General features: G+C 31.8%; 2 protein-coding genes across 2 annotated transcripts; both read left to right on the top strand.

The window, feature by feature from the left end:
- Positions 1–34,226: 34,226 nt before the first annotated feature.
- Positions 34,227–35,771, top strand: LOTGIDRAFT_156934 (hypothetical protein; the record flags this gene model as incomplete). Its single annotated transcript, XM_009048200.1, has 2 exons — positions 34,227–34,719; positions 35,758–35,771. The coding sequence occupies 2 exons, from the start codon at positions 34,227–34,229 to the stop codon at positions 35,769–35,771; spliced, it is 507 nt and encodes a 168-aa protein (XP_009046448.1).
- A 13,919-nt stretch (positions 35,772–49,690) lies between these two features.
- On the top strand, positions 49,691–49,909 carry LOTGIDRAFT_89720 (hypothetical protein; the record flags this gene model as incomplete). Its single annotated transcript, XM_009048199.1, has 1 exon — positions 49,691–49,909. A coding segment is annotated over one exon (219 nt), but the record flags the coding sequence as incomplete, so codon positions are not given.
- Positions 49,910–72,089: the final 22,180 nt, after the last annotated feature.

Here is a 72,089-nt window from a genome sequence, read left to right as displayed (position 1 = left end):
GCTTTTTTTAATTTACTATTTTACTAACGATCCGACAAACCAAACGAAACCCGAAACCCTAACAGCATATTGGTATGTGTTTTCATGCTCAGTTTTTATACATTTTCGTAATTTCTACCATTAATTTTGCACATCGGACTCTTACCTATTTGATGCTCGGAGATAATTCTTAGCAACTTCCCGTGCTTTAACTTCAGTTTCTTATTGTGATTGTATTGGTGGGATCTCAGACAAATTACTTTTGAGTTAATGCCCTTGAATTACGTCATTAGGAACTTGATAGAGGTTACAATACCAACGAAACTAACCTTATCGTATTAAAGAAAAATGCTTGCATCGCTTTTCACGACTTTTTGATGACCGGTTTGAGTTTTTGACATTAATTTAACCAAAAACTGTAAGCATAGCTTGCCATAGTGACTATATAATATGAGATTAGAGCTTGGTTAAACTAGGTTTGCTATAATCTTGCATGTTTTGGATTTTTCGATCAACATACAGATTTTATCAGATTTTCATGCAACTTGGTAAACTTATATCAAGTTACGAGATCTCGAATAAGTTTTTTGAGGTATTGCTCCACTCCAAATATTGGAATTGGATTGTAACTGTGATAAAGATAACAGTTTTGATCAAAAATGGGTTGATTTATGCATTTTTCTTTCTAAAGTTGCTGCCTATTTTTGGTGTTTTTTTTAGAACTTTGTTAAGAATTGGCATATTAATTCTTTTTGGTTACTTTGAATAATGATTTCTCTTTTTAAAAATTACAGATGCTATAAATTTGTAGATGTGTGAACGTATGTTTTTTATTTAACGCCATTCGTTTTGATTATTTTTGAATTATTTCACATGAAGCAACCACAAAACATCAAAACTAACTTAACAACATTACAGAGATTTCAATTTTGATTGATTCTTTTTACCAGTCAACGTGGTATATGATGGTATCACCGTTGAGTTGCGATCCCAATCCACAGCTGAAAATCCCTTCCCAAAAGAAACGAAAATCGATGCACAGACAGGACAATAATTGTCTATGTGTTTACGTTAACTTATTTTCATTCAAGATTTCGATTCCTAGATTTGATTGGCAATTCTCACCTTGAATGAGACGGTATTGTAGTCAACAGATTTATATCGATAAAATCAGAAAGTTAATTAATATATCTAATTCCAGTAAATTACATTTTTAACAGACATTAGAGAAAAAGTTTTCATTTCCACTATTTAACTGGTAATCGTAAATGAAATCAAGTTAAACAATAGAATATTCTCTGGTGAAAATTGACAATCTAAATAGATTGGTGTTAATTGTTTAAGCAGATTGTTTTTCATCATCAATTCTCATTCTTCATCACAAATAACTAATCTGTCTTGTTTCTAGATTCAATTTGTAATCCTCAACTACAAATCTCTTAGCTTCAAATTTCACTGGCACGCTTATACCAGCTACCACTCTCGAGACCATGTTTGGTGGACGGTATCTTTTTTTCAGAGGATATTGTTTCCGCTAACGATTTTTAAATCTAGATCTCGATACAAACAATAAAACACAAGAAAATAATTCATTTGTTTGGTTTATCACGTCAATCTACGGATACATTTTAAGGGTTATGGGCATATTTGATACTTGTGTGCATAAAAAACGTGAAAATATGGCATTGTAGTGGAACGAAACCCATCTTGATTGATATCTTTAAACGAAAAGCGCTTTTCGATTATTGTTGGCCATTTCTATAATTTAGTTTATTGACCAACAAATTGTCAACATATTTATTAAATTCTACCGTAGATCAAATTTAAAAAAAATATGGACGAGTCACTGAAATATTCTGCAAATACGTTACTGGCATAATCAAATGTCAAATGCTTTCTTTTCTTTTAATGCATCCAATAATTAAACATAATTTAGCAAGATTAATTATCTTTGGTATTCTCCAATTCAAAATAGTGTTTCGAAAAGTTCTTATATTTGTATGCGAGATTAATTTAAATTTTCGATAAAAAAATACGTTCATTTGTTAAATTAATCTTGCATTTTTTAAAAGAGAAATATAAATAAATGTTTTCGTCAATAATATATTTTTGATTTTGATGTGTTTTAGATCTATTCATGTCCATCGATGTCAAATATCGGACAAAAATAAGATAACGATTTCCATGGATAAAATGTATAATAATTTAACAATACATTAACCACATTATTTACCTAATATTTTTAAAAAATTAAGGGAAAGGCACACTGTGTATTAATTTATCAACAGCCTCAACATGTTGATGAGAGGTGGGTATTATTGTTCAGAATAGAGAACTTCCTGATAAATCAGCCATAATATCAAAGAGCTTGGTAATATTAAACTTCAAGTTAGTAATAAATAGAAATCAAGATTTTACTTTGTCAAATTGTTGTGGAAACATTAAGATTCATCTTGTTAATAGATACAATAGTTCCATCCCCTTTATGGCTTGTTTATATCTTCCATGTGAAGGTAAATCTATTTAGTTTTACCTGCAATTGAAAAGATTAAAGGCAGGATCTAATTTCCAAAATATATCTTCTAACCAGGTGATCCTCAAATTAAAATTTACAACTGACGTCATGATATATTCTTTTTCGCACACGTTAAAATTTTTGGGGACTGTGACAAAGACTTTAGATCAAGCTTCTAAGCTTTGTCGATAAATTCAGATATTTCGATCTCATTCCTAAGAGGATAGTACTTATAAAGCGGTCGTCACTCCTTAACGAAGAACAGTTGCGTATGGTTGCGAATAATAATAGCGGTCATAAGTTTCGAACGCAAATATCACGCTACTGAATATCGAATTGTTTTCGAAACTCATGACCACTTTCAATATGTGAAACCTTATATACGAAATGGTAATCGCTAAGGTGAACCTTAACAACAAAAAATTACCTACATCTGGACCAGCGTGTTCCAAACTGTTCGAAATTGAAATTTGTTTTTTCCATCAAACTGCATTTGAAAATAATGAAGAATAAACAGTTCGCAATTGCGTCCGGGTAAATCCTGCTTAATAACCCTATTAAGTCCAATTTAATTTGTTTAAATAGTGATGCTTACTAAGACTGGAATAATAACTTAAAAGTAGACTACACTTATATATCGGATAACAGTCCAATCAAACTCTGAAATAACATTTCGAATCTAAGATTTAAAATCCCACGTTTAGTCGAAACCTGTTACTCACCAAGATAAGCACTCGTTCCAAAGCATACTATCCAGTAGGGAACATACGGTGATCCACTATCCATCTAACTGATGTAAACATACAACATTTTCACGATTTTCTCATACCCCGGTATATTTAAAATAAATGAAAACAGCTACATGTTGTTCCATTAATCTTACTCAATCAGATGGAAATAATTAGAAACCTGCCCACAAATTGAACACAGGTGCAATATGGCCATCTTAAGACAACCGTTCGAAATAAAATACTGAAACATTTTGTAAGAGAAATGCGGCAGAAATCATCTGATACAAACTTTCACCAATCATAACATTAATTTTCATTTTATTCTCTTAGAAAAAGACAATGGCTACCGTGTTTAATTGCAACCCTGTGTTATCATATAAGCCGAGAAGAGGTTTTTATGTGACTTTTATTATAAAACTGGATATAAACGGACAACAAAAGTTCTTTAATACCGGGAAGATGGCCAACCTGTGTGAGGTCTCAAATCTTATGTCCATTTCTAAAGTTATCCTTGTTTTTCGTAATTTTATTTCTGCAGAGTGACGCATTTGAAACATGTTTGATTTTCCTCAAATATTTGTGGTTTGTTACCAGGGTAACTATAGGTACTTGTGTAAAATGTCTAATAGCTTGCTTCATTTCTCCACAATTTTCGTTTGATGTGTTTATACAGCTACTCAGATGTTTTGTTCGCTACAAAAACGTAACACATCCGTAATAAGCTCTATATACACCTCGTATATTCATATCTGAACTACAACCATCTTAACATTAACAATAGTTGCTAGCTCGTTTCTCAGTACCTTATGAAAATACAACTAAGACACTTATAACATCGAAAGAAAATTTGTTCAAACAAACTGAAAACGAACGGAGGTAGTAAAATTTTTACGACCAGTCCATGAGCCTTGAGATTCGGTTCGACAAAGAGATAAGTCGAAGCCGCCATTTCGCTAATGGTCTGCTTTAAAACGTCAAGAAAACCATAAAGTTTGACCTCATGTGAAACCAACCTATGGCTGTGTGTATTTTCATGGGCAGTTTTAAATTCAACGATTGCAATATCATTTATCGCTTGTGGGAACCCCATCGGCGACTTCCTACCCGGGAATTAAACCTTAAGTCTCTCTTAGTTCGGGTCATTGCCTTGGAGTCTGGGTGGTCGCATCGACTCCGAAAAGTGTTTTTAATATATCTATGACATCGCATAAAGAATGGGTTCTTTTTGGTGTTGGATCATATAACTAGTGAGTCCATAAAACCTATCTCTTACATGGTTTATGGTCATCACTTCTTCGGTTGGCTGCTTTCTTTGCGTTTTCTTTTTTTCATTTTAAACCCCGTCTTTAACTGTCAGACCATCGTCTTTAACAATAATGAGAAGGTTACGTATTTATGACACTCTTAGTTACGCATTCTTTAAATTTTATGAACTTCTGTCATTGACTTTAATTTCTCTTTTAAAACAATTTATTTTGAATTTTAAGGACCGTAACACAGGCGTAACGGTCTTGGGGCGTGGTGTATATACATGTTATGTCACGATTGTGTGCTTTAAGAAAATATATAGTTTATTGGTGCTATTACCGGTAATCCCTGGTTACATTTTGATCATTGAAAGGGGTCTGTATGGTCCGATACCTTTCATCAACATATTCCGATAGTAACTGTGTGTTGTCAATGGCATAATTAAATCTTATGATACTGTGATAAACACAATTAAAAGTAGTATTCTGAATTTTGAAATCATCATATCTTGTCGAGAAATTTCATTAATCCAAAATTGAAATGCTAACAGTCAAGCTTACTGAGAGTACAGTAACTGAAGTCGGGACGAATTTTTGAAGCGGAGTAAAGGTGTCTGGTACGAGTAGATGTAAAAAAATAAGGATACAAATCATGTTCCCCCTTTCAGCAACAGTTGATGTCTTTCTATGTCAACTTGGTAAACTTACGGCGGAATAAATAATGTTTATTTGGTAAAATTATGACACACCAATAGGTCGGTGACTCTGCTCTAAGACAAGACAGGCCTCAAGGCTTTTTCAACTATATTAATCATTTTAGCTCATCTGATCATTTCATGATTATGGTTGAGGGTGTTGCCAGCGAGGTAGAGCATTATCACCTTTCCGGAATACTTAATGCCACCCATGGACTAAGTTGTCAACTCGACACCCGTTAGGAGATTCCACTTAGCGTGTAATGATTAATTTGGTATATTTATTGTATTAAGTTACTTTAAATAAACCATATCATAAACAACGATCTGACCATTGCTAAATGCCTGATTATTTCCCTGTGATGGTTATATATTATTGCTGGGATTCAAACGAAATACAACATACGGTAAGGTACAAACAATCTTGTCTTTACTGTCCGCTCTCGGTTATGTGCACCTTTCCGTACATTGATGTTACCCGAAGAAAATCCGTTGGCTCCATAAGCGTTTACTATCTCATAACCTGACAATATTTTATGTTTCATTATGAGACAGAGTCATGAACCAAGAACTTTTATTTTCATGTTTTGTTACCCCAATACAGATGTACTTGAAGTAATTATGTCAAATTCCATATGATGGAAAAATATATCATATTAGTTCCGATGTATATGGACATTTCTGTTCCGAATCACTTTGAACTTAGTCGTAACTTGCAAATCTCGAACGTTTACATTTCCACTAAATTCCAACATCAAAGAACATTAATTTCAATTCAAGACTAAATCTAATTTGTTTGTATGGTTGTGAGCCAGATGAAAAACGGAGACAAACAGTAATTGCCTTCGATTACACACCATTAGTCCAATACTTGTAAGTCGTAGATTTGTTAAGTAAACTTGAGGTTGTCTCTTTCAAACATCAGAAATAATCAAATTGTATTCAATGAGATAATGGTTTTGGACATTTCTTCCTCGCTTAACTTTTATGATCATTGTAATCGCGTGTATGTTACAAAATCATCAAGAAAAATTCGCCAACAATTTGCTATGGGATGTGTTGTGTCAACTTTTAGTGCTTTACTCGCAGTACTTCATCTTGATTTCACTCCATCAATCAACAAGAATTTCCCATCTCTTACAACTTGTCCACAACTAATACTGTCTTCTCACCCTCAGCAACTATCTTCTCATTCTGAAACTCTCGACATCTTCCAATCGATTAAGGTCTTGTGACACTAACACTTTCCAGAACATCACACGAATTCAAGGTGTCGCCCGTTGATCTAGAATGACAAAACGAAATCAACTAGTGTAACAAGTTTCTCCTGCTATTCCATTTTACTACATTTAAGCACGCAAGTGTCGGAAAGTAAGTGATTTAAATGACAGAAGACCTGATTTTTTCGAAAATATCAGATAGCTATGGATAGGAAGAGTTTTTTTTAGAATAGAATTTCTATTTCATATTAGTCTGTTCAGAAGACTTCAAACGTAAGAAGTCAATGGAAAATGTACCTAATGTTATTGTTACCCCTTTCCAAAATATACCTTATAGGCTTACCCTGTGCTTATAGGCTTATCAACTGAAATCTGGTTTTCCTATTTCTTTATATCTAGAGTAATCCTGGAAAGCTGTATATTCATTTCATTTTAGTCTAATTTTCTAAAAGTTCATAGTTTTGGTCTGTTGGAACCAACTATTAATACTGAATAACTGAACACAAGTTTTTGGTATACTACTCCTTAGTTTAATAAAACTAAGGAGTAGTATACCATAAAATTGTATTCCGTTATTTAATGTGATCTCCACCCCTAAATATCGCTAAAGGATTAACTATTAATACGATTGTATGCACTGTGCTTACAAGATTTCATGACTGTCGTTATATAACGTTAACTACTACCAGTACTCTTTGGCAAGCATAATTTCATGATATCCATGTACATGTATAAGGTTAACGTTTTTAGCACTTGACGGAACATTTGGAAAACGTTATTCTGCCGAATGTCAGTTTATTCACAATTTATCTTGATTAAAACAACGATCTCCATGATCACTTGTCTGTTGATTTTTCTGAAATATCTTGGGACAAGTTGAAGTATTTTGGGAGGACATATTGTGGCACGATATAATAAATGGTTTAGTAATAACCCACTTTTAATTCATTGTACGTTCCATCAATAAGAAAAACACGATTCTTAATTGATGGATATATTCAATGTGTGCCTCGTCTGCACGTGCCATTCTCTTTACAGAAGATAGATTGTCTAGTAAGAAACATTCCGACAATTTGCACGTGAGCAGGAAGTACGACTTAATTTTTGGAACAAGAAGAGAGAAAAATTATGTTCGTCGGGACTAGAAATTAAAAGAAACTTAAAATAATATCTGCCCGTTTTAAAGTCATAAAACTTCTCAAGATTTGTAAAGGTATCTGTTTACGTTTAGAATATAGGATATAGGTCTATTGTAAAGAATTTGTCAAACTCTGTTTCCCTGGACAATGTATTGTATTGAATTATGAAGTAAGCAGTAATCACATTACGATATTATGGTATACTACTCCTGGGTTTTTATTGTACGCTACGTTTCAACAATTTACATTGCGACGATTGTCGCTTAAGGAATAGTAAACAATAAGGTTAGTACAGATAAATGGTTTAAACCCTCTGAAAATTGACTATGGTTTCTTTTTTACAGTTTGTTCATGAACCTATATGACCACTGAAAAATTCAATTGAAACTAATGGTAAATAATTGGTAAACGTTCGTTGACAGAATATAATTGTCACCGTCTAGAAAACCTTTAAACGATTGATGAAGCAATTGTCGCCCATGTTTACTGTATGACCTAAAGTATTAATAATCTCCTTTCTTCTAAACTTATTGTATATAAACCTATTTCACTTTCTGAACAATTGTCCAATTCTCTGTTCATTTTATTAATCCAATTGTTTCAAAAGTTTTTAAATAAAGTAAACGAAGCGTGTTTAATTGAGATACGGTGAGCACACAAGGGGCGTTGAGACAAAATTGTCGCTTACAACTCATACAAAGCTAACCACCTTGACTTGAAGAATAAAAGTGAAACATAAGTATTGAAATTCATTTAAGTAGAAGAAATGTGTTCTTTGATGTTCATTGAAGGCGTGGTCAATATCGCACCTGATAGATATGGATATCCAGGTGACATATAATGATATCGTCTCTCGTGAAACAAATCGGTGCTGGATAATCGAACATATTTAATCGAAAATGACATATTTAAATATATTTCAAATGATTGTTGTTTACCAGAAAAATCAATTATTTATGAATATATTCTGTTATTGATTCAGAGTTTTTGAGTGCTTACAATTCTTTAAATACACATTTCAAACACAGAAAATATGTTACATGTATCCATAATTAAAACAGTTTCTTTTCAAATCATACCGATAATTTGTTACATGTACAAATGAAAATTTTGATTTACTTCAAAACATGGTCATCTATTTAGGGAAAAGCTATTTTGAATTTGTATTCATATGCAACATTGACGGAAATTGACCCTTTAGCACCTATTCAGGTTATGCTGCTGATGTTAGCGAAAAGTGAATTGCAGTATTAGTGTTCTAACTGAAAAGGGAATGAAAAGTTAAGTAACGAATGGTAATTCATGTTGAATATTATTTCAATCTCCAGTTGTTTCTATATCAATGGTTTATTATTAACATTTATATTTATAATAATACTCATAAACTCTAAATATATATTTCTATGTCCCAAATCTCTCCATCACTTGACTAAATCCTAAAATTGGACCATAAAAACGTCAAAATATAATTGATACTAGTTTTAATTCAATTTTAACCAACACGTGTCCGCAGTCAACATTTACTTTTCCTTCATGTCTCAACGTCTTCCTCTAATATAGCTCTATTACCATTATATGAATATAATTATGCAAAGTAATGGTCATAAAGAAGACATCTGGAAGAGTTTTCTGACAATTTTTCGTATTTTCCATGAAGGGTCCTGACCTGTCCAACGTTTGAAAATAACAAAATAAATGGAAAAGATGTCGCCCCTCATTTCAACTATTTTGATGAACGTTTTTAATTATAACATCATGCCTTCTAATAGCCGTGACTCAGATTATGATATGGACATCATAACACATTATTTAGAATAAAAATCATTTATCCTGTTTTATTTTCCATGTTTATGGACTTTACGCACGCTGACATGCTGCTAGTAAGATTCAACGGAAAGAGACAACCAGCGCGTTTTCTTGAACAATTGCCACAGATGTGTCATCTGCACCTATTTTCACAAGGTGTTGCATGTAACTTGAAAACAACAAATGGTGTGATATCAAAAGATTGAATATCGATATATAGTTTTTGTTGTTCAATTCATTTCTAATAGTGATTTACCAACTGGTGAAAGATGAGAGTCGTCCAGAAAAAAAAACCTATCTTCAAAGTTGCTTTGGAAGCCATCCGTGATATTGTGAAATTTTGTTTTAATCCCGTTTCAGAATAGATGCTTATTGATTAAGTGACCATATGATTTCAGATTGTCAACAAAATAACCTATTTTTAACAATTTGAAGAGACATATCATCCAAACCTTATGTCAATTTGGAACCGTTGATAATAGCTTTGTTCCATCAGGAATCGATTCTCAACAGCATACATACCTAACTAAAACAACTAGTTCATTTTGAATGGTCATCATTTTTTACACCTTATCGCTTTGAAATTTTGTTCAATATTAGGAACAGAAAAAGTAAATAGATTTTTGTGCATCTGTTACATTTTCATTTTTTCCCTTTGGATGGCAAATATGAAGCTTGCATCCAGCATTGTAATAAAATGGCCGATTCCTTAAAAACAGCTACTGCATGCATACACTTTTCACATCTACATTTCGTCTCTCGCCACAGGAATGATTTACATGTTCCACGTGCCTCAAATGTCTACCTTCTCAATAAATGACATGATTAGAAATTATATCTACATTTAATATATCATTTATTGTCTTCCCAATTTACCACTAAAACATAAAATAGTAGTATCCTGTCTATTAACTTGAACCTTAAATTAGCATATAACAAGTTTTGTGACCACCTTATGGTCGAGTTAAACATACTGGGCTACTAAAACAACCATAACCGTTTCCCTTACGGTCAGAATTTGTTGGTCATTATTTGAAATTTTGTTGTTATTTTACTTGCGTTTTGTGGATGTTTTAGTATATAAGATGAATGTAAAAAACAAATAAAAAACTACTTCATTGTGACATGGTTGAAGATATTATTATTTGTTTATGTTGATTATATTTTCTATGTTATTTATCTTTTATTGACCATTATGATTTATAGGGGATTATCGTATACAGTAAATGATGAATTGTAAATCACGAGGTGATGTTTGGGACAAATTTAACCAAATAAGACAGCAGTTTCCCCAGTATCAATCTTTGAAATCCTTTTTCCAAATATACATTGTGAACTAATCATTTCCAGATGTGGTTGAGCGCCAGTGCTATTGACCATTGCTTAAATTGTCATTTGGGGTTCAGATCCACCTTCAACCTCTCCGATTATGTTCTAGAGTTCTACCAAATAATTATAGTGTCGTCCTTGATAAGTCTCATCCGTACGTACTCAAGCCAAATTTGAAATTTCAGATTTGTTCACAATTTTGTTCCGGTATCACTATTGTCGTATATTAATGTCTGTGAGGTAGCTTTGGTCAATCAGTAGAAGGTCAAAGATGATATACTATAGAATTAATACAATAATCTACTAGAGTATTGATGGTATCCGTATTATTAATGATAGTATATTGAATTAGCACGTGATGAGAATAGTATTATCTCTCTACATATCTAATATTTATTACTTATCCCAAACGTCCTGACTGGTTGTATCAGAAGCTAGCTATAATATGTTTCCCATACAAAATTTCACCTTTCTGATTGTCCTAGTTTCGTTTCGAAATTGATTGAAAAACTAAAGTAAAGCAGCATCACAGAGTTCCAGAATTTTCCAAAAGTGTAGTAACTGACGACCAGAAACATCTCTTTTATAACAATATGAGTTTCGGCTGCATTCTTAATATCAAAGCAAGATATTAAGCTATTGCCAACCAATTGTTAGCTGTTGCAAGCTCAATTTATCCAGAATAGGGGTTAATTTTATCAGTATGGTGTATAGAATTTTTACTCCTTCAAGAAGTCCTATAGTTTGCGGGTTGTTGTACCATTAACAACTTTATTTTACTTTCGCCTTAAAACTATCAGCTTCTGAAATAATCCAACAAGGGGGACCACGCAAATATTTACTCAACACGCATCTTTTTCTTATGGGTTGAATCCTTTTGAATGTAGATATTATAGTATATATGGTATATTCTATGAATATTGAGATTATCTCTGAAATCCATAATACTATATCGCTGCTTAATTGGTAGGATAATTCGATGTGCTTTGCAATTTTCAACACAGTTAATATAATAATAATAAGAGGTACAGAATCCATTGCCGCATTAATCATTCAGTCAAACATATGAAACTTCATATTGCAGACATTGCATCATCGTACAGTTTTGCAATATAGACATCAATATACAGTATGTTCTGTGGGAGCTTATTTTAAATCTAGATTTCTGGTCTGATTTGTCTTGAGATTATGATTAAAGATATAGTTTACAGAGTATATAAATCAATAGTAAAATGGTAAGTATATTGTAAACAAGAAAATATTAATACTTTCAGAAATAAACATTCTGTTACAATATTAACTTTACTGTTAAAATATCACATCTATTAGCTTCCATCTCGTGCCAAACCAAACTAATAACCAACTTGTGTGGTAAAACCATTCACCGAAACTGTTTGATGTGGATAATTCAGGCGGAACCGTATACCAATAACTCGTCATGTAAAGCTATTTAGCCGAGTTCCAAACTCATTTTCACACCATTCCTCTCCGTTACCAGAGACATTAACGTTCCTCGCTTCTTAGGTTAAAGGACAATTTCTGTGAGTCATACATTTACGGAGCTTTAATCAGTACTTGCAGTCTTTAAAAATTCGTACATGTAAAGAAGAGTTCATTATTTTTCTGGATTCCAGTGCATAATAACGACGCCTGTACAGAATATCCACTACTTGTACCGAGCAAAGACGATGAAGTAAGCAATATAGCAATGCTTACCATTCTTAAAGAAAAGCGAAAGCAGCATATTTTGCTATAAGACGTCTATTTCTGACTTTCATTAAGATTACTTACTGCATATATAAGCTAGTAAATTCTTATCAAAAGTTCCACTTGACAAACCATAGACTTCAGTTTAAAATCAGATGCAATAAGATGCTTTTTTATTTGTTAGGAATAAAACGATTTAACAGATGAGAATTCGTCTGAAGGCAAATTAATGTGAAAGTTTTCTTTTGATATTACATACTGGAATGTTGAAGAAAAGAGACGAAGTTTGTGTAATATATATGTTAATGATGCAGAAATCATACACCTCTTTGTAATTTGATCCTCACATTTCTAATTAATATTCTCACTCTTTCAAAATTATGGCCGTTGAAAATCTTCAAACACTGTGTGAGGCTATAATGTATATGTTATAGAGCACTGTTTTGTTCTGAATCGTTATTCTGCTAATACGAATTATTTCTATTTTTTGGAGACCTGGGATACAAATCTGAATTCGCAGACTCTGCCACACCGACACAACAATCAAACTAGATCGTTGATCGCTATATTAAAAGATCCCGAAATAAAACAATCAATTCAGAATAAAGCATTATACATGTTAACAGATCCATTACATAAAGATGACCAAGCATTTTTTAATTTAACGTACCACAACATTTGATGTGATATTTATTAAGGAGGGTTATAAGTCTGATGTGATATTTATTAAGGATGGCTGTAAGTCTGATGTGATATTTATTAAGGAGAGTTGTAAGTCTGATGTGATATTTATTAAGGAGGGCTGTAAGTCTGATGTGATATTTATTAAGGAGTGTTATAAGTCTAATTTGATATGTATTAAGGAGGGTTGTAAGTCTGATGTGATATTTATTAAGGAGGGTTGTAAGTCTGATGTGATATTTATTAAGGAGCGATGTAAATCTGATGTGATATTTATTAAGGAGGGTTGGAAGTCTGAAGTGATGGAAGTCTGGTGTCATATATATCAAGGAGGATTGGAAGTCTGATATCATATTTATTAAGCAGGATGTGATATTTACAAAGGAGGGTTGGATGTGATATTTACCCTATTTATTTGGTAGGGTTCCAAGTCTGATATGATATTTATTATGTAAGATTGGAAGTCTGATGTGATATTTATTATGTAAGATTGGAAGTCTGATATGATATTTATTATGTAAGATTGGAAGTCTGATATGATATTTATTAGGTAAGATTGGAAGTCTGATATGATATTTATTATGTAAGATTGGAAGTCTGATATGATATTTATTAGGTAAGATTGGAAGTCTGGAGTGATAGTTTTGAAGGTAGTCTAGGAATCTGAAGAGATATTTATTAATGTAGATTGGAAGTCTGGAGTGATATTTATGAAGGTAGTCTAGGAATCTGAAAATATATTTATTAATGTAGATTGGAAGACTGGAGTAATATTTATGCAGGTAGTCTAGGAATCTTAAGAGATATTTATTAATGTAGATTGGAAGGCTGGAGTAATATTTATGGAAGTAGTCTCGGAATCTAGAGAGATATTTATTAATGTAGATATGAAATCTGAAGTGATATTTATGAAGGTAGTCTAGGAATCTGAAAAGATATTTATTAGGTAAGATTGGAAGTCTGGAGTGATAGTTTTGACGGTAGTCTAGGAATCTGAAGAGATATTTGTCAATGTAGATTGGAAGGCTGGAGTAATATTTATGAAGGTACTGTAGTCTAGGAATCCGAGGAGATATTTATCAATGTAGATTGGAAGTCTGGAGTGGGATTTTTGAAGGTAGTCTAGGAATCTGAAGAGATATTTATTAATGTAGATTGGAAGTCTGGAGTAATATTTATGGAAGTAGTCTCGGAATCTGAAGAGATATTTATTAATGTAGATTGGAAGGCTGGAGTAATATTTATGGAAGTAGTCTCGGAATCTGAAGAGATATTTATTAATGTAGATTGGAAGTCTGGAGTGATATTTATGAAGGTAGTCTAGGAATCTGAAGAGATATTTATTAATGTATATTGGAAGGCTGGAGTAATATTTATGGAAGTAGTCTCGGAATCTGAAGAGATATTTATTAATGTAGATTGGAAGGCTGGAGTAATATTTATGGAAGTAGTCTCGGAATCTGAAGAGATATTTATTAATGTAGATTGGAAGTCTGGAGTGATATTTATGAAGGTAGTCTAGGAATCTGAAGAGATATTTATTAATGTATATTGGAAGGCTGGAGTAATATTTATGGAAGTAGTCTCGGAATCTGAAGAGATATTTATTAATGTAGATTGGAAGGCTGGAGTAATATTTATGGAAGTAGTCTCGGAATCTGAAGAGATATTTATTAATGTAGATTGGAAGTCTGGAGTGATATTTATGAAGGTAGTCTAGGAATCTGAAGAGATATTTATTAATGTATATTGGAAGGCTGGAGTAATATTTATGGAAGTAGTCTCGGAATCTGAAGAGATATTTATTAATGTAGATTGGAAGGCTGGAGTAATATTTATGGAAGTAGTCTCGGAATCTGAAGAGATATTTATTAATGTAGATATGAAATCTGGAGTTATATTTATGAAGGTAGTCTAGGAATCTGAAGAGATATTTTTTAGGTAAGATTGGAAGTCTGGAGTGATAGTTTTGAAGGTAGTCTAGGAATCTGAAGAGATATTTATCAATGTAGATTGGAAGGCTGGAGTAATATTTATGAAGGTACTGTAGTCTAGGAATCCGAGGAGATATTTATCAATGTAGATTGGAAGTCTGAAGTGATGTTTATGAAGGTAGTCTAGGAATCTGAAGAGATATTTATTAATGTAGATTGGAAGTCTGGAGTGATATTTAGGAAGGTAGTCTAGGAATCTGAAGAGATATTTATTAATGTAGATCGGAAGTCTGGAGTGATGTTTATGAAGGTAGTCTAGGAAACTGAAGAGATATTTATTAATGTAGAGTGGAAGGCTGGAGTGATAGTTTTGAAGGTAGCCTAGGAATCTGAAGAGATATTTATCAATGTAGATTGTAAGTCTGGAGTGGGATTTTTGAAGGTCGTCTAGGAATCTGAAGAGATATTTATTAATGTAGATTGGAAGTCTGGAGTGATATTTATGAAGGTAGTCTAGGAATCTGAAGAGATATTTATTAATGTAGATTGGAAGTCTGGGGTTATATTTACGAAGGTAGTCTAGGAATCTGAAGAGATATTTATTAATGTAGATTGGAAGTCTGGAGTAATATTTATGAAGGTAGTCTAGGAATCTGAAGAGATATTTATTAATGTAGATAATGAAGTGATTTAAGTAATTGAAAGTCTGAAAATATAGAGTTGAAAACTGAAGTGATATTCATAAAGGTGTATTGGAAACGGATAGTCTGAAGTAATATTTATAAAAGAACGATTGGAAAGATAAGTGATATTTACAGAGGTAAAATAAACTGTATAAGCTAAAATAAAAGGAAAAGATACAGCGCACGTAACAAACTGATGTTAACTCTGAAGATATCTTTCCAATAGTCCAGTCCATTCATCTATTTGAATCTTCATCCGTTATAGATCAATGCTGTTCAGGTAAATTGATATCTTATGTAATAGCAAAACCTAAAATTAGGAAGGTATAAATATATAAAGAGAAATTTATGGATGCAAAAATCTTATTTAAGAAATAAATTAAAAGATAAAAAGCTGAAGAGCGACAAAAGTTTTGAACACGACAGCACGTTAATTGTCAGAAATATGATAAACTAAGATGGTACCTTTTGAAGAAAACTGTGCTCTTCTCTATGCAATGTCAAAGTCTAAAACTTCTGATTAAATTCGGTTCCAAAACGTTTCTACTATTCACAAAATATTTATCAAATGTTTTGGTCATCATCGAGAAACTTTGAATCGATGAAAACATGCTATAAACCTATCGATCATTCCATAAACAAGACTTCCACAAGTTGATTGACATGCTAGCTCATCCTATAGAAACATCGGTCACTCAACAACTTCCTGTCTCATACAAGGCACAAGGCGTGAATATTAAAATGGATGGTGACGTTCGTACGATTAGACCATCATTGAAAGCCTGGTGAAAACTCTCCATCGTTTTTAATTTCACGCAACTGACTTCGACACAAATATCTTCAAATAACCCGCGGACATAAAACTTACCCAATCTTGCCGAAATGGGGATTGCTAAATTAGATATCATTCAAACTATGGCGAAATGCTATTATGTTAAGGGAGAGTGTGTTTAGTCTATCCAATGATAATCTTAACTATGCAAGATTCCAAATCAGGTTTTCCTAAGAAAGAGTTGTATAAACAGACGTCTGATGTTAAGACGAACAATTCAAGTGTAAGATTCAGACTAATATTTTGGAAGTGATATTAAGTAAATTTTCCTTTGCAAAAACCGACTTTAAAGACATTTTATGAGAATCTCGTGACCTAAAGGTTTAAAGAGGAAATTCGCTTTCACCCTCAATATCTTAATGTTCCTATCAAGGACCAATTCAGAAATAAAATGGTCGTCTCACAGTTAGTGTGATATCCGGGATAGGTGGCGGCATTCTCTTTGATCAGGTCTGACTTGCGTCAAGATAGGTATAAGAAGAATCGATTTACATAAATACAATAAATGTATAGTACCTGGTTATTAGTGTTCAGAAAGTAGCAATAACCAAAACAATTGACTATTGATATAGGTAGTTTCCTTAATGTCTTTATACTGGTATAAAATACAAAGGTAAACAATACTGTTTTAAACTTTTATTCCTTCCTCCTTTAGACCATTAAATACCATATCAAAGCACCATCTTTAAGATATATTCACATGTGAAAATTTGCACTTCCATCTGTTTTAATAATAATATGTAAATGTCGAGGAAATATAAATTGGACATTAAAATGTCTGTGTAGTGGTCAATCCGTTCAGTTGTCTGTAAAGACATGAAGAATTAAGAATTTTATAGGTGAAATGCGTTGATTGATAGGAAGTATTTATTTGATGTTTGGTGTTTGAAGGTGGTGATAATGTTCCTTGAATTCATATTAAAATTAGGTTAGATATTAACCGCTATTTTACATGATAGATATAGAGAATTAATTAATTGCTGTAACGATTAGGACATTTATTCTGAAAATTTCTTTCATCCTTCTAAACTAGTATTAGTAAGTTCAAATGCAACCTTCATATGCTGGATCCTGCAAGTCAATATGTACAAGGGTTAATTTTACCAACTGTCTACTTTAGATATCTAAAACTGTACACTTCTACAAATTTAGATTAATTTTAGATATATTAAGGATAATTTTAGTATTTATCACTTTCATTTAAGAAATTGCAATGGATTTGACAACAGGCATGTGTGGAAGTATGTCAACAGTTTTACAATAATTTATCTCTATTTTCTAAGATACTAATATTACCATCAAATCAGACGGACCCATTTATCATTGTTTCCTAGTATTGGAATGTATGCTTAACTTTCATTTTAGTTTATAAGAAAATAAATAGGTTGCAAGAAGCTTTCTTTTTACTGAAAAGGAATATGTCACCTTTGATATTTACAGCTATTCTACTTTAATATATATATGTATTAATAATATCTTCATAATTTGTTCCCTTTGGTTTTTGTTTCCAATCGGAGGATAGCTACTGGTTTCTTGATTCGCACGTTTTTTTGGGTGAGCATAGTTTTTTCCTCTATGCTTGTGGTGGTCATATGTACACTATATATAACCAAAATATAAATTTCGATATAACAGAGATCTTCAATGATTGATTTCTCTGTTACTGTCTCTTGGGTTTGTTTTCAGTTCATCAATGTGGATACTTCGATAATGAGGTAATAACATTGGCCGATACACGTGGGGATTTTCAAAAAAGTGTCGAATTAAACATTGCTCAGGAATAATTTCTTCTGCAAAACAATCTATTGGACAGTTAACAAACAAAAAATTGTGCATGTTTGAAACTGCGTTTCGAGCGATACCTCCAATCATTATTAGTTTTTTTAATTCATTAATCCTCAGTCTTGTAAAACTATACAAGAACCGGATATTGAAAAGATTAATTGTAACTGGTGATATTTAGTACAATAATTAGTGACTACATCATTAGACAAGATTACAGAAATATTATTGTTAGTAACTACCTCCAAGCAACAATTTACTACTATTGGTACCTCCATTGACGAGCAGTAGTTCTATACACGCGATCACTTAATAACATCCATAAGTCTTCATCCCTCTTTCTGGTGACAGGCCTAATTTTCTTCTCGAAAAATGATCAACTTTACCTCGTATATCTTTCTTTCCTCCTATCAGGGGAATAACAATCTCTCGCTTTTTTAACACTTAAAGAAGCTAGGGTCATAAATTCGTAGTTTCCCCCGTCTAACCCTTGTGTGGTTTTCTTATTTATGTGGGCAAGGAGACGTCACAATTTTATATTCTTTTATATTTTCCTTCGCTCCTTTGATCTAAGTAAAATGGCGACATTTTCTAACTTTGATTTTTACGAAAGAATTTTAATCAGTTCTAAGTAATTTTAACGGGTAATAAAATTCAAGGTGAGAAACTTTTAGCATTTAAAAAGCTGAATTTTTTCCCGTCAGATTCACGCTTATTAAACAGATTGGAATAATTATTCTTTTAGTTAAGTTTATATGTATTTATTTTTTTTGTACGTGTCTAGAACTAGATTATCAGACTGTAAAAGAGGTAAAGGATAATATGCACCATTCTGGTCTTCCGAGATACAAGACCAGCAACAAAATATCAGGAATTAATCAGTTATTTCTCAGATTAGTATCCAAAGAAATTTTCAATGAATGGCTCAAAATCAAATTTGAGAATATTTTGTCAATATTTCTCTTGAATGATACGAGATTCTATGTTAGCAAATACATCTAATGCCCTACCTCTGGGTACTTTGTCGCTAAAAGGGCATTTAGTTACGCTTCGAAGATTTTTAATATTTTATCTAAACGGGTGGTCGATTGGTAGCTGGTTTGGACTTATCTTTGTTTACAAATATCCTATTCGTATTACAGATTTTTAGAGAAACATCTGAAAATCGGTAGTCTTATTAGTGATCAAAATATGTGTATGATAAACTTACGGGAAATATAACAATAACACCTATCCCAGACAAGACATGGGCAAGAAATGCCATGCTTTCATCTGTCCTAGACTGACTTATGCAAATTCTGGTGATCCTAGTTGTCATACCTATCATAATCGTGTCACTCATTACTTAGTTAATCTACATAATATTAAGTCTCCTCGTATAGTTACTGTTTGTTGTTTGCTCATAAATCACCACTGACTATTTTAGTCATACGCCTCAATGGCCACCTCAATCATAGTGAAAAATCTCCCTCGATTTCAAGGCGAGCTTCAGTGAATTCATCGTCAGTTCGTCGCAGCAGCCTTCTCGGGGTTTACCTTCTTCGAGGCTATCGTCTGCTAGTGTTCTTCGAGATTGGAAGTGTATGGAAGCCATTTTGAAGTATTCTATGTTCGGTTAAGAGGAGGCGGGTCTGACAGTAAACAGTCCAACCCCCCATGACCCTAGCTTTGCCTCGATTTCGTTAAAGAGAGTTAGAGACGAAATCTGCTCTCACTAAAAGCAATAAAGTGGAAACGGTCAGTATCTGCATAAAACGTCTTAAAATCGGACATATTAAAAAGCCGCGAAAATAGCACTCGGAGGTAAGTAATAATTTTTTATTGTTATTATTTATTAGTCAATAAAACCAGGTAGACGAATTTTGTAGCATCTCCATACTATAGTATTCTATTGCACGTGTTGTCATATTAAATTGTCATAACCTAGTTGAATTCCATTTATGGAGATTTTAATGTTTTGTTTATGTGACCATTTGGGCATTTAATATTAGGATTGATATCACCGACAAAACTATATCTTGAAAACTAATACAAATCCACATAAAATAAACACTAAACTCTTTAATATCATTAGTTAATTCATTTCTTGCCAGAATGTATAACATAAAATGATAATGATGGACGGCTAGTCAACTTGTTTCATATATTGTTTTAATGTTATATATTAATGTTAATGTATTATAGTATTAAGTAACTATTCTTCATATATAATACTTCAAATTTTAACATATCACCAAGGTTATTCCCATTTTATTAGACTTTTACTTCTTCTTTCATAGCCTGTAGTTTTTGCCCGACGTGGATTAATAGTTATTTTACACGTATCTTACGATATCCTCGATATTTATTGAAATGTTATGAGTAAGATATGTTAGGTGGCCTTACATTTTATTTCTTTTGACCAAACCTTGAGAATGTCTTGAATTTTCATACTTTTCATGCAATTTTCATAAACACATAACAGGCAAATTTTAATCTCAAATAAAAAAAAAATTTGATTTCAAAGGGGGGTATTTGAGTGTGATACTGGTAATTAAGAGATTTGTACATTTTGTATTATTATGAAGATGACCTGTACTAGTTTGAAATTCTCAGAAATATTGTCAAATATAAGTAAAGTGCTAGAATATTGGCTATGTATTTTTTTGACTTTCTTTGTCCATATGTTTGTTAAAGTATACAAAAACTTTACCAATAAACACGAAACATACACAATTCAGCTATCAGGTAACTAGATATATATATTTTTTAAAACATTTTTTTTTTTCAAATATGAATACGCGTAACCTCCGGCGATTTATAACAAATATACTAAGGCTTAAGGCCCATTAATATTTCTTTTATGTTTGCTCAAAAAATGAAAATATGTTGATAAAATCTTCGTCGACTCTATTTAGTCTTGCCTGCTGAAGGCTTGAGACACACTCGGGTTTTTATTAAATTGACAAGAGGATTCGATATGATCGTATATAGAGGTCTAAATTCACATCAATGTCTATTTTACTAAAATTGGAAAACTCTGCAGATTAATATAAATAAATGATGAAAATGTGGAAAATTATTTCTCTGTTCTTCCATTGATTAAGAATGGTGACGCAACTATTGTAACACTACTAGCCAACAGCATGCAATTTATTGACAGAAGTTGATTTTTCTTGCTAAATGAGGTTTAATTTAACTAGGGACTACTAAAACCACAAGTCAAGCTCAAACCGAATCTTTTTTAACTCGCTTAATTCCACCTTTATTTCTCTCTTATTTCATAGCTGTGTTGATGTCATGTCGTGATCTCACAATAAAATTGACTAAATGCGAAAGGAAAGAAGGCTTTAAATGATTTGGAGTTAATTCTATGATATTTGGCCACGAGTTGAAACTATAACAGTAAATTAGACACCATTCGACTATTTACTATTGTCATGTCTCATCATATTTCCACCAGTTTTGTTTTGTTGTATTTCTAAGAGAATTAATTGAAAAGAGAAAATCAGTTCATTTATGAAAATCAGTTAATCTATTTTCACAGATATAAATTGAACAATTTTGGGAAAAAATTGTAAAAAATTATTCATTTGAAATCGTTAAGATATACTGGTATTATTTTTCAAAAAATAAGTAAAAAAACTGTATGTAATGTGATACAAAATCGAAAGAAATGATATATTTTGGATTAAATTTTAACTGAAATCTAAAAGTAGAAAATTATTTATTGCAATATGTAATAACATACACAAACAATTCTTAATAAAAAACTTTAAAAAAAAAAAAACATTTTTTGTGTCTATGATTTAAAAAAAAAATCATTTTAAGAAGATTTATTTCTATCTGATAAGAAATGACTATAATACCGATATATAAAACATATAAAGTCAGAAATATTGATTGTTGTGCAGTATTAACTCAATAAAAATACACAATAATTGTCGATCATATTCTGGCCTCGGGCACTAAAAAATCTAAGTGAATTATTGACACATAACACATAAAATACCTTTAGTTAGAAGTATTGATTTATTATTGTCAGAGTGCATAGAATAAAATTAATTAATTGAATATAATACTATTAATTCAATTTACGTTTTTTACAATTTCGTATATATCAAACCATTTAAGAAAATCGAAAATTTCATATAGGAAGGAATTGAAATATGCGAATATTTAAAGTTCGCGATCTAAAATCTCCATTGAAACTGTTGAATATCAAAACTAAAACAGTTTATAGCACAGATTCGACAAATTACAAATTATCATAATGCTAAACTAAATTTTAACCTTATTTTAATATATTCTATGAATTTGAAGGCCTATATTGAAACAGTGATCTTATTAAAAAAGAAACAAGTCATAAATGACGAGATGCCATATGTCTGATTTCAACCACAAAAGCAATCTTAACGTTAAAATGATGGACTACACGTTTTAACATTCGTCAATTTCTTTTATTAAGAGGAAATCTCGATGGAAACAATGTAAGGAAATTAGTCATTATTCCATTTAACATGAAAATGAAGATTTTTACTAATTTCCGTTGATTAAAAGACGTAATGAAACGTATAAAATTTCACTTGAAGAAATAAATAAAATATCTCAAGCGTACCTCATTCGTCTCATCTACCATCGTGTGTGATATTTATTAAAAAAGTAGAATTTTATCATTATTCTCCCTTGATGAATGGAATCGTGTCTTTAATGAAATAACCTTACCTTGGCATTTCAATTGTTTTGAAATATATACACGATTTTAGCTCTAAGAAATGATTGGATACATGCAAAATAACTATTAGGCTTTCATTAGTGAATTTTAGTAGTTTTTATATGATTCCGATTGTTTCACACAATGAAGAGCGTTTTCACATGAGCAGTGATCTGTAACATGAGAGAAAATAAAACTCAAGATTAGATACAGATGGAAATTTTCAAATATTTCAACTTTACTTTCTGTCTCCAACATGAATATTTTTCTCTTGTTACAATTGTTACCTATAAGGTGTGAAATTTATAGTGAATTTCGCTTCGCATTATCTGCTGTAATGATAAATCTCGTAGAAAAATATCAGTGTCTCGTTTCGGCATAAAAATAAGTTTCTTTTACAAATTCTACAGACTTAAAGGGGCATAGTGCATGAAAAAGTAGTGATATCGGTTTGGTCTGGACAGTAAAAACATCCGTCGGATAAACATTTTTGGCTCATCGCAGATTATCTTTGGACTAGTATTTTGAAGAATTGTCGCAGAAATTAAGACCTGTCGGTTAAAAATCAAATAGTTTGCCTATCAGTATCCCTTTACATTGGAAGGACTTGAAAATTTACAACAGCCAACATGAAAAACCTTTTCGAACGATTTTCCCTTACAGTTTACATCAAAGAAACACAGAATTAGAACTTGTGTTCTTCAGATTCTCTTTTAGTTTTCAGATTTGCATAATTCAACAATAATTCCTGCAATTGATTGCAAAATGGCGTTGACATGCACAAAATTAGAAATTCAGATTGGGAACTTCAAAGAGATGTTTTCTTGTTAGCTTAATTATTAAGTACCATTTTGACAAGACTATGAGACGTAGTTAAGGTTTACTTGTACCACCAATTTATGACTTGAGAAACCCTTCATTAAGAACTAACAAACAATTTATGATGTCTTATTACAGTGTTTGTGTTATACTTGCCAATTGCCTTGTAGTTATCTTAAAATAACCGTGGAGGTAGGAAAAGTAACCCTAGGGACTAGTTAGTGTCTTAAATTAGTTTACGACATTCTAACTTTAGTTATGTCATTATATTGAACATAATTAAGATGCTGGTTGAAAGGGGGAAGACCTTTAATCCCATTAGATCTGATACAGTCTCGTGCCTTCTCGTAATAGTCTCGCGCTTTTTGCATTGTCTACATACTTATTGCCTTAACGGTTTTACCGTCAGTTTCCATGTCATGTTTTAGATAGTTTTATAACGCTAACCCTTTACTTCAAAGGAAACTAAGGACCTTTCATTGATTGCCATGCAGCGAGTGTACCTAATTCATTAGCCGTCACGTGATATTCGAATCAGTGGCCAGAATCAAAATTGCAATGAGAGCAAGTAAAGGGAGGTAACTTTGATTAAAAGCAACGAGTGCAGTGAATTCATATTCATTGATCATATCATTCCTCAAAATAGCATTAGATAAAAATCAATTCTGTCTTCTGTAAGGTTTCTAACTGAACAATTCCTGAATTATATACAGTATAATCTATTGAATGTTATTAATAGATGACGGAATAGAAACAAAACTGAATCGAACCGAATATCGAACTCTTTGAAACAGGTCTAAAGGCGCTTTGGAGTATGAAATGATTAAAGATTTCTATATATATATAACGTATCATTCTTCATACGAATTCCATTCTTTCTCTAGACAGATTGCTTTTAACTTATAGTAGATGACTGACAGTTTTAAAAGTATGAAATGTGGCCAAGTCTTATAAAGATAGAAGAATAGACAGCTGTCAGTCCGTCCAGAAATAATCATACAAGGTAACAAATTGCCGACCGTTCTTGTAAATAAAAATTAGATGTCGGCAAAAAGACAAGCAATAACGTACGATTTACCAACCTTCAGAATGCCCGATTGAAAGTGGTCGAAGCTGCCTTCATTTTTTCAAGTGCAAAAGGGTTGTTTCTCAAAAACTGGCATTTATGGTAGGGCATTGTCTTAGAAACCTGCCTTTTGTTTTGATTTATTTGAAATCACATAAAATATTGAGGTCGTGAGAGCACCATGTTGGGTGACCGTGTCATTTCTAAATTTGAGCCAGCTTGCACGTCCATGGCATTTTAATGATCAGTTAAAAGCACATGAAAATGTTCAGTCTTTTGTGGGTGTAGGTCAGTGAGTGCAGGATCATAACTGACCCCCTCTATAATAGTGGTCAATAAGTGAAGTATTCGGTGATCTTTTAATGTTTTTGTTAGTATAAGTAATAAGTAGTGTACTGTATAGTGTACATTGTTTACCCCAACCCATATTACCTTTATAACATACTCTGAAATAAGGTGATAAAACTAGAAGCTATTTGTAAACTACCATTACGTAGAAAGTAAGTGTAATATACCGTAATGATAGAGTACCATTTGAAGGCATAATGTCCCCATATTCAATAACTATTTATGATCAGCGGTCTCTTTGATGTTGGGTAAATGTCCAGTGAAATGATTTTATGGTCTGCCTAACTGCATTATGTTATCATTCGAGATGAGTCGTTGGTCATCGACCAATTGGGTCGCATTTGCCACGACATAGCTGGTGGCCATCGCTGGTGGTCATCGATTGGTCAAGCATGATCAGTCTCTGATCTTTATGGACTTGTCAGTGTAAAGAGGGGGCAGGCCCTTTCTGTCATTAAGGGTAAATATTATAGCCATTGTCCACCAACGTTGACAATAGTATCTAAACAAGGTTGAATTTAGGGTGTTTGCAAGTGACAGGTATAATAAGTTAGGTGAAAGAAAGTTAAATCCATCTAAGATTAACATTTATCTGAAATTAGTTTCAGCTCTTTAATTAGTACACAGTTGTAAAGTGATGATTACTTCAATTACCTTCCGTTCTTTCTTGGTTGAAGAACGTCCTCGGGCTATGGTTTATATTATGCCATATTGCATGCCGTCAGTTTTTTATGCCTACTATTACAGACGTGCAATAACACCTTACTAAACTCATCGCTTTTAAAGTTGTGAAAACGAGCAGTATACAAGCTTTTTTGTAAATATACACATGGTAATTTCTGGCAATAATTGTATGAAACACAAAGTAAGAAACTTATCTATGCCAATGTTTAACTGAACATGAACAGGATAGACAATCTCTTTATGTGAATCATTGTACAATGAAGACATGTTTACATCTTATTGGCTTTGTTTTGAATTATTATTAAGTAACAGCGCAAAGAGAATTTTCGATGTATATTCAATACGGTTAAAAAGTTGAACTCATTATTATTCATTACATTAATTAACAAATTAGAAATTATTTGACCCTTTTTGTGAGCCCATCATTTTATGAATATACAGGCATAGTTTTTGGTACTACGTGGCTTGATGATATATAAGATTGATCACAATTTGGCATCACTTTTATTGACTTACTTGTAAAACTTAACTAACAAAATGACCATTTTCCTGAATTTGCAGTATTCTACATTATCTTTAGATCCAATCTGCATCAATGGAATGAGCTAAATAAAAACTTCAAGTAGCCGTTATGTGAAAAAGTAATTTTTTCAATGCATTTATTAATTTTCTCCATTGATTGTCTTTCCAAACATTGCTTTCCAGGATTGTTCTCAGTATTTTAGCTCACATACTCACAGAACATCACTCGTGTTTATAATCATCAGATTTCACTTACTAATGCTAAGGTAGAAAATTCATTTGAAAAAAAAGCAATGTGATATGATATTGATATTCGTTTAAACCCATTCTATGTTTATCATTGTCGTTCATAAACCGTAAAATATCGGGAAACTTCTGGTGAATGTAACACGTGGATTTTTGAAGAATGAAAATATTAGTAAAATCAAAGAATAGCAACTGTTTGTGTACGTTAAGATCTTGGATTTCTTTCTGTGCAACTGTATTTAGAATTTCTAATTCTCATTCTTTTTCGAAATGTCTTCAGTTATTTAGTCAAAAAAGACATTAAGTAAATTACGCAAATATAGGTACTGGCTATTCTATATCTAGGTCAAAGGTCAGAAGAATTTCGTGAAATCTAAAAATGTACGAAGGAAAAGTATTTCTTGTAAATGAGACTAAGGAAAGCGTTACAGTTGATCTTGTTTTTAGGTTGAATAACATTTGTTTTTATGTATGAATGGTTGATAGCTGTATTTACATAGAAAGACTAAAATCTTTCGAAATTGATGGTCTTATTGTCTCTTAATCTTTCTGAAATTGGTTGGCTTGAAGGGCACATCATTATGCACGATTGGATGCATTTTCTAGTTTGGATAAATAATTTCCAATTATTTGTCATATAAAAGAATCTTGTTTATGATGAAAAGTTGTCATCATTTAACCTTTGGATGAAAACTACGACCACAAATCTTTGCTGGTTTTTATGTCCATCATAAAACTTGACAACTTTGTCTTATTTGCTCCCTTGGTTCAATACCACGTGATTGCTGATTGGTAGCTCCTAATCTCCTTGAGCCTTCGATTAATTAATATATAATTTACATTAAATACTACTTTTATTTCATATTTTTAAGGTTTATGATTGATATTGATCATAATCTGATATTTGATAGTGAAAGGGTTTTTTGTAATCTAGACACTCCCCCAGCACGTGTTGACTTCATCAGTTTGAAACAAATTCATTAGTTTATAGTTTTGTTATTAGAACTCACACGTGCGGATTTCTTTCAATCATTTATTAAAATTATAAGAATATACAATAAAGTCAGACTAAAATATATGAACAACAATAAACCTCGAACAATATATTTCAGTTTTATCGTTTTATTGTCTCTTTTTTACCTCCTTTCCTTGCCTTTTTATGAATCTTGAACGGATATTTTTCTTTTGTTGTTGGCTCCATTCCTTGTTTCCAATGTTGAGGGGCGTGCTCTTGAGATTTTAATGTTGTTTCATGGGGCTTGTGGAATAAAACTAAGACAGGTGATAGAGTCTATGACAATCTAATATTTTAACAATGATAGTAAAACTGATTGTTTTCAAATTATTTGTCATAACGATATGCTGTTTTCAATGACACCACAAAACGGTAAGTTCAAATTGATTCTTTGAAAACAAAATAACACTTAATGCAATTACTTGTTATTGCATGTCTTAGAAAAAATGTCATTATGAAGTATCTGTAACTGGAAAATGCAATGCTTTCAGACTGTGAAAATACTCTTGAGCTTCAAGAATATCTAATTTTTCATAGAGGCAACGACAACAAGAAGTATATTTTAATAATGAAATTTATATTTCTCGTTATACAGCGCCTTACTTGATACCTTATATATATCCAAATATGTTACCTTATTTGTAATCGGAGGATTTTTACAAGGTGTTTATTAGCTATCTTTGCGGGACCTCAGAATTCTCGGTGCATTTTTTACGCTACTTCTATTGCATTTTACTCACCTTAGAGGTGTCCCAATTGAATGTCGGTGTATCAAGGGCTTTGACGACATTCTTCAGATTAAATAAACTACAAAATTATCTATTGAAAAGGGAAATCTTTGATATTCGTTTAAGATGAATAGAAATAATGAATCGATACTATAAGAGAGGTTTAAAAAGAGGAAATATCAAAGCAAGTGTCGTAGTTATTATTCAAATACACGACTTTAAACCTTATCGAGGATTTATTTATTTACCAAAGTCTTTTGTAAACGTTATGGTCTCTCTTTCTATGTAGAGGTTACATTATGAAGTAAAAGACGAATAATACATGCTCTATCTGCTCGCTCCTTTCTCAATTACCATGAAACATAAACGACTTTCTCCAACAGACATATAGAAAAGATCAAAGAACTCGCCGCGCGAAACCAATGTTCCTTCGCATACCTAATACGATCTAAATAACTCTATTGGAAACGCTGCCATGTTAAGAAGAATTGAAAACTGACGCTTATAATGATCTCGAGCTTGATATATCGACATTTTTTGACAGTTATGCTGATTAAATTTCATACAAAGTTTGTTTTACGTCGATGATGATGCAATGTTTAAAAGGACCGCCATCTTATAAATGGGGATTTCTTGTTCAGCAAGCTGAAATCAAGAATGAAAAGTTCGAGATAATCAGGAATCTAATCTAATTTGATATATTTTGGCTGTAAATATCTTGTTATTTGATGTGTAGCCTTTCAATCAAGTCCCATTGTTCTGTCGGTTGGTCGTCAATCGAACATGGCGATTTTCAAAGGGAGATAACTTCTTTTCCTCGGTCTAACTTCTGGTATAATTTTTATTTACGAGAAAAACTGGCTTTCATCAGTTTTATTTCAAGATCAATTTCCTTCTTAATCTTTTGTAGATTTTTCTAAAAGTTGAAATTGAAAACTTTTAATTTGTATCGTTGTAAACTACTTACATATCGTGGAATTCACTCTTATAATAAATGTTCGCTTTATGGGGGCTCGAATTGAGTGTTAAAAATTCTACTAATTTCCAATGGTTATATTTAGAGTGATGAATTTATTTCTGCACTCCACGTTTGAAAAAATATCACATTCACTTTCATTGCTAGCAGTACAATTAGATATAAAAAAAATCTTTCAATATAGTGGTTCGGTCACATCCCACCGAAAAACAAATCTTTGAATATACATGAAATCGAGCTACAATATACAAGAAAACATAAGAAATATTATTGCTGATGCATGGCCTTTTCTGAATTAAACCACGTCAACGAAATCTAAAAGAAAACTAGTTTAAGAAGTCCGTATCATGCTTGATGAGCTCTAAGTCACCGTATCAATCATGTATATGAATATAAATGCAGTAATTCTGTACAAGTAAATATTATCATCATATTTGATACAATAGCATAATAATTTACGTAACACTTGGATAATCACAAGGTTTATACTGTATCTCACCTGTCGGCAATACCTTTCATCTTTTTTGATTAGACACACGGGATGCCAAGTAGAAAATTGTGATTTGGGGCTGAAAATTAAGAATTACCTCGAGTTATTTTGTTGGATGTTGTTGATAAAGATGAAACATTTTTATTCAAAAACATATTGATGCATTTATATTGAATGTTTCTTGAATAAAATAAATAAGAATTGTTGGATAACGATTGAAACTTCAAATTTAATAATATTAACAAATTTAACGATTTCATGTAAACGTTCTTGCATAATAAGTACATTAATAGGAACAGTGCTTGTAAAAATAACACAATAATGCTAAAGCAGCGTAAACAGTTCACTTATTTTATTCGCTAATTGACAGAAACTCGGGACTGCGTCGTTATTTACATCATACTTTTCCAAACCAAATATCTATAGGTCGAACCACCTAAACCTTAAAATATTAGCGGTTACAAGTCATGTTTGGTTATTTATGAGAGTTTCATGGTTTATATATTATTTCGTTACCTTATTCGTAGTTTCGGTTTACTTATATTTTATAGTTTTATTTATATTTTCATAATACACCAGGTTAAAGTTCATATTTATTATTTTCATAATTTTAAAATTTTATTAGAGGATTTGTGAGCAAAGTATGCTCAAAATTAACATTGTGTTAAGGCTTATCGACTTACGAATTTATTTTCAAATTGAAAAATATGTCAAAAACAACATTGCTTAATAAAGCTTTAGCTTCGATATTTTCTACATTTTCAAAATAAATAGTTAAAAACCTTTATGCCTGTTCAATTATATTTTTGCATTAGTTATTAAGTTTCGAAAGTCAAGTTTTTTGGGTTTTGTAAAAAATAATTGTGATTTCAAAATTGAAAAAAATTCCGCCCCTACGCTAATTTATGTCCTTCACCCAATATTGTATTGAAATATTTAGAAGAATATTTCAGTTTTCCTATAAATGTGTATGCCGTATTGTTTTAGAGGAGGAAATTTCCCTAATATCCGATCACATTATGTATTGTTCTGGTTTCTCAAATCAATAGTTTTGAAGATCATGTTTAAGGAAAATGCACACTTTGACGAATTTTTTTATTATTCTGGAAAAATAACTTTGATAAAGGATATTTCAATTTCCTTTATCAAGAAAGATTGTGAAATACCGTTATGATTTACATAATGATCTTATTGTAAGCGGAACATTGTAATTTAAAAAAAAAATTGCTTGTGCCCTGTAAAAAAAGTTTAAAAAGAAAAGTCAATAAATTTGATTATTCAATGAAAATAAAAAAATGATTGGCTAGCTGTCGATCTGTTACATGAATATTAATGAGTTTACTAAATTTGTGTAAAAAGTATATGGTCAACATATCCAATATAACATTCCAAGATAGAAATTATCATTGTTAAACCAAGACTCGAACCCAAAATACATAGAATGAGTATCAAGTAAAGAAGATACAATTTGAGTCCCATAAAATAGTCGTTGTCAGTCGAGATCGGAGAATATTATAGATCATGTAAACGTCAATATGATTGGATGTTATCAATCACGTGATTTAATACTAGGGTAATGGAGAACGCGGCTTGTATCGGTCTGTATATACTGTGTATGATTATATGACTACAGTTAGGGGCGGATAGACTTGTAACCTTTATGGATTATGGTACATAGATATCACTGTTAGGGATATTAAACCCGGGGAGAATGTCATCACATGGAACAGCGGGAAACATTGGGGAGCAACGTATCCGTTTTTATGAACGTTGGATTTGAAACCCGAACAAGATAACTCGGACTATACTTTGTGATCGGTAGTAAGAAAACTATAAAGTGAATTATAAATTTGTTTTAATGTGCTTGAAGTAATTAATAGCAATGTGCGGTTTGTTATGAGGGACAGCGTTACAGTAAGTTTTCATAGTGTAAATTAAATGTTATAACCTTCTAAATGTCTTTCTATTCTAGCATAAACATAGCATCTTATCACTTACATCTTTTATAGACATAACTTACCTTGTTTGCATGGCTGAATTCTGTAACACAGGTATTTTGGCATAGACAAACCACATTGAAACCTGAACAATATTCGTTTTGTAAACGATGGTGCAGTAACCACCGGGCATGTCATGAACATTGGACGTGAAACATCATATTTTCAGGCTTGACCTCTTTTTCTTCTTACCCTGATAGGGAATCCTAATTTGAACTAAAGTAATAATTGAAAGAAAAAATCAGTTTGTGTTTATGAGGTATAGATTCTCATAAAGTATGAGTTATAGACCAACTTCTGTTAAAAGGTGTTATATATACATTAATCTTATTATTTATGGATATTTTATAGTTATTTCATATACTTACAAAACATACTATTTATGATCATGTATAGATTTTATGACAATTTTTTTAATTTTCACATGAATTAATTTGCATTTTTTTAAAAATCTATATTAAAATAATAAAAATAAATTTCCAATTCATTAAGCAAAATTGATATATAAATTTCCTGAAAAATTTTATGAATAAACTTTAATGACAAGTTTTTTAATAAATGTTATTTACATATTTAGCTGTTTAAAACTCTGACTAATACCATATTTCCTTTAATATTTCTAATTTTAATTCCTAAAATTAAAAAATAAATTTTTGATCCATAGGACTGTGTAAGATCTTTTTGTAGTATATTTATTTTCAGGTGGTATATTTTTTAGATTAAGTGATGAATATTGCATTCTTATTTTTATATTGATAGGCTTTGTCTTAAATTTTGATTTAATGGTGTGTAACACCTGTATTGTATAGTAGAAATTAAAGTGTACACAACTGAAACAATGAATGCAGGGTTTAACATTTGCATATCTCGACATTGCTTGCAGGCATTTGAATATTTAATAAGACAAGATTGTCTCAAATTATGAAATATGTGTTTTGTTAACCGAAGCTTCAATGACAGAAATGACAGTTTCTGAGGCAAATAATTGTCATTTTATTGTTTATGTGAAAATAATTCATAAAACGATGTTCCGAAAAACTTCAAAACAAGAAATTGAATTTTAAAGAGCAAAGAAAAAAGTGAATGAGCTAAACTCGCCTAGATATTATTTTCAAAATAAATTTCATAAATGCTTGACCTACTTTTAAAAGAAGATCTCTAACGATCTGTTATCAGGCAAACAAATAATAAAAACATTTAATTGTATTTTTGTCATATTCTCTAGATGTTGATGACCAATTCACTAGAATTCTATGGACAACGCATCAGAACCAACTTCACAGGCCTCTAAAGTGAGATTTTGTAGCATTTTGATGCACAAATGTTTCTTAAACATCCTCTACAAAATATTGTATTCGTTGACAGGTGCAGCGATATAATCGACAATTTCCTAGCCCAATTCGTATGACTCTTGACTCGATGACTCCCCTGACAGTTAGAAGATGACACTCCATATGGGTAACCGACGTTAGAGGCCAAACTTCATAAAACAACGATTTCTATCAGTGCATCAAAGACAAGAAGAATTTTTTATTGATTTGTGTAGCCATTCGAACACAGAATCTCTCTTCAAATAAGCCGACTGGCAAATTTGACTCAATGAATGTAAATCAGGAAGCTATTGTAAAAGACAGAAACAAGTCGATCAGTAGAGCTAAATCGTAGTGACAGTTAGATCATGTGTAGTCGTACAATGTATTGTAACTTTGAGACTAATGTCGACTCAATTAGCATACCTAATACAATAATATTTTATCAGAAAATATCAGTATCATTTATCATATTTCTGACAGTTATTCCAATCAATGTTGAAGGCATTTTCCTACTATTTTTTATACCCGGCTTGCCTCGTCTAAACACATTTGCCATGCTTTGTTATGTTTAAGTCAGTCTGGTTACAAACTAGCCGCAAACTGTACTGTATTATATGAATGCATAGTAGTCTGTGATATCAAGAATTTTAAACTTGAATAAGCTGTTTAATTCTCTTGTTGATGTTTATAATCATATAAGAATGATGGGAGGGTGTTGCTTTAAAAGATTAGATTGTATCAATAACATTGGCTCAATATCAGACTGGATGCACTGTAACTTTACCAAGTTTAAGAGATAACTTCAGTAATCGTTGAATCATCTCCCTTTACTGTTATAACCATTTTGGAAGGTGTTGAATTTGGTTCTTTTGTGATATAACAGACGATGAATTACTGCTTTTAAATATTTTGATCTTAGCAAGGATCTAATTATTTATTATCTTAGAATGAACAGATCTGAGCTGCGCAAAACCATAAATCGATAACTAGATCATGCAAAGATAATCATGATTCTATGATATATTTTTCAGGTGGTATGATCATCTACCATGGAAACGGCGAATAACATTCTGGCTCATCCAAGCCTATCGTTTTACCCAACCTTACCAACTAGTGCATCATCACCAGGAGCTCAAGATACTGTCACAAGATCAGGTTTATCCACAGCAGCACAGAGCAGTTGGGGAAGTTATACCAACGAAGCATCACTTATGGCCCACAATTCTTGTGCCATGTCTTCCTATTCAAATCTCCCTCTAGGGGCATCGTTCCCAGTGAATGGCAAATCCGCATACAATTCAGCCTTTCCCGGGGCTGGTGATTATTTCAATAACTGTCGCCAAATGCAGATCTCACAATTAGGGACCTTAAATAGTATGCCAATGAGAAACTATCCGGGTTTATATGGCGATATGTATAATCCAAGCCATGCAGCATCTTACACAAATGGTGGTTTTTATCCTGATGTGGGACCTGGTTTGGCACCTTTACCCGGTAGAGATATGAATTGTTCCAGTAGTCAATCAGACAGTTCTGTGCCAGGTAAGATATGTTATCTTTCATTTTTGCAAGTGCCAAAAAAAAATCACATTGCGTCAGTATTTGTGTTTCACTTCCACAAGAAAATAGAAATTTAATCTATGTAAAAAGGAAATTTAATAAATACAAAATTAAGCAATTGAGAGACAGTGTTAAAACACTTATATTTCTGTGTTTCATTCGTAAAATATTATATTGATACCTGTACTCATTAATCTCTTTGGCCCTTTTAGTTAACCATTAGTATATTATTTCAAATTGTGCTGTGGATTAACAAATTACATCATATCAAGTACACCATCTCTTTTATGTTTACCGTAGATAATTTCCGGTCAATTAATGTCCACTACGAAGATACAATCTAATAATATTATATCTTACATGGATACGAAGGTTCATGTAGTTCAATACGACATTCCAGTAAGTTTGAAAATATTTGGATGCATAACATTGTAAAATGTTACAACAGAGTAGAAAAAGAAAGAAAATAAGAGCTCAAATTTCATGAATCAAAATTAACCTAAAATCAGAACAATTAATGCTGTAATCTGGACGGTTAATTGTGTTTTTGAGTTCTATATTATTTAAATGTAGTTTAACTGATCGATGGGATATTCATTATAAAAAATTAATTTGGCGTTTCCAATTACACGAGCAATGATCAAGAGAGGCTTAAAGCCACTCATTGATTTATGTTACCAACTTTGTCAAAATGGACTTGATGAAGTTCTGTCAGTCTGTGACTAGCGTTAATTAGATCTTCTAACCAAGGTCTTTAAGGAACAAGAGATTGTCTCTCAATGCTCATAAATAGTTGGTGGTACTCGTCTCAGCGTAAATAGTCCTCACCATTGAGGGTACGATCTCATGAAACTCTCGTGTTCACTTATTGAAAGTAAGATGATTACATATGCAAAAGAGAAAGATGATTGTATTTATGAGTATTGTGGACAATGCTAATAGAAAACTAACAAAGACAGTAGATCGTTTGGCGAAGATAGAGTTGAGAACTTATTAACACCAACTTTCTTCCGTTTCCAGTTAATAATGATTAGAATAATGCTGTTGATCTAATTGTTCATAACTTAGAAAAAAGAAATTCTCATTTTCTCTCATTTCTGCCACTGATTACATCACCTTCTCACTAATATGTCATCTTAAATCCATGCAAAATTCTCTTTGTAAAGCCACGTTTTTCTTTGTTCGTCATCTTTTTGAACAAGGAAAAAAAAATAAATAAACAAAAAACACCAGTGAAAAGCCTTAATAGATATGATAAAAAGCATAAAACCGAAAACCGTTTTATTAGATTTAAACTTTATGCACGATTTTTTGTTGAAAGTCAAATCTTTTCGCTTGTTAAGAAGTAATAAAATTTATTTATCTTGCTCGAATCAGTATTAAAATATTATGTAAAATTTATAGATAACTGCATGATTTATAATAACATATCAAAATAAAATAATCATAAAATTTACCACTAAACTCATAAATCATCATTCAATTCACTTTGTGGAGATCAATTTTTTCTGTATTTTACAACTAGCATTTTACTATTATTATGATTCAATTTACAAACAGTCCAATTACTTTAATAGTCTGAAGAGTAAAACAGATCCATTTACATTTTACTATATTGGTCTAGTTTGACTGATTTACCCTAATTATCTTTTTAAAATTGCGTTGCCAAAGATTAACAAGGTGAATTAACGTTTCTATAAAGTCATGCCAGCACAAAATTCATTAACATAAATTTTGCGAATCAGAGTAAGGTGATGCCTAAGCCCACTCTGTAAACAATCTACTGTTAAATTATTTTGAAGTTAGGTAATACAAATGAGATATAAAATCCATGATGGTGTTAAAAGATTTTTGTAAAGAATTTGGGATGTTGTTAATACAAAAATAAAAGACCTTATGCATAAGAGAATACAGTAGGCGGAAAGCCTGTTCCCTAATACTATTATGTAAATACATATTTATGCCAAAAAAAAAATATGCATTAAGAGCTTTGATTTAAATTCACCGCGTTCCTTGTTTCTTAATTTAGAACAGCTGGAAACAAAACAGAGATTGTTTTAGGTTTGAATAATTCTTTTTAAATTGTATCTTAAAATTCTTCTTAAGTGTCGATCAAGCTTAAAAAGTAGGTGACCACGATGATCTAGACTAGTCTATATACAGACAAAAGAAATTAAGAAGTAGAATATTCAAATAATTGTCTGAAGGCACCCAAGAGAGTTTATTTTATATAGTTTCTTAATGATTTATCTATGATTTTCTGTAATATCATCAAATATATGACTGCAGCCGTGCTCTTTGGTATGGCAATGTGTTAAAAAGGCCTCATATATAGAGTCCGGAAGGGGTAATTTTTGGAAACAGGTACTTGTACCTTGTTGTACTCGCCGAACTTTCAGATCTTGACTTTAAAAACGCAAAGCAAAATTAACATAGTAGCCAGACAAAAACGATTTGGTGACATTTGGAATTATAAATTTTCATAACTCATCATTTATTTTTCTTTTGTTTTTTGAGTGTTTATTAACTGTTATTATAACTAAATTGTTTGAATGTGATATTATAATTGTATTTATATCATGATAACCTGTTGTATAATTAAGTTGGGTGAATAAGTAATTACATTATAATTGATTGGATTTAACCTTCCTGACCTCATCTTACACCAATAACTCGTCAAAGTGTAATTTTGTCAAAATGTCTCATATAGAGACAGAGCAAATCACTTTGGCCCTAATTATGTGTTGGCTAGTCGTAATATTCGAGCCTTGTCAACCATTTATGAATTTAAAAGTACATTAAATAAATAAAGTTAAATAAAAGTTCAACCGTATTTTAACAATAATAATCAACATAATATGCAATATTATCATATTATTGTAAGTGTTGGTAATGGCTGTTAACTCTGTACAGACAAAGACCAATTTTGATAAAGGAAACACTGTACACTCTTTTCAACTCTTTTACTTTGGAAAAGTGGAACATAGTTTCATATCTGAATATAGTGTTAATATGATGTAGGGAAAATCAGTTGAACCTACTCAAAATATTTCTCTAAATTTGTCAGATGTTCCCTTTCATTAAAATATATTTCTAATCAGCATTTCTTCAGTCATTTTGATAAAGTAAATACTAAAAACTCTTTTCAACTCTTGTACCTTTTTAAAATGGATAAGTTTCAAATTGTAAATCTGATTTTGGCCAGATCAGTTGAACTCAAAATATTGCCCTAGGTTTGTCACGTCAGATGGTTTATTTCATAATATATAATCAGAATTTCTTCAGCCATTTTGATCTTTCACCGTACATCAATATGAAGGTACGTGTTGGCACAATTTATTTAAGAACAAACGTACAATCAGGAGTCATCAAGTAAAGGAGTGGAGTATTTTATAAGAAGTAGAAAACAACTTGGTAAAGTCTTATCTTTTGTCGATAGAAATCAGATAGTTTAAATTTCCACATTAAAATGATTTGTTTTCTGTCATAAGAAACGAAATGCTTCACTATAAAATTACACTTGTGTAACCCCACGAAATCTTACGAGATTTTCTTGTATGTTCAATCTGAACTATGCGAAGTATAAGGAAGGGGGGTTAAAAGGTCGCCAAGTCCGTTTGGATGTAACAGATAAAAGCTGTGTTGATTTTCAAATCTTAAATTTGTATCTTCAAAACTATTTTAAACAGTTAAGAAAAACTCAAAGACAAACGTGCAGATATTCAGTAACGGCGTCTCTTTATCCACGAATGGTATATTCATCATCACTTTTCTTTTGATAAAAAATGTAAAAAGGCACAAGGAAAAATCCAATTTCTGTAATCTATGTGTCGAGATGATTAACTCTCTAAGACATATTAAGTAATAGATTCACTAAGATCAAAGAAATACCAATGAACCATTTTAGAATTTTGTCGATATGTGAAATCAGATTAGGATATTGTAGATCATTAGTCTCTGATTCAAACTACCATCTTCTAACTAGCATTACAAATCAACATTCTCCCAATTTACAATGGCACAACGATTTATATGATTCACACCAGTTTCAGATGTTAACGTCTGTGAGTCTGTCACGTACAATTTTTATTGATATTATACTAGGCTTTCATCGTAGAAGCGTAACCTGCACAATATTGGTTTTAGGGATGAAAGTCGACACTGGGCTGTCTCTCGGAAGTACTGGCTAAGACATACGATTTTTCTTAACTTAAAGAAGATTCGAACCCACGGCACCCAATCGTTGTCCTTGTTGATAGTTACATTTCTGAATAAAATGTTTGATCAGTTTATTCATCGTAAAAGTAGATGGCATGATGTTTTGCTTTGTACAACTAAGTCGACAAGAGTTGTCGTTCTTCGGGATGATGTTAGCGAATTAAACAGAAACACTTTGGTATATCGGATATGCTTCACATGGGAACACGTTGGGGCTACCAGAGTTCAAAGTTGTAGAATATTCAAACTGACTTGGTATCTGAACACGTCGTACTTATGTGAAGTATACTATATTTCATTTGAAGAACAAGAAAGAACATGTTTATAATCCACTAATCACGTGATCAAAAAATAGCTAACATGCTAAATATCATGTTGGCACATCATACTAACACTAAAATACAATGTTTACACTCGCTTGAAACACAATGAGCATTTAAGAGAAACCGATGTTACTTTTCAAACTCAGTTCTGAAGGAAGAACAGCATCTTAACGAAATCTTATCAGTAATAACCGTTAGTTAGTATTTGACAGTCAGTGTTGCTTGTAGTTATTCATCAACTTCTTGTATCGTATCGCCAGGTATATCATTTAACTAATCATAATATTAGCATAATATTGGCTTACATTTGGTCATTGGATCGGTGATGAACATTTGATTCTAACATCAGTGGAATAGTTGCTAACTTATCTTTGTTACTTTAATAGAATGGTAGCTAAAATTTGATTTTAACATCAGAGGACTGGTGGTTTACATTTGATTGTAAAATTGATAGAAAGGTGAATAACATTTGATTCTAATATCAGTAAAATGGTGATTAACATTTGGTTCTAACATCAGTAGAATGACGATCAACACTTGATAGTAACATCAGTAGAATGGTGCCTAACATTTAAATTTAATGTCAGTAGAATGATGGTTAACATTGAGAGGAACATCAGTAAATTGGTGTTTGACATTTCATTCCAACATAATGGATTTATTTATAATCACTATACTTCCGATTTCACTTTAATGGTTTATGAAAACTTTCTTGTGTGACCTGTAATCCGAATTTCTAGAATTTGAACTGAATCATATGATCATATTGGAATCAAAATGATAAAAGTACATATAAATGCTCAGAAAACTTAGAAAAAGAAAAGTTGAAAGCCTATTGTGGTTAATATTCAGAGGTGATCTTCGGTAGATCCGGGGCTGAAGTGTACCAAGTTACCCCTTTCTTTCAGCTACGTGTAGAGATTGTCAAGTATTTTGTTAAAATATGACTCTATAATTATATAGTAAGGGAACATCTTGTTTTTGTCCGCAAAACAGCATAGTTGAGTCGTCACATTGATTCTTCGTCAACATGATTAATGTATTAAACTAACACCACACAATGGTAGAATGTTTCTACTACATTGATTTACTATTCACCATCTTGACAAACTTATAATTCTGTTTATATAAAGCTTGGTTAACCCACCAAAAATCATTTATAAGTGAATAAAGCTGTATATGATATCAAACACCTATTCTTATTATAACTTGATTTAGAATCGCTATACTAATCGATTCAGCATGCTATTATATTTTAGATAGAGAGGAAACGCCAATAGAAACTAAGTTCTAAGAAGCTTGGAGAAAAAGATTTGTAGAGCGAATAATATGATGTAACCATACACTATTATTCTTAAATAAAACCTTCAATTTCTCTATGTGATTGACATGTCAAGTGAAATGATGTTTTGAATGGAGTGGTCTGTAGCTATACCAATTCAACCCATATACATCCAAATTTTCAATTGACTCATATGATTTATTACATGAGAAAATGGCATGTAATTCTAAAAAGATTTCTTTTTGAAAAAATATGCGTCAGATCCTCAAAAAAGATTTAAAATGTGTGCATTCCTTATTTTCTAGTTTCTTAGTTTTGGACCCGATACCTTTCCGCTTGACAAATGACAATTCAACATTTTGGTAGTTATTTTCAACTTCCAAGGTTGTAATACATTCTTTATTTAGAAATCATTTACATTTTGTGGTTTTTACAGAGAGCAAAGTGAAAGCCTGGAGGGAATTAGTGTCAATGAATCATTTAGATTTGATTGACTTCAGTTTAAACATCGAACTTTTTTTGGTCCCTCAAGTCATAGTTGAATAATGATGGCTATTCGCTCCGTCGTCTTCTACTGCTTTGATTAATCAGCAATTCCAATAATTTATCATACATGGAGGTTAACGTTAATATCAGAATCTAGATATCGCGTTGGTCTGATGTCATTGACAGTTTGCTTAAGAAATGTAAACATAAATGGGTAAGAGGGAAATAAAGGTAGTCATTCTAAAGCGAATTTTGCTCACTCAAGATTGAGACCTACCTCGCATAATCGTCTGACAGATAGCAGTCCAAGGTTGGTAGACTGGAGGCTTTTGCAGAAGACATTTTCCTCAACTATTATTTAATAGCTTAATTTCTAGTGTAAATTATTTCAAATTGCTTTCATGTATTTTCCGTTCTAAAGATGTCATCATTTACCTGCCTTAAGGAATGAAGTATCAAATGAGAGGACGATTATTCCAGAACCTTGATAATGGAATGCATACTGCACATTGCATATTGTAAATACGTTAAATTTCTCTTTATGACGTGTAACTTACACTTATTTATGTCCTTTAGTGTACGCTTTATATACAACCAACAAGCATGCGATACAATTGTATACAACATACCCGATAGTCTCTATGTCAAAACAGATGTTCATTTCACGACATTCTATATGGTCACCTTTCTTCAAACTCGTACATACCTAGAATGAATTTAAGGGTATCAGTTTCCGAAAGATATTATAAGTTAAATGTTGATTTATTGAAAATAAAAAGTTGAATGTTAACTTTAAGAATGTCGTTTATGTTGTTTAGAGTTAAGGCCCATGATTTGACCTTCCAGTTAAATCAAAAGAAACGGTAGAAGCTGATATTTCCGTGTTACATTGTATAGTAAAAAATATTGAATAAACCTTGGTTTATTTTATGACCCAAAGTTGAATGGAACTGTGGCATGTGAACTTATTGTAATTCATTAATAGTTTTGCTACCTGTCTTATTACTTATTTACTAAGCATGTAGAATGCAACACGCCAGGTATAAATTACCATTCAAATCAATAATCCTCATAATAACAAAATATTTAAATTTCTAACAGTGAGTGATAGGTCACAGATGGTATATTTAGATATATAATGTCCTTCATGTCCTTGAATTTCTCTTCTTCCGTTTCTCTTCTTGTGACCTGGTGCTTCCAAAATTACTGTTCATACTTTCAAAGATTGTTTTTTCAAATATGGGATATTATTATTTGGTGTAAGTTGGTTATCAAAAAAAATAAGTACTTTATCGACTGATTGGTGAAGTGAAGTCGGCGACTCCGTTTCTGCTTCGACTTATTGGTCCATTCGAAATTTTAGCCTACTTATATGGTCTAATGACAAGTTCCTTGAATCTAAGACTCCTAAGTCACTTCTACTTGAATTATATTCATGATATCATTAATATTAAAAGATTACCTGGGATTATTACAATATCTAGTAATCTCTAGAGATAGTACATGACAAGCTTCATCAAATATTGAATAGGTCATGTCATTACTTGCATTTTAAAACAAGTACAGCTTGATGATATATGACTCTTATTTGATTGATTTTAATATCTACTGCATAGGGTTTTTTTTGTTAGTTTGAATATTTCAAATAATTGAAAAGGAAACACAATTTCATAGCAAAATAAATGTATTTAAGTGGCAAAAGTGGTATTCAATAAACCCAGTTCATCTTTGACTCGAATAAGGCTAATAGTTCAAAACCACTAACAAACAATATCACGGGATATGAATGAATTATGCAATTATGTGATTAAACCCGTTTATCGATGATGACTTTATGTTTATTTAATTATTATGAATAAAAGGTGTGAAATGATAGGGGATGATAAACTTATTACATCACGAAAGAATACATTGTTAACGGACCACAAGCCATATTAACTATTTACATTGATTCTTATCACAGATATTACATTGTATATGTATCTTGGTTCAAATCAAACTTTGACAAATTAAAAGCAGGTTTTTTTTTCTTTTCTAATCAAAACAGACTTTTTTCTTATTCTTGACAAAAACTTGAATTTTCTTTCAAAATGAAAAAAAAAAAAACGTTTACGTCTTGAAAATAATGTTTGAAAAATTTTTGGAAAACTTTTCTTTTTGGCATTTTCATGCAAAGAATAAAGTTTCCCATGCTAGTTTTTGCTGTAATAAATTTGTTACCAGGTATTGGTTGTATGAACTAATATTTAGTTTGAGATTCAGACACAGATTGGCTCTGTTAATTAGACACTGAAAATTAGACAATAAAATCTAATGGAGAAAAGTTAAATTTTCTTAGAAACCAAAACAACGTTACCGTGTGAACAAATATTGTTTCACAGAAAATAGCATTATCTACGCATGTTTTATGCAACTTGATAAAATGTTGAATTTATTGATAAAAAGATATGCTATTATGTCAACATAACCCTAAAATGAACGTGAAGTTACCGCAAAAACTGTATGATTTTCAGAAGATCTCATCATATCACACTACCGTTTTTTAACTTGACTCTCAGATTTTCTTACAAAAGAGTCAACATTAAACACCTTTCTATTTATGTTGTCTTTTATTAGCGCCCTATCTTACTCTCTATCTGTAACCAAAACAATTCAACAATTAACGGGCATTCGTTTAGAACACACACCAAAAAGCTAATAATATTTTTCTAAGGAATTTTTGTGTATAAATTCTCCAAGTACCCGACATTCAAACCATTATGATGAGAATACCATTCCTTGTTCTAGACACTATTATCAGGGTCGGTCAAAAATTAAAGGAAATGCCTGATAACCGAGTCTTAAAATGTCTTGCTTCAAATGATTCGATGAAAACACAGTGATTGTGTAAGAAATCTATAATCTTGATTTATTGAATTAATTATTCTTCCTAATTCTTTCTTTCATTTATACAGGCTCGAACTTGCCTCACCGTACTTATGAATTTGTTTGCTCGCAGTAATCTTAATACTGGTATCTGAATTGAGGACGACCTATCCAAATAATAACACATTTTTAAAAATAACTCACTATGATTGGTGAAAGAAACTGACCGCTATCAACATTTATAGCTCACTAACAAAATATCATTCAGGTGGAAAATTTCTAATAATAACTTACTAAAGGTATATGGATGGTCAAGGGTCCCATTTGTCAAATTCTAGGGCGCTAATCCATGCTTAAAACCCACTATTGGTTTCCTTAACATGCTTCGTTACTCAACTTATTTGTTCTCAATTGGAACTTGTGTGTTAAATGAACCTGGCCAATAATATCATTTGATTTGGTTCAAGATGAAAGCAACCACAGACCAACACGAAAGTTGACCATCACTTTGAAGTTTTATGCTGAGCAGTCAATTAATATCCGAATAAAAAATATTATAGATTAACATTATATCGATTATGGTTTGTCACGAGACTTTCTGGCGGCCATTGATTAAATCACTGGAAATAATATAAATATAGAGAACTAGGCCAACTATCCTCAATTAGACTCGCTTTTAGATTCCATTAAAATATTTGTAAAGATGTAGGACAATAGAAAGGGGCAATTTTGTATGTATCAGTAAAATCAACAAACAACATTTTGAATAGATGTTGAACAATACAACAGTTCAATCTATTAAATAGATGACATTAAATGTGTTACAGGGCCACACACGACACATCTTCTTTCACCTTATAATGTGCTTATCTCTTCTTTCAAAAGTGTAAATTGAGTGAGTTTATCACAAGATAGACCTAAACATATGATATGGTTAAAGCTATTGACTCTTTACTTACCCATCCAGTAACTCTGAAAATAAACTTCAGTACAAAGCAGACAATTTCAACTATATGCCGAAGATAATATTTCATTTAATAGGTCTGAGCGTTCAAGATGATTTACATTATTAGACGTTTTCTGACGTTACTCTTGTCTGTGAAAATTTGCCAATTCCCAAAACTACATGTTTGGGGGACTATCGACCTAGTTATCGATTATGAAAATCCCCAGTCGATATAGCACTCATACAAAATAATTTGCCATTATGATATTCTGAGTCAAAATTTGTCTTCAATTTAAAACACATTGAGAAAATCATAGACATTGATTACAAGCGAAAATGTGTGAATACAATTTCAGGTATATTTAGCTACAATCGATATATCTGTTGTTTCGATATTTTTACATCAAAACTTAAATAATGTTATTTAAATTAAACCGCTTTTAGCAGCCTGGCATTGAAAAGATTCTTCCTTTCAAATTGTACAAAAAGCATTTACAGACATCAACGTGTTCGTTAACAATATAAAAAATACAAGTATTCATAATTTTCGCATCGATTGAACACTTTTCCGCCAGGAATTAATTTCGAAAGTCAAATTTGAAAAGGAATCGTTTCGCCTGATTGCATGCAGAAAGAAACACGTTAATCTGAATAGAAAATAATAAAAAGAGTGCTGTTTTCACCAGGTATTTTACAAGATATAAATTATATATAAGACTAAGTCAGATTAAAGGTATAATCAGTAGAATGGTTGATAACTCAGGTCGATAATTCATGATGAATGCCGATTTTTTATCGTTAAACATGTTTTGTTACAAGTTAAGACCGTGATCTTTACTTATTAAATAATAGCCTTTGAAATCAAGCCATGTTCATTTCTCAAAGTTTTTAAGAATTAGTTCTGTCATCAGTGAAATGCCATCAAATTCCACAAAAATTGTTTTTGCCTAATCGTAATCGGTCATTAAAGTAAATGCAATGGAGCTCTGCTCAACAAGATCTCCTGGAACACCAAAACTTTCTTCATATCGCTTAACAGATGATTGTCAGCTATAGCCTTCTTTTAAATCGGTCATAAAAACTGATCTTAAAAATTAACCCATTTATAAATCTTAAACTTCCAACATAAATCCTTTTTGTCAATATTTCAAAATGAGTTCAATCTAGATTAAACCTTGGGACAAATCTCAGACAAAATAAGATTTATTGAATATTTCTCACTGCAAATTGTATTAAATATTATATTCTCTCTGTGAAGTAGTTAGAAAAAAGCCGAGAAGTGATATGTTAAGGAAATGAGATTGGCGATATTAGCTACAGATAGAAATCATTTCAATGGCTTTACATCAAAAGAGTTTTAATTTTCTCTACAATTCGAGACATGTAATTTGTTTATAATCTGTTGTACGTTATTTCACTAATTGCCGACAGGGTTGTCAAGACAGTCTCCATACAAAATTTATTGTCCATTTCAGTAAAGCTCCTTGAAAGACCTAATAACATTTATCCAAATAGATTTGGTGATTTCAAGGTAAATTAAATAAACAAGAAGCAATGCGAGAGAGAATTGAAGAGATTTACGAGAAGTTGTTAGTAGTAAAAATAATTAATAATATCAATTAGTACTGACTTTTATATTTCCTTAGATACCTCATTATTAGTAAATTAAATCATACTTATTACTTTTTATCATATCATAATTAAATTATAAAAGTAAAATTAATTTTGATATCATTATTAAAACTATCAAGATTAGAATACATAAAAAAAACATAAACTGGATATCAATCCAAAAAAAACAAACCATATACGACTTCGTCTCAGATTGTATGTTGCACAAACAACAAGAAAAAGTAGGAATTTTCTTCAAAATACAAATTTTCGAATCTCAAAGAAATATTCTTATTTTTATCATTACTTTGATATAATGTTATTTTCTTCAAAGGAAATATTACGAGTGCAAATGTATATAACGTCACCATTCGTAAAGATGATAGAGTAAAAATATGACTCTGCCTTATTGCTAATATACTAGAACTATATGCATGAATGAAACAAACGACTTCTTCTTATCTGGCTTTCTTTGATCGTAGGGGAAACGGAGCCATTATGAAACAAAATGTTAACGTCTTCTCCACTCACGTTATGGTTTTTCATGATATATGAAGCTCTTTCATCTTCGGCATATTGGACCTCACAAGTTACCCCAGATCTTCATTAGATACAGAATATGAATTTTCATCTTTCTAATATGTATCTGATTATTATAAACGAACATAATATTCATCTATAATGTTATTTTCAAATCAACATTGTTTTAATGTTAATTTTGAAGCTTAGTTTGTTAAGTTTTTGTTGATTATAATATTTGACCTTTTCTTGTCTTTCATAACAATCTTGTATCTGAAAATTATAGCCTGCACAAACTTTCAAATAATTATATTCTTTACAGATTAATTATAAACCACTTCTGCACAAACTAAATATTTAGTTGTTTTATGTTGATATAAAGATTATGTTTAATGTAATTTCTATTTTTTTTTTGTGTGAGTTCCATAACAATCTTGAAAAAACGAAATCTACCAAAATGTAGAATTATTCCTACATATTCTTTGAAATTGTTAGCATATTTCTACATCAAAAGGCCCTCATGCACATAATTGCGTCCATTACCATTTCCCTAAAATTTCTCCATAATACCTTCCGATTTCCCATTGCAAACTAAATCAGAATGACCTGCTAAAGTGTTTACAAGGAAATTCATTAAAGTCACAATGTTATTGATATTAAATGTAATGAATTAAGTGACAATGATGGTGTTTTTTTACTTCATAAAATACCAATATATTCTCAAATACCACATAAAAATCGCACAATCCTTCATTTTTGTGATAGACGTAATGGTGTAATGATGTAAGCACGGAATTCAATGATTTCATCCAATCAAATGATTAATTTTTATTCACACCTTGAGGAAGGAAATGGTGTTTAGTTCCGCTCTGAGGTGATTGTTTTAGCAAGATTTAAGGATTAACAAATGCATTTTTATGACAAAATAGCAATTTCAGAGTTCATAAAGAAAACTTTATTGTCTTTGTTTTAAATATATGTATCCGGTGAGACTTGGCCTCGCTTTAAACTAATAAACGATAAAGATGATGGAAGACTACCCTGTTCTAGACTATTGGCTCATAAGATAACTGTCGTTTAAAGCTGATTAGCCCCGGTTATTAGGTCATTTATTCAGATTTTATCCCGTAAAATTTAACATGAAACGAAAATACAAATTAAGCTGTTGGCGCTTGCCTATCAACAGATGGCGTTGTGGGACCTCTAGTCTTCTCGACTGATGCACTCATATGGAAAACAAGACGATCAATTTTTGTAGAGAAAAATGGGAAAACGGCAATATAGTGTTTATTCTATGGCTTTATTCAGAATTTGAATATAAAATGCCGTCAAGGCGAGATACAGGTATTATGTCGGTTTCCTTTGATGTTACTGATCAGTTAAAAGGTGTGAAACGAAGCAAGAAAATTAACGAGACTCTGGGTTTATTCGGATATATTTGCCATTAAAAGGAGCGTAATAAAACGTACCCAGTGATCCCCATTAGCTATAATATTGTATAATATAAATAACCATACATGATACTGAATTATAATATTAGGGATTACCGTGTATTCATTAATACTTCAATATAATTACATGCTGGGTTAACTATTTAGAAAATATATACACCAAACAATTAATAATATATATACACTTTATACATTACATGATTGCTAGTACTCTATTCATACAACTTCATATTTCAAAGGTTGTACATTTTAAAAATGTAATAGCCCATAAACAAGAAATTAAAATTTCATGTTCTAAAATAAAATAACAGATAAACGTTAATTAATCAATCATATATCAATTACAATATTTAAAAACTTCCTTAACACACATTGCACACATGATTTTTTTTCTAAATTTGATCCACATCTATTTGAATATCTATAAATGTCATTGCCTGAAGACTTAAGATTGTAGACCTAAATGTAGATTAAAAGCTAGCGGCGAAATCGTTTGATGTTTTATGATATAGACAAGTGATTAATCATAATAATACCTTTTCTGACCTTAACTTCTTTATTCAAATATATCATCATTCGTCCAGCAAATGATGTCTTCAAAGGCTGTATTGTTTTCATCCAGTCCAAATGAAAAGATGCATAACATGCTACTACTTAAATATTTTGGAATTGGCAAGAACCCTGCAGTATTCCGTAGCAAATGTTGAAACCATTTTGCACTGTATTCATTGCATCATATATTTATATTTAACGGAGATTGTTTAAATAGAAAAAATAGTTTTTTTTAAAAAACTGAAAAAAAAAACTTTTATTCAAAGTACTAATAAAATCAGAAAAAAGGTGAAAACTTCTGACTCGTAAAGCCATTACTTTTGCACTTTTATGCGAGTATTTTTTGCACTGAAATCGGCGGTAAATTGATTTAGATTGTTTGAGATCATTGATTATTGAGTGTAGTAATAGTTAAATTGTTATCAACTCTTGGGTGGTATCAACTACATCATATGTTAACATTCTAGTGATAATGCGCTCAAACAGTTTTTCTCTACTATCAAGGTAAAAATAGTCAATTTTAAAGCGTCGTCTTATTGTAGTATTTTTCATAGTCACGTCATAACATATACAATAATGATATAAATATTTTATTACCACATTAAATTTTTTGCGCCACTGGATCAAAATACATTGAATGTTGATAAGATGTTTCTTTCTATCTTTGCTTTTAACTTTAAATTATACTTTTCTCTTTTCAGAAACAAAAGGCAGAAAAAAGAGGAAGCCCTATACTCGTTATCAAACTATGGTCTTGGAAAATGAATTTTTAAGCAGCTCATATATAACTCGGCAAAAACGTTGGGAGATATCGTGCAAACTTCAGTTATCCGAGAGACAAGTTAAAGTGTGGTTTCAGAATCGTCGCATGAAACGAAAGAAGTTAACGGAAAGAACGAAAGCCCGACATGGCGATGATGATAGTAAAGACTCTACAATTCAACCTAAATCAGAACCTCATATTAGACATTGTACGGCAGTGGACGTTTAAGTCATATTAATTCCTCAAGGATGCTCACTTCCGGTAACAAATAACGCTCATTCAGTCTCACAAAACTTCAAAGTGTGCCTGTGATTGGGTGGAAAAAATAAACATATTGATATAGTTTTAAATTAAATCTCAGGCTCAAGTGATGTAGTTATTTTCTCAGTTTGTTTTCAAATGGGACGAATTCTATCTCAGGCCTGCCCGTGGTGACAGGAACTCGCCATTACAAGAGTTCGCCGATTCATGAAAAATGCAAGGCTTCAACAAACGGTTTGGAGTGAACACATCTTGTGAATATTTTAGTTTCTTCTCAACATTATTTACAATTTGACTGTCGTTCAAGTGTTCCGTCAGTTCAGTGTTCAGTTGACAACTCTTTTTTTCACAGAACGTTCAGAGACTTGCTGTGAATGTTGTGATTGACTCTAATTCGTCATCCAGTAAAGGATTGATCAGGAGATGAAATGATGTGCTAGTCTGTAGTGGAATGAATGAACGGAAGAATGAAAGTATAATGAGTGAATGCTATGTGTTCTTCAAGTATTGTCAAGTATGTGTTTTCACTGTTAATATAAGTTGATATGTACATTTATAGAGAAAATTGAATATAGTATCCATTGTAGGCAGTATTACCCATATTTTACAAATCAACCACAGTTTTTATTGCATTTGATCATAATTCAACCGTGATAAAATTTTCATTCAGTATAAATTCAAAACCAGACATCTTGTCCTGATAAGAGTGGGATTCGAACCCACAATTAGTATTACTGTTGTTTCATTTTGTTTGAATTTTAAGTGCTGAGTATTTTGTTCAAGTTATAAACTGAGTTGTATTATGTCTGTACTGTTTGTTTTGTTATGATATAAGTTTAGTGCTACATGGCAATTGTATCATCCAGTATTTTGAACCGGTTTTTGTATGTATGAAAACGCTTACTGTAAATTTCTGGTAGCAATTGCAAAATTGACCAAATTCTTAAAAGTGCAGGATTTTTATTAAATGCCTCACGAATTTCGGCTGAAACTACGTTGGGCATTGTTAAATACTTTCTTTATTTAAGTTGATGAATTAAATTTCAAATTAATGTATACATGTAAAAAAAACATAGGCAAAATAGATGAATTAATAGTCAAATGTAAATCATATTGTGAAGTGTCATGGCACAAGAAATATATTTTAGAATTATTTATGGAATAAAATGCAGATCATAAATTCTGTTTTCTAAAACGGGTGCGCTCGACATTTGTAATTTGTCAAAGTGAATAATAATGTAAAACCAAAATGTCTTTTTTATTTTATAAAAGTAAAGTGGTAATGTATGGCACTTGTGCTCATGGTTCCTAGTTACTAACTTAGTATTAAACACAAATTCTGTATTATTATATCAAGTTTGTTTTCAGTTTTCCTGTAGTATTTTAGTCAAATTGAATTGTGGAATTTTTTATCGGATATTTAATGACGTTATAAATTTTAAAGCCACACGAAAAGATTAATGACTTCAGAATATCTTTGTTCGTATATTCCTTGATTCCGTTTGACTATTAATTACTCTTTGGAATAAGAAATAAACCCGAATTGATGAAAGACTATACAGATCTTGTCTTTTATAATAGTCGATCTCTTCTACCAACACTTTTACAATTTGTCCCGAGTATCCATTTGTCAAGTCATTTCATATTAATTTATCGAGAGAAAATGATAAAATATAATAAATGTGTTGTTATGGAATGAGTTGTTTTTTTACTGTCCGATAAATTCTCGTTTTCGGAAATGGCCCTGTGCAATGTATTGTAAACAAAATGGGCGTTTATCAAAACTTCAAGTGTCATGTAAAGTCGCAGATGAGGGGTTGTCATTAACAACAAATTTTAAGGTAGAAAAATTCGTAAAATATATAAGCCGACCTAACCCGTACTTCGCCCAAACGGAAACTTTTGGAACTTCATAGAGTCAAAAGGCAATCAGTTGTATATGAAACACAATCTACTGTAGTTTTACACTTAACTGCAATTGATAATATTTAAGATGTAGCGTATTGCTAAGGAGGTAAGTATGCCCACATTTTAGGAACAAATGAACATCGCTACTAGTTTTGTTAACCATGCATTCATCCGAAATGCCAGCATAACGAATCTCATTTTTCAGTGTTTTTCAGTGCTTACTGCTGACACAGAGTAGTAATGGCCAAGGGGTGTTCTTTGAGCTTTGTTTTATTATGTCAGAACATACTTTTTAAATCCGAACACATATTTTGACAACATTTCATGAATTTAGATTTGAAGAAGATTAAATTTATGCTAAAGGATGAAATGTTGTCAGTGCATTTATCAATTACATGACATGTATATTTTAGTTATAATTTTATACAATGTTCTTTGTTTTAATGTTATACTGCGAAATTTTTAAAACGCCCCAACTTTACCAAAATGTCAGCAAAAACTTCAACTTGGAATGTGATTTTGAAGCATCGTCGATTTGGTACTATTTTTGATACTGATTTAATATACCTAATAAGCTGAATGGTGTTAAAGTACAATGCGGCTTGTTGTTATTAAAATAGATTTTTAGATACATTCTTTCTAAACTTTATCTTGTGCAACTTCCCCCTTTTGAAACAAATAACACAGACTAGTATTATGCAATTTTTTAACCTAGAAGCAACTTATCTAAAAATTTTCAAATCTTATTTGATGAATTATGACTCATTTATCTTAAACAATATACAGTGATGTGTACAAGTTGTCCTCTAATATTTAACAACTGGAAATAAATAGAAGACTTCACATATACAAGAGGTGTCACAAATTTGATAATGGTTAACGCAATAATTTGACATTAATACTGTTTGACTGTTCAGCTACGTACACATCGTCATACTATTGATGAAAATTAGAGCGTGTATGAACCTCTGAAGGGATGTAGTCGTCTAAATAATTGTTTTCTCGGCTGATACAACTACTGTGATTTTGACTTGACTTGAAATGCATATTGTTGTACGCAGAATTATCTCCAATTATCAACTATATCGAAAATCTCAGGCATCTAATCAGTAAGAATTCAGGTAATCTTAGTTTTACAATGTGATCAGGCGTGGAAGCATTGCTTTCTTACAAAGCCACGTCATGTCAAATAATAAATGGATTATTTGAAATAAAAATGAGTAATATGGTATCAGTGGCCATGTACTATTAGGAAGGTCAAATTTAACAAAGCCTGATTGGCATAAAGCCTTGAGACAATAAGTTATTTGTCTTGATGTTTAGTCTCGTTGCCTTCGGTAGTTATACCGTATAGTTACATGACATGTGAGAAGGAAGAAGCTTTCATCAGCTTATCTCTTTTTCATCAAAAACAGCTTTGACTGGTTAAAAATATGACAGTGTGTAAATTTGTATTCAGGGGTAGCTGGAATCCACCACTAGAAGTTCATAAATACGACATAACTTGACGTGTTTTGTCAGTAGAAAGAAATGAATACAAGTATCCTATCCATGCTTTTTTCTTTTCTGGACAGCTCGCGTGTCAAAGTCGGTGAAATATGGAGATGTGAAAAAGAAAACCCGCTGGCTAAATTTAAAAGGACGAAAAGCTTTCACACTCGTCTTCGCAAATCACTTGTTTTCTTAGTCGCTCTACTTGTTTTAAAAATATGCGTTACCTTTAGACAGTGTCTAATACATGAATTAATTTTATAGTTCTTAAATTGCTAGGTATAGTAAATTTATCACAAGAAAAGCATCAAATGGTCAAAAATAAAGGGAAGATTGGACCTACCCTTGTATCTTATCCACATTACATATATATATATAACGCTGTCCGAATCAGGAAGTATTTACATGTTTAAGGTACTGACAAAGCAAGTGACAAGCAATTTCATTTAAAGTGGGCGCTTTTAGATTCAAGAAATTATAAATATCATTTCGACACAATAGCAGTAAACTTTATACAATTTAAGTCAGTGAGTTATATTGATTCTTATATTGTGGAACCTGTATTGTTTTAAAGAAACAAGAAACAAGAAAGACAACCACCCTTTATTCTACTACAGGTTTGAGGTTTCGCAGTAGTTTTGATGACTCTGATTTTACCAATATATGCTCAACTTTAAACCAAAACTACAGATATGAACTCACAAAGGGGTTCAATAACAAATAAGACAAAGAAAATAACTGGACTGGTTCATGGTTATCATTATGTTTTTATGTATTTTTTGTGTTTCCTGGGTATTACCACATTTGAATAATAATTGAAATTTAAACCTAGCTAAAGACAATATTCATATCAAGTCTTGGGTATAATTAAAGTAACACAATATATGATTATATTCAGTGTCCTTTCAGCCTGTTTATTTGAATATTGGAATAAAAGTTTACTTTATCGATGCCAAATGCAAATCTTCACAACATTTTCTAATTTGTAAATAATCTTTTAAGGTCTGAAGTCGTCACAATTGTCTTAACGTATAAAGAATCTGATTATGACAGACTATGAACACATATGTCTTGATTGTCTTGTTATGTCTCCATTTGCATTATGGATAAATAACAAAATGCTACCTTCTCTATAGCATTTAATATACATGTATATAAGAAGTAAATGGGGATTAAATAAAATTTGTGACATTTTGTGATACTTTAAAAATGCCGAAAGATCCATTCAGACTATACATATAATTGCATTCTTTTTTTTATTTTAGGGGACACTGAATAATAATTACTCTTATGTTTTGTCGTAAGTTTCTGTTAAGTGGATCGTCACGATTTGAGAAAGGACAATTACTTTATGTCTAATTTTGTGCTGCAAGAATTTCACATATTTCTCGGGTATATGTGTATGGTAACTTACATGAACAGACCAAAGCAAGATATACACCTAGGTGTGAATGTTCAACCAAGCAAAACTACAAACTATTGAAAGTGTGAACTTGATCATTTCAAATCCAGAAGCAACTGTCAAAGTTTTATATATTATATATCATAATGACAGCAGTAGGCGACAAAACATATCAAATCGTCTTTTTTTCTCCATAACATTTATTATAAAACAGACATGTCGCCAAAAAAATTCATCGCTCATTCTTAGTCTTTTTCTAGAAGGACATCGCTTTCCTTTGTAGTTAAAACATTTTTGTTATTTAGTCCGATATAGTCTCACCTATCTTATTTATTTATGTTTTTTACATATTTGTTTTCGTCTTTTTTTAATATATGCTGATAGTATGACAGCAAGGATAGTCTGTACTTTGAATCTTCTTGCACCGTCAACTACTGGTGTCCACTTGCTACCCATTCGATGTTGTATTTTTACGCGAATAACGTCATAGTACATCAGTATGGTACGCACAAACACAAAGCAAACTGTTTTACATTGAAATGGGTCTGATGGTTTTCAGATACCAAAGTTATTGTCACATGTTACAGAATAATCAACTCAATCCATGGCCCTTCGATATACTATGGATCACAAAATCGCTTAAATATTAGTAATTGGGCACATCTTAACATGTAATTGTATAGCATACTGATTCATATTTGGATATCTTGGATTGGACCATTCAAAGAAGTCTCTCGGTCCAAAGCTTTGGCAAACGGTTTTCAGTACGAGGAATATGTTTTTAGCGATGGCTGACATCACCTAGGACTTCCCCACTCCTCCATGACCAGAGAGAAGTCGGGACTGTATTGTCTCCTGGTAAACATATGATGCCCCTAAAACAGTCAATGGTGCTAGGTATGTTTTCATAAAAAAATGCACTTTTCGCAGAAATTGAATCACACGGTGGATTCCTTTAGTGCAAAGAAGAACTTTTCATGAATTCCATAATACACTTTCTCGCCTTCTTAACAATATTCTATGCTTGCATGATATTCCGAATTAAGTGTTCATGCATTCAAAGTAAAATACTTGCATCCAATTGTTGTAGTCTGCAAATCTAGAGAATGAACTTAAAGCGTACTGGAAATACCAAAAAACAAACGACCTTGTCACAGTAACCCTATTTTACTACGGTCTTAATCAACCTATTTATATGAAAAAAGTGACAAGAAAAATATTTGAAAGCCATAAAAGATACCTCTTAATTTACGAGAAAAACTCAAATTTATTACATTTTATTATTTGTATATGATTGAAATATACTTACTCGACAATGTATTAACTTATATGTAGTTGACTAAAAGGTTAACTAGCTGAGGGCATTGTCAATCATAACTATTTGATCGTTGAAGCAAGACGTTCGAGGATTCTTGATTTGACGCCAATTTAGCACAGGCGAAAAAAAGTAAAGCGAAAAAAATCAATCTTTAGACACTATAACTGGCCTTAAGGCCTATAGTGAATTTAAAAAATACAGACCTTTTGAAATAACAACACAATACATTTCTTCTTAATATATTCTGACCAATAATTGTCAAGACAAAGATCCTCAATTTTGTTGACAATTTTTCCTCCTTGATATTTTTTTTATATTTTCTTAGTCTTTTTACAGATCAGGCATACTTGAATGTCGAAGGCGAAGGCCGCTAAAGCTGTAAGAAAAAAAAACATAAATTGAATAAAGAACTATGCAGATAAAGCTGTCGTTCTCGTGAATCATAAATAATAATTTTAGACATATTTTACATAATAAAAATTAGGAACAGTATAAGTAACATGGTCATTAATTTTATTTATATACATGTAGTGGATCAGAAATTGGTTGCATTTGAGCAAATATCTTCACAATCATCAAGGTATTACGAACTTAGTTTTATACCTTGACTGCATTATTTTCACAGAATGCAGCAATTTAATTTTGATTGTACTCCAGCGAATACAGCCAATCAGAGAACTGACAGAAAGATTGTAATTATTATTGCGATTGGCTGTATTTATTAACGTGCAATCCAACCAATATATCATATTGAATATACAAACTTCCGTGATACAAGAAAGGTGGCATTGCAGTCAAGATATACGACGGGTTTCGTCATACCTTGACAATGACATAGTGAAGGTGATGAGGGATATATATAATCACAAAATTAACATTCAGGTGTTTCTCTTGCCTAGCTACCCGACGCGCACTGCCTTGTAATACTGGATTGGGAAACGTCATGTTACGTGTTGAATTTGCTATTTTTGATCAATAGAGGCAACACCTCTAACCCCTCTTGATTTATGAATATCTGACTGGTCGTAAATAGTCTAGAATGACTATAGTTGTGAAAGGTATTAAAACGAACAACTTTTAACTCATCAAGGGTCAGTGCCAAATGTGGTCTATAAATTCATCATATATTGTATATTTTGCTTGTCTCCATTGAACATAAATATTTACCTATCATCAAAATTCTTTCTTTCTAATTATATTGTAAATTACAATTCTTAGTCACAGTCAAGTAAATCTGGACTTCAAACAGAAACAATTCCAATTCTGGTAAAAGGCTCATGCATTGAGCTATTGTATGCTTTATTCAAATATCAAGCTTTGACCAGTCTTTCGATGGAACATCAATTCAAAACATATCGATATGTTCTTATCAATCTTTTGAAAACGTCATCGGATTATAACTTTTGTGGGAATCATTTAATGGCTGTGCTGTATTATATGTAAGCGCTCTTTGAATTCATGATTAGTTGCTTTGATTAAATGCTTAAAGTTTGACACTGCTTTACACTAAGAAAACACTGAGGTTGCGATTACATGCTCAAGCTCAAAACGTTATTACATGTGTCCATATACGATGATTCCCGAAAACTACCAACGTATAAAGGAGAAGAGGAAAGTCCTCCACAGTAATAATGTCATAAAGGGGATTCCCTCATTTTGGCATCTTGCTCACTGTCCGTAGCCCACCGAGTCATGCGTTGCGTTGACAGAGGTGTTGAGTTTGAATTTCAGGACACATGTAAGCAGAAAATTGGATTTGCTAAGGCCTTGGATAGGATTTTACGTGGTCCGTTTTATTTGAGTTTGAATTTGAGTTTGCGTATTCATGTAATCACAGCTTAAATTGCGAACTATGCATCCTCATTCAGATATGTTTCTTTGAATTGCTAGAAGCGATTTATTTTTGACAAACTATTGAAATGTTAAAATAGTCGCTGTAGTAATAGGTGGTAGTTCCATGGATTGATATGGTCTGTTATGGAGATTAAGATGGAATCGTTGTCATGACCGGTTACTGTTAGTTTCTTCCTTTGTTATATTATCAACTGATAAATGCAGCTATTTGGATTACTTTTCAGAATCCCAAGCTCGTACCATGGATACGTATTGTATTATCGTAGGGTAGCTATTACTTTATGATGGCTACTAGACTATTAGATGACTATATCCCAATATAATGTTTAAAAAATGGACAACTGTTACCATTTTTGTACTTTTATTGTTACATATCCTATTGTGCTTTCAAAAATATTGTTGGGGTCTATTTATAGTAAGTCGTTATCGGACGATCATGACAGTTGGTCTAAAACTTACTGACCCCTTATCGTAATTAATTAATGGAGGAATTTTACGAGTGGCATTGGTCAGTAACGTTCCCTATGGATTTTCTGACCACCATCTAACTAGTCTGACACCAGGGTTAATTATTCTATCTCATTATACAGAAGTTGTGGTCGTCCTACACATCATTGTTGGGTGTGAATCGACCTTTCTTGTGTATTTATTTTGTGTCATCTCGTATGAAAACATTCACCATCACATTTTCATCCTAGATTTCATTTTTTTTGTATGCCTTTAGAGAACTAAACTTTTCCTTGATTGTCATGTATATTTCGTGATTTTAAGCAACAATTTTATAACGTTTAGAAACTGTAATATGATTTACATTTTAAAATTTGATTAAAAAATTACATTCGTGGTTTGCTTGAATAACAATTCATTATAATTTTTAATAACATAGCAAATTGACAGTGTGTAGCTTTTGTATTAGGATTGTTAGTTTAAACAATGCAAGAGCAAGAGATTTAGTATATGAATATACCTCATCTCAATCAATACATGTATTATGTTTCTTTCTTTTAGTTCTATAAAAATATGTGCAATTCCACCTTAATCAATTGGGAGGGATTTAATATCCATAAACCTTGCATATACTGTGACGATGAATCAAAGAGCGAGTTCGACGTCGCATTAGCTCCTGATGTGACTACTGGATGTCATACAGTGGTGCAATGAGGGAAACCTTGTCAGGACAGCTGCGATTAGTTCAAAAATATATTACATCAAGCATTTATCAGTATAATACATATTTGCTTTACAATCTAATAAATCTTGAATCAGTAGATTGAAATATTTTTACTAACAAAGAGAAATGTCTAAAAAAAATTGCAAAACCAGGTACTTCGGACCAATATTCTACTTCATGAACCACAAAGTTCGACACAGTGCACAACTGTATGCGCCTTTTAGAATATTGTGTTATGTTATAGAAAGGGACTAAATTTCTTATTGGAAAATGCACTTCAAAGTAACCGGTTTTAAAGAATGAAATTAAAGGGTTTTCTGCAATTCTGGGACCAGTGAACACGTTACAAGGGAGGTCAATCAATTTAGCATTTTCCGAACTTCCAGACTACATCAAAACGACCTAGAACAGGATTTACCACTCAAGCAGGAATACAGCGATAAGATTGTGTTCTTACATTTTCGTAATTCGTGCTGAAAATATTCCACTAAAAATAAGTTTACTTCCGTGAATAATAATAATTGAAGCTATGCTCTGCAATGCTGTGACAGAAGTAAAACAGACCGCTGTTCCAAATGGCGACTGTTTAACTATATATATCAAGGGAGAGAACTACTGTTTTGATCTAGCTTTGAATTGCCACACATCTCAATGTTATGGCATGGAATTCTACCTTCATTGAAATCTTTCCTGTATGTCACATTAAAGCCTTGACTTGGATCCAGCTGTGTAGTCTATGACTATTTTCACTATTAATCTTCGCTTATAAATTTCTTGATATTTCCAAAAATACGGAACAATCACAAATTCAGATATTACAAAATATATATACCGACAACAACAAAAAGAGAGCCTCTATGACAAATGGGAGAGGAGCATGTCTGTACAATCCATTCACAAATTCATTTAGCTGCTGTCTGGTGGTCTTGGGTTCAATCCTGTATAGGTTGCAATAATGCCGACATATATTTATCTTATCTTGTTATGCTGGTCGTGAAGAAATGAAAATTCTGACTTTAAATGTGTCATAAAATATTATGAACCTTTACTCTTTCGCAGTGAAGCAGGGAATTATGATTTTCGGCATTCAACAAAGAGGTACTGGTTACGGAATCCATCAGATCGCTTCTACAATACAATTCTCTCATGGTTATCTCTAGTCTTCATTAGCCCACAAGGTCCAGAAAAGTAGGACGTAAAACTCCATTCATTTCATTTTACATGGTTATCTCCCTTGTGAGTGAAAGCAAATATAGTGAGGTTCGTTGTTGTGGAAGGGGTGGGGGCGTTTGCTTGCTCGCTAACCTGAAGGACCAGGGTTCGGTCCCAGCACCGGTCGAGATGATACATTCATATTTTTTAACCTGGTCAGTGATGCAGGTAAGAGGTACTGAAATGGAAAAAGCGTCTGGGGGATGGGACAATAAGCTAAGATAAGACAGAAGAAAGAATTGTAACTTGAGACGGGGGAAATTGTAAGGAAGAAATGGAGAGGTAGTTAAAAATAAGGGAAGTAGAAGTAGGAAGGAAGCAGTATTAAGTAAGTCAAGAAGAGAAAGGAAGAGAGGAATAAACAAGAGAAAACGGGGAGTGAGAAGAATTATCCTAAGAAAGGGGGATATAGAATGGTTGAAAGAAGTATGATCAACCATTATCAAGTGGAAGAAGAGTCAGATAGGGATAGTGCAGGGGAAGATTAGGGTAGAGGATACGTGGGGATAGAAGTGGAGAGTGGATCGTCAGGAGGAAGAAGCGGACCAGGGACATTCTCTTATATTGAGAGGTACTCATTGTACCTCCGTGCAACGCTTCGAATTACAGTTTCGAAGAGATAATGTGATTCACCGCCTTTCAACATTCCAATTGACTTGAAACGTCGAAATATTAGAGACTGAAATTGGATTTAGAAATTTTTCATAAGTTGTCTCACTGGTCAAATGAAATTACAGAGAATTCCTTCCTTTGAAGCAAAAGGCATATAAAACGATAATTAATAATAAATTTGTATATAATTCAATCACTTTGCATAAGGCCCACATAAAATCTATTTGTCAGAACAATCTTTGGAAATATCATGGATATGATCACAATAGGAAACAATCCATGTCTCTATCCATTCCCAATTGTCAACTTATTTCATGCTCTCATTGTCGACACATAAATCCCAGTGACTGGTGCATTATGCTACTTCTTTATTGATGAATAGATTATATGTTTTATTCATTTTAAGTGGAAACATGGTAAACCAAATCGATTATTGTCCATTTCAAGGTGGTTTTGTACCGCATGCATAGCTCTATTTAATAATAGCGGGTGGTCAGATGGACAAATGTGGAAAATAATGGGTTAAATCTTGCAATAAATTTAATTTGGTGGTGTAATCTTTCATATTATTACATTTTATATCGAAATAATGCTTATTTCCACAAACAATTGATGAGAAGAGGGTGTCATTATAAAGGAAATCTAATATAGTTATCTGTTAAAACAAAATTAGACTTTACTCAAGACATTTACTTTTTTGTAATATATTTTAGGTACTGAAAGAACTCAACTGACTGCCCCTTCCTTAATTATTATTATTTTTTATTGCGTTATAGTCACTGGATTCTTTCATGTTACAATTTCTTTTAAGTGTCATCTATCCAGATAATATCAGGAGAATTCTGTGTGTGTTATTTATGCTGAAAAAAAGTTGAACGTTGTTACCCTTGTTGTTCTTTAACCTTAAGATCCAGGGTTCGGTCCAGGCACAAATAATAACTTCGGTTTTTTCAACTAGATTTCCCCTTATCAGGTTGAAGGTATGCAAAGGGCTGTATGGATATAGGAAATAAAACTCCGTCGTGTACCATAAACCGGAAATGAAATGAAATGCATTAAGGTGCACTAGCACCAAAACGAGCCTACAACACCTATACACGTTAGATTTTGATAAATAGAATTAAAATGGCTCAAAATAAATCGTCATAAAGCAATGTCATAGAACCATAAAGTGGTGGTAATGAACTATGATAAAAAGCAATATCAGTGAATAAAAAAAAACTGGAAGTCGGACTGTCTCTACCCGGCTTTTGTAGATTTAAGCTAAAAACTAGCATTAAATGTCTAAAAGCCAAATTTGACGCATTTTAGTAAATCGAGGGCAATGACTCTGAAAATATTAATCTAATTGAAACCTAGTCGAGGTTTTATCAATATATACATACATACAAAGTTTCATCAAAATCCAAAACTAATAAATGTGTAATTTTCTTTGTAGAAGCAACGTTTTTAATCGATCTCGATAGAACTTGGACGTTCATTTGTGGCCTATATCAGTGAGATAATGGTCAAGTTTGGGTATTAAGTAATAATTGAACAAACGGTTTTTGGGTTATTGCACTTGACTTGGTCAAATTTGGCTTTAATATGCAACAGTTGATGCAACTTGGTATCATTAGGCATATTCATGATATCTCAGTTAAGTTTTGATGATTTCAGATAATTTATTATTTTAAATTAGTAGCATAGACAGTTGTAACTGCATTGATGATATATTGTTCAAATTCTAAATTGTCTATATTTCGTTTCACATCAAGTTTTTAGTAGATCAACTTCTAATAATTTGAGAGCTTGCTGAATTTGATATTTTGGGGATATTTCTATTCTTTTTTTTTTTGGTGGGGGAGGGGGGATTCCACATAAAAACTTTGAACTACAAATGCATAATGAAGTTCTGTTATATCAGAAAATCAGTTATTGAAACACTGTTATAATTTCCGACATCCTCCAGTGGGTGTATGTTACCTTGCCTGATAAGCTAATTTTAATATTGATTATCATGCCACAAGACAATGATATCTACAGAAAAAGTCAACCATGCTAGGTTTCATTAATAACAAAATGTCATGGTCAAAACTCTCAAATCTATATCAACGGATGGCAATCCTATTAAAATTCAGTGATAAACATCAAAATCGAATCAAAACCTATATAGCCTCTATTTCGGTAAAAAAAAAACTTGCTAGAGATCTCAAAAGTCATAAAATACTATGAAAGAAAAAAGACATGTAGAATTTACTGAATTTTGTACCTATGTGCACAGGGAAATAATTACGCTTAAAATTGAAAAAGAAAGACAATGACCAGATAAAGAAGACGACAAGAGAAAGACAAAACCCATTAAATGACATAAAATTACATGAGGATTTTTCATCAAGCTTGGGTAAATTGCAATTATTATAAAGCCAACACCGCGTACAAAGTTTCACAAAGTTTTCTTCTTTCTTTCTTAATGATGTGACAAGATGACGTTATTTATCTTCACGATTCTGTTTGCTTGATTTAGAATTCACTCTCTCCTATTGGATCCCGTCAACATAAACCAACACACACATCCGAATCTGAAAAGAAAATACTGATTTAAAACCCCAGCCCCTTAATTTCTTTGTCTCAAACTGTCTTCCTATCAGACGAATTAAAAGGCGGAGACTGTACAGAGAATGTTCTCTTTTTATTACGGATTTAATTTCATCAAAACTTGCAAAAGGATTTGGATTTTTTATTATTAAAATGTCTGAAATTCAACTCAATGAGGTCGAAATATCTGAATTTTGATATTTTATTACCCAGTGGGTTGTATTTCTTTTTTAATTTTGAAAAAAATAATGTTATTAAATTATATAACATGTCAAATTAGACTTGCTTTATGATTAAGATTGGAAATAGATGCCAACATGAAAACAATTATCTAAGTTTTTAAACTTTGAATTAAGAATATCGATATTGTTCATGTTTCAGACGAACGATGACATAAAAAGTAAAAACTAAATATAACAAATGTAATTATGCTCAGTTTACAGAAACCGTATCAGGGTTGCTCATAAAATCATATCACCAACACGTGCTTGGACATGAACTTTAAAATAAAGTAAAATATGAAATGATCATAATATATAATAATAATGTGATTCTCAGAAACTTTAAGGTACATCACAACTCATGTTGTATAAATACCAATGAAAAGGCAACGGGATAACTAACATTCGAAAATTGGTTTGAAATTCGTGCATATGGATGTATGTCACCACAACCTTTATTTTTAAAACTGCCTTCAAATTTCGTGCTATTCTAAACCAACGCCTTCTTTTAAAGCAATAAACCATCGAACAAAATTAAGAATCACATTTAAAAAATCAATATCACGCATTTTGAAAAAAGATTTACTTTGAAGTTCGGTCTCAAGTCACATCTAAACAAATGTTCATAATAGAGAATAACCCATTTGGGAGGTTGTAAAACAATTCAGAATATTTGCATGAATGGATTGGAAAAGAAGTTTATTGGGGTTTCCATCACCTTTATTAAGGGGCTGTGATTTTTATTAGGGGATAGTTGCAGATGTACGAGATTTCTCTAACCCTCGATTGGTCAAGGGTGGTTTTATTAGTAAGCGTGGTCAGTCAATAGTTGTAATTAAAATGAGGTAGATGGTCATTTAGAAGGATTAGTCGATCAATGGACTCAATATGATCAATAGAGGTCGTGAATGGGGTCAAATCAATTACGGACGCTGGTAAAACTGTTGTATGTTTGTGACCAGCCCACTTAAATCACAGCTCTAGATCGTGTATCTGACAACTAGACACTCGTTCACTCCTTGTAGTCACAATCTCGTAAAGCCTTCTATTTTCTCCACAACAAGATAAAGGTAATTTGACAATATCGTGGCTAATCCTAATTTTCATATAAGATTATAAGTAAAACTTTGCGTCTCCAAATTAAATATTTAGATTTGTTGTCTGCAGACAATCAGACCCATTTCAAACAATCTATATCTCCTAAATATTCTTAATAAAAGTGCCATGCAAATGCAATGATTAAGCTCCACAAAAGCTAGCCCAGCTGTTGAAATAATCGTATACTCAGTTCGAATTTGAAAGTTTTACGACGATCATCGAAATCAAACAATATTTTAAAACAGGTTTATTCGAAATGTGTAATGTTTATAAGATACACAAGAAATGCATCCCGACAAACGTGGGTTACCACAATATATAACTTCAAGTTCAATTGATCTGTATACATGTAAATGAAAACTAAACCTCACTTTTTCGTGGATTGATTTGGGTCTTTATTGTGCTTTAATAGTCTTATAAAATGATATGCTGTATATCGTAGTTTTTGTATATTTTTTGAATGGCTCGCATTTAAATTTAGTGTGAAATATTTGCTTCTATCATATACTTCAAAATGTTATAGCAGGATGGTAATCAGGTGTGAATTGTCCTGAATGTTTATATCCGTAGGTTTGATCAGCTGAATGAAAGAAACCGTCTTCTAAGTTGTTTTCTGTAAGATAGCCCAGATACCAGAAATCAGTATCAAAGTTATAGAGTAAGCATCATCTGACCCATTTCAACTCTCTCGAAATTCTGATCACCTCATTGGAATATACTTTTCAGTTCTAAAAATTCATATCGCATGGACAAAGGAAATATAAAAAGATGAATATCCTGTTGGATGGATTGAGTTTATCCTGGACACCTTCCCCTTGGTTACGTGTGGTCTTTGATCTTCTTTTCTATATACCAAACTAACTTTGTTGTGTAAATTTCAAGTGAGAACGTAGACGATATTTGAAATCAGTCTACTCTACCTTCACAGGATGTTCTTTTGATGATTGTAACATGGGACATTCCATTACAATGTCTTATGACTTGAATTCCAATTTTATTGCCCATTTAGTAAGCCACCGTAAAGATCAAAGGGATTTCACGAATTAAATACTTATGCGGACTGTTGTTATGAAAATAAGATGCACGCCTTAATTCGCTATCATAATTGCCAAGTATCAGTAAACGTTTTCCTTCTATTTTCAAGGTGTACCTATTTTCGCGAGTCAGTGATTTTATTGCCTTGGTGAATTAAAGTTAGGTTGAATGTCAAACTTTATTCATGCTTAGACTATCATCAGTTAAAAGAGACTTTGTGTCGTTTAACATTGCCCAATAAATGTGTTTTAGATCTATACACCCTTAAACAGGTGTTCTCGCAACAACCTTATAATTACATGTACGTGAAATCTTAGCATTTTAAACACCATTTTTGAAACTTTATCTCGAGGACTGAATAAGGATAATGCTTTATCTACTTTACAATTTTTCAGATTAGATTAAAAAATAGCAAATCATGTACTTAATATTCGTTTAAACTTTAGTCATGAAATCAGTTGGAGGAAGAATAATTGTAATGTATCTAAAAATAAGATGCATCTTTCAAAATGACTTTCAAAATAAAAGAAGTTAAATTGAAGATACCGATTTCTTGACGTAGACATGTCGTTGACTCTGTGCTCCACTACCACTATTGACTTCATGCTCAGTTGAATCGTCAAGTAGTGTGTTGTCAGAATGTAGCTTCGGTATAATAGTGTTCATACTGTCAACATATTTATCAATAACTAAGTTACAATGGAAGTTTTGTCCACACGTGACTTGAACCAGCTTTATTCCCCAAAGTTTGTGTTCATCCCTTTTCTCCCCCATTCTAAATTTAAAAGGGTTTAGGTTATTGAGAAATATAATTTAGGCGTGTAATATATCCAAAACACACAATTTGTCGACTGCTTTGATGTAAGTCGCCTACTGAGGATTCGGGTTATTAGTAACCATCGAGCGATCATAGAAACGGAACCCTATGGTGTTTTTGAAAAGTCAGATTCATGATGAGGGAAACAGTATCGCGTGTATAAAACATTATATGGTTTATACAAAAACAATTAGTAGATTTATTGAAAAAGGCTCATGTCATACAATTTTAATCGTTTATAGCATGGCCAATGAGCAGTGTGTTGGGAAATAAATTTATAGAAGTGCTGACTGCCAAGCAGGAGTAGGTCGCCTATGATTGAAAGAATATTTTTAAGATCACACGTCACTTATGTTCCCACAACTGCGAAGCTAACATAACAATTTTTCATTGATTCCATTTTCCATCATAAGCAGCATCAAATTGTGCGATGTAGGTGACGTTTTTGGACTGAAAGCAAAAGACGTTACAAACCATGCTTCAGTGGTCACCGTCAGCTTCAACTATTTCGTTATAACGATTATGATAATTTCTTGGTTTTGAAAATGATGAGAGTGTAAGATTCCAGATTATAAAATTTGCTCATTGATTAGAGTTGAATAAGTTCACAATAAAAACAACAAAATATCATTATTCTTCAATTATTGTTGAATTCTTCACCAATAAAATCTTTGTTTCACATTAATTTGTCGTTTTTGGGAATTATTCCGGTGTTACTAAATTGTTTAATTAGTTTGTGATGGATTGTTAATATCCTGTTCAGATTTTAATAAATTTCGAGTTTTAGTGTGTTTTTTATGTTCAAGTTTCTGCTTGATTTCTCTGGACATGGCGAATGATTTAACCATCTTATTCTTTAATTGAAAGTATTAATGATAATAACATTATAATGGCTTAATGTCATCTTTTGTAGTTGGGTCGTTGTATTTTTGGAACTTTTGAATCTGTAGAAAGTTCGGCTTAGTGCATTTGGCTAGCATGTACGTATATAAAATGATATGTTTTGTCTCGAGCATTGATTGTGTCCCCACACAAAACAGCTTTCAATCAGTTTGATTAGTAATAAAAGGATCACTACATCAAAGTTGAATGTCCCATGGGTACACACACGGGGAACATGGAATTTCCATGCATAAATATTTAGAATGTAAACACAAATAGAAGTGTTTGAGATGGACAGATTTTGTTGCACTTATCAATTTCATGAGCACAAGATGTACATTAACATATTTCCAAAGTTTAATAAAAATGTTACAAACATTTGGATGTGCTTTCGATTAAGAATCAGATTTTTGAAAACTGTAGAAGTACATTGCGGCCTGAGATTTAAAAAAACCTACCAAGAAACCTGATCAATTTCTGATGCAAAGATGAATAATCTGTTAAGGTTATGCCATGTAATTCGGTAACAGGAAACAGAGGTGAGACGACACTATAGGTAGCTATTTGACTGAAACGGTTGTCTGAACTCCGATAAAATTACTTTTATATCAGTATACTATTGTTTGAAAAAAAAATGGACAGATTTCTTGACTGGTTGGAAATGTGACAACAGTAACTTTTGTCGTGATATGATATATTACTATCTACGCTCACCATAATTCAATCATGTTATCAGCGATTCACAGATTAATTTATCAATTCGTTACCCTGTGACCCCGATTCTACCAAATAATTTGGTCCAACTCGACAGCTTTCCTTATAACTGCTCTACAAATTTACGAGGTTTCATTAAATTGAGAGTCTTGCATCTTACATCACTTTCAAGCGATTAGAACTTGGCCATTTTCTTTCCTCTTCTTCTCATAAACCAATCAGCAACTACTCTCTAATAGAAAAGTTCAAAAAGATCTTCAGACGTTTGGCATGGTAACGAACTAGTCGTTCTAATATGAGTGTAAGTGAAAATAGGATTTATTGTCAACAGAAACAAGGATCATGGTATTCTTCCACCTCGCTACCAGCTTATTGCTTTAAATCCTTTCCCCTCTTTCACACATCTTGGTAATAATACGTGATGAAGCAAAAACAATAATGGATTTATTCTAATACCAAAGATCAATTCCTTCTTGGAGCCAGTTAGCTTTCTGAGATTTTTTCCGTATTTATAATAAATTTCTTCTTGAGCTTTGGAGTCTTGACATGTTGACTTTTTAAAACGTAATCCACGGAAGGAAATGTAATTTGAACTGTTTTGGTTCGTACTGAGTTTTATGTGCCTGAGAAGTGCCATTTCGCCTCTGATTTATGTAGAAAGTGGCTGCTTTTTTCTCGACCCGAGTCGGCCTTTAGTTAGCTCTACCGGTAAAGTTTCTTTGATGTGAGACTTGTGTATTGATCACAGTTAAATACTAGGCTGTAAATTCTTACACAAATTTTACATGCTGACTTTTACAGAATCATCTCGACGTTTCTATTTCCTCTTTGAAGGGGAAACTACAGATAAATTTTAATCAATTTAAAAATTGATTTTTCACTTGCAGTTGAGACTGTTTTTTTTTACAGTTCAGTTTCTAATTTTTATTAACGAATGTAAATAGTTACGGTAATAAATTAAATGATCAACTTCAAAGCGTGAATCTCCAATTAAATTCGAAGAAGAAGAGCAAAGTCAATGTTCATAGATTAAATAACTCGAATTGTCCCCCTTTGATCGTATACTTACTCAATAAGTAATTAAGTATACCAAGTAAATGCTTCTATATATTTAATATGGTATCATCCATCAATTAAATTATTTCATTAAGTTGCTAAAAACCAAGTGTGTATCATTTAATATTTTCTCACTAATTTACAAAATATTTACTTTTGCAAAAGGCTTGGACTAAATCTTGTTGTATTTTGTGTGTATCACTACCAGTGTCTTGAAGATTATTCTCAGTCTTAATAGACATAGGCCATCTTCAGAGAAAAAATGCACAAACAATGTGTTAATTAATTTTGGTACAACAGAAACGAATTCCTAAAAACAGATATAATAAGCAATTTGCGATTTGAAAGTGATACTATACCTTGGTAATTAAGCAATATTTAATGATACAAGCAATCAATTTTGCCAACATTTTCACTTATTTTGTTAATAAAAGCTTTCAAGGCAATTTATATTTAAAAGATTTTTATGATCACATCAGAAGCCTAAATAATAACATAATTAACAAGAAAAAGTAGAAAAACTTTACCAAAAAGCATTGATGATTTCAATATTATACCTTAATGAATTTATGGTAGACACATGTGAGTTATTACTAGCAATATCGCTGATTTGGTTGAAAGAATTAGCTGTGAAATCAGTGAATTGAAACCAAATAGATTGTTTAAGTATGATATTAACAATATTGGCGAAATTAACCTTGTGTGGTGTCGCCATTTCCAATTACCACTCTACCTTTTATGACAGTTGCACAGGTGAACATTTCATTTGAAAATACATTATTGTATTAAGAGAATAATAATGTTTCATTATAAGTGACACTGCCTTTATATTTTTATATTTTTACCATGTGATAAGGGTTAAAACCTCGATGATTTTTATTGGCAAGTCTTAAATAATAATTAGTTAGACGAGACCCATTAAAGTGAATATTTTATGAAGTATATTATATTAATTCTTCGTAAAGGTGATTTTTATTTTCCGTTAAACGCACAAGAGAGACACTTAATTCATGACGTTTTATGTTTAATAGCCGTTCCGTATTTCAGCGTATAATTATATATCATATAAGTCTCATACAGGGATAATGAGAATATATAATACCAATAAATAAAACGCTATAATAACAATTACCTTGTAAGTGCTTTTTATAGACTAGAAAAAACTCATAATCGTTTTAGGATGTGGGAGACCAAATATTGAACGTACTTAGTCTTTTCCGCAGTAAAAAGCAACCCGCATTCTTTTCAACCACCCCTGACTTGATTTTAACGCCCCAACCCAATTTCCATTATCAGAGGCTCAGAAAGCAAAGGAAATAAAGAACGTAACTCAATTTATTCCTAATACCATTTTCTCAGTACAAGTGGTAATGGAAGTCCATTATAATCGTGCTTTTCAAACTGGACATATATACATGTATTTCATCTATACATCCATTCTCTGTCCAAGTTGATTCATTGATTAATTCACAAATGTCCTAAGGGTGAATATGGGAAGAATGGCGTGTACAATACAGCTGAGGCAGGTTTAGGACCGAAATTAACATAAAACCATAGTCGATTTTTATTCCAGCAGCAAGTCTGTCAGATAGTGCACTTAACCGGGATCTCTTGTTCACAATTGGTCTAAAATATTTAGAAATGACGGTAAAGAAGCAAATTTTTTGTTCTTATTAAATACAGAAGGGGAGGTGTGTTTTCATCTTTCCAAAATTTAAGACGGGATTGCTCGGTAATCGATCGATGTTGCTATGTCCGAAAGTTTCTTATACATATCTGATTTAAATTTACCATTTAAAACTTTTATGTATGTTCGGGCGAGTTATTTTTTCTAATTTCAGATCAGAACAAGAACAGAAGAAAACCCAATATCAAGACCCTTAATCCTAATTTCTAAATAAAGTGTCTGCTCCACCCTAGGCCTGTACATTTGGGAGAATCAAACCCTCCCTTCCCCGAAATCTCATTATTACTTTTCAGCGTTCAAATCAATTTTCCTGAAATTAAGAAAATAAATGAAAGATAATGGTAACTTATTGTCCGTGATTGACCGATTAGCTTTTAATATTAAAATGACGTCATCAGCTGGCAAAGAAAATATTTAGACTTTAAAACAGTCATAAACATTTGGTTTGGAACGTCAGACAAACCTTAGAATTACATAAGTAATCTTACTTACATCTTATTTTCACATAATCAATAATATCTGTGACCTTGGCCAGTGCTATGATTGAGACGCATCTCAATACACCGATCAGCGTGTTTTGTTGTTGTTGAAAGTTATACCGACTATAATATATTTCTGGGAAGAGAGGGTTTGATTCGACAGGCCTAGGATGTAACAAATTTATTTTGTAGACTTTTATAATGGGCATTAAACGTTGCGTTTAAACAGGGCAACAAAGGGTGCTATACCTGCATTAGAGTGAATATTCTGTCACAATATTTTATATGAAAACACATTTACACATATGACAAGCTTTACTGAGAAATTGCACCTTGTCGAAAGGTCTTTTTTAAATTCACAAAGAAATTTGTCTTCTATTTAAATATAATTTTTATATAAATGGTATGGATGCTGTGAAATCTAATAAAGATAAAATAAATGTCCATTTACAAATGATAAAAACTAAGTTTTATATGTTTTATCTAAAATTACAGATTTATTGAGAAAGGAGATAGGAAAATGTCACTTGCCATAAATTTT

The sequence above is a fragment of the Lottia gigantea genome, assembly GCF_000327385.1.
Source record: "Lottia gigantea unplaced genomic scaffold LOTGIsca_12, whole genome shotgun sequence".
Classification (NCBI taxonomy): domain Eukaryota; kingdom Metazoa; phylum Mollusca; class Gastropoda; family Lottiidae; genus Lottia; species Lottia gigantea.
Note: the sequence above shows the minus strand (reverse complement) of the source record. Positions and strands in the feature narration are given on the sequence as shown.